The 58,311-nt window shown below is 53.3% G+C and overlaps 3 protein-coding genes across 9 annotated transcripts in view; all 3 read right to left on the bottom strand.

The window, feature by feature from the left end:
• Positions 1-21,914, bottom strand: part of raraa (retinoic acid receptor, alpha a) — an 87,551-nt gene extending 65,637 nt beyond the window's left edge. For 2 of the 6 annotated variants that reach the window (XM_078102536.1, XM_078102538.1), the window contains exon 1: positions 21,456-21,914. The gene's annotated coding sequence lies outside the window, so the exon portion shown is untranslated. The remainder of the gene's footprint in view (positions 1-21,455) is intronic. The other 4 variants (XM_078102533.1, XM_078102537.1, XM_078102531.1 and 1 more) reach the window with 4 other exon arrangements.
• A 21,824-nt stretch (positions 21,915-43,738) lies between these two features.
• On the bottom strand, positions 43,739-45,780 carry LOC120819569 (gap junction delta-3 protein-like). The gene is made up of 2 exons (XM_040177103.2): positions 45,673-45,780; positions 43,739-45,560 (listed from the first exon to the last, which is right to left on the bottom strand). The coding sequence occupies exon 2, from the start codon at positions 45,369-45,371 to the stop codon at positions 44,481-44,483; it is 891 nt and encodes a 296-aa protein (XP_040033037.2). The 5' UTR covers positions 45,372-45,560; positions 45,673-45,780; the 3' UTR covers positions 43,739-44,480.
• Positions 45,781-46,249: 469 nt separating this feature from the next.
• On the bottom strand, positions 46,250-56,823 carry top2a (DNA topoisomerase II alpha). Of its 2 annotated transcripts, none has more exons than XM_040177101.2 (35): positions 56,542-56,823; positions 55,843-55,992; positions 55,630-55,720; positions 55,460-55,523; positions 55,140-55,285; positions 54,556-54,653; positions 54,253-54,465; positions 53,888-54,061; positions 53,618-53,719; positions 53,341-53,478; positions 53,108-53,246; positions 52,857-53,014; positions 52,651-52,776; positions 52,422-52,532; positions 52,054-52,159; positions 51,809-51,918; positions 51,535-51,627; positions 51,336-51,450; positions 51,125-51,246; positions 50,871-51,019; positions 50,558-50,789; positions 50,342-50,476; positions 50,025-50,225; positions 49,745-49,940; positions 49,456-49,547; positions 49,215-49,370; positions 49,051-49,134; positions 48,727-48,936; positions 48,433-48,553; positions 47,918-48,079; positions 47,443-47,617; positions 47,306-47,355; positions 47,100-47,210; positions 46,772-46,983; positions 46,250-46,678 (listed from the first exon to the last, which is right to left on the bottom strand). In XM_040177101.2, exons 1-35 carry the CDS (start codon positions 56,557-56,559, stop codon positions 46,532-46,534), a joined length of 4,707 nt encoding a protein of 1,568 aa, XP_040033035.2. In that variant the 5' UTR covers positions 56,560-56,823; the 3' UTR covers positions 46,250-46,531. The 2 variants fall into 2 exon arrangements, with proteins under 2 accessions (XP_040033035.2, XP_077958656.1); XM_078102530.1 differs by having other exon boundaries at positions 55,843-55,989; positions 56,542-56,743.
• Positions 56,824-58,311: the final 1,488 nt, after the last annotated feature.

Genomic DNA, 58,311 nt, shown 5'->3' with positions numbered 1-58,311 from the left:
CACACACACACACACACACACACACACACACACACACACCTTGTCATCAGATAAGGTAGCAGAGAAGGACTCGACACGGCCGGTGAAATTAAAAAGGTTGAATTGATTAAATAAAGACCAGAGTGAATGAGCCTCGAGGCGCCGTTCCCTCCACATCCACCTTGGACTCGCTTTTATTTCTCGTTCTGCTCTTGGCTGAAAAACAGCTGCTGCACAATTGAAAAAAACATCTTTAAAAACTCCCCTTCCCGCCACTCCCGTCGCCATTAACCGCCATTGTACCAACGGAGTAAGTGCGCTCTAATTCGTGCGCTCCTCTGCTGATGAAGAGGACGAGAGAGAGAGAAGCGTTAATCAAGCGGAGCGTCTCGTCTGCGGTAATAAGGAGCGGCGAAGAGGCCTCGCGGGGACTTCCCATGTGAGGGGACGCGTCCCTCCTCCGTGTGACCGAACGAGGGACGCTTGGGCCTCGCCCACGGGCCGGATCGCTCCTCCGCTGGCAGCCTCCCGCGCAGAGGCCCCCGCGCTCCCTCGCCCGCGGGCCGCGGCGCTAACCAGCAGCTCCTGATTACATTTAAATGTCAAGAGAGATGCGACAATACGGTTATCTTCCAAATGACGGCCCGTTAAAGGGGCCTAAGCAGTGCGCCTCCCTCCTCCGCTAACTAACCACCAACCAGATCCATCATCTCACAGGCGGAGGCGTCATTCGGGAGGCCGCGGAGGTTTTCTCTTGCTTTTCCCCGTTAACGCAGTGTGTGCAAGGGCATCCAGGAGTGTGTGTGATGTATAATCAGTGTGTGTGTGTGTGTGTGTGTGTGTGTGTTGCTGTGCCGCCTCAGGCCAGTGCCCCATTAAAGAGAGAGAGAGAGAGAGAGAGAGGCTGCCGGCCAACATACAGGAGCACAGTGGGACGGGGCCCTTGGAGGTGTCCCATCTGCCGCCTCCTAATTCACCTGCTGTCCTCGGGGTGTCGTGAGGAGCCGCGCGCCAACCTAATGGAGCCTCCACCCTCCACCCTCCGCTCCTTCAGCCTTTCCCGTCTTCCTTTTTGATTTGTTCTCCCTCCGTGCAACCCTCGCCTGGTCCCCCCCCGACCCCCACGGAGGACCGGCAGGATGGGGCTCCACCAGGGAGCCCGTCGGTCCAGCGTGCATCAGCGTCGGCGGTAGTTCCCATGGCCGCGCGGTGGAGCGAGGGAACTGGAAAATAGAGGACTCGCATCTGGAGGTGGTTCCCTTCGGTCCTCGCCTCCGTTTCCTCACCCTTCATCTTCCCCACGTTGGATCCGCTCTCCTCCATCTTGTTTTTTATATCCCCCCCCCGCCCCTCCTTCCCTTGATCCTTTGTCTGTTCTGTAACCCCCCCGGCTCATGGATCCACTTATGTTGGGCTCTGACTTCATACCTCCGCTGGCGATTTATGCAGAGGGGCCGGTGCGTCGCGGCGTTATGGATCGCACTATAAAGCCGGCGTGCGTCCTGTGAAAGCTTTTCATTACACAGAGATATCGTTTGATCAATACGAACCGGCCAGGAACAGAATTACCAAAGAACACCTGCATGTGTGTGCGTTAACAAAAGAAATTTGGCGAGCAAAGGCAGCTACTGGTTTCCCCAAAGAGGAGTCCAGAGACCCGACCGGAGTAAATTACCCCTTTTAACCACAAGTTGGGAGACTAAGAGAGAAGGAGACGTGTTGAAGGGTTGAATGAAGAGTTATTTATGGGTAATAGACCAATGAAACATTACGACGCGCTGACCTTAGATTTGGATAGCGTGCATGCACAGATCGAACCACAAACAAGCGCACAGCAGAAGCACAAACACACAGAAGGCGGCGGCGGGGCCCCGGCTGGAGGTCCGGGGGGGCCGCCGGTCTGAGCCGAGCGCTCAGGAGGGCTGGGGAGAGAAACTGGAAGGAAACACAGAGAGAGAGAATAGGAGGAGCCCAGGGTGTCATTTCTCTCTCTGTCAGCTCCCCTCCTCCCCCCCTCCCTCCCCCCTCCTCCCCCCCCCCCCCCCCCCGAGATGTGGATGCTTCACGGGGACAATTACCGACGGACACTTCATCATGTGCCGCCCGACAGCCACTGACGGCCCTCGTCCAAACAAATGATGCCGGGGTCGAGGTTGCGGGGCCGCCTCCGAGTCGGCCTGTAGTCCACGTGCACGGCCCTGCAGTGCATTAGCAGGCCGGGCACACACACGCACACGCACACACACACACACACACACACACGCACGCACACAAAAGCTGCATTAAAGAGACTCTTCTCAACCAACCACCTCTTGCCTTTAAGAAAAACACATCTATCAGCAGGGGGTGGAGGGGTCGGGGGGCTTCAATAGAAGCATGGAGGTTGGGTGGAGGCGCTACAGTACTGTCAAGCCCCATCCCCCTTAGGTAAAGAGAGAGCTCTTCATCTTTCTTGGGCAACTGGGACTCACACACACACACACACACACACACACACACACACTCTAACCCCCCATGTATACAACTCATCAGGTAATAGGGTTCAACAGCGGCTTTAAAAAAAGCCCACAAGGCCTGAAAAAAGAGCAGTCAGGACATTTATGTCCCCTCCCCCCCCCCCCCCGCCGCCTCGCCCTGAGCACAACAACCAACTCACTCCCTTTTCCTCCGGTTGGGAGTCGCTAAGTTTAGATTCAGAAAGTGGGTCAATTGCTAATAAGTAAAAAAAAAAAAAAAAAGAGGGGGAATGGGGGGCCGTGGGGGGGGGCCGTATAAAGTTGTAGTGTAACGTTGTAACGGTCCCTCAGGTGAGGCTCCGAACCTGGGGATGAATAAACGGCGCCTGTGATCTCGGCCCCCCACCCCCCCCCTCCTTTATCGCCAAAAGATCCAAAGCAACCTGCTCCCCACCGACGGCAGAGGGGACGGCGGAGGGGACGGCGGAGGGGACGGCGGAGGGGACAGCGGAGGGGACGGCGTCCCCGAGGACCCTCCAGCTCTTCGGTGGGATTTGATCTTCTCTCTCATACGGCGCTTCTATTGGCGGTCCTCGAAAAATGTGTCCGCGGCGGCATCGCTCGCGTCGACAAACCTGACGCACAAGCCGCTGCCTGAGATAAATAAGGGAGCGCTGAGAGGGGAGGGAGGGGGAGGGAGGGGGGGGGGGGGTACAAATACAAAGCGGGAGCCATACGTCATGTCGGAAAAGGGCCCCGAGGACGCTTTCAATCTCTCCGTCAGTATTCAGCGAGCAGGCCGGTACACGCCGTCATTAAAAAGGGGACGCGTCACTGTTTATTTATCACAGGGACACACGCTGACAGCTTCCTGTAAACAAGCAGCGTGTGCGTGTGTGCGTGTGTGTGCGTGCGTGCACACGCCCCCTGATGCTTCTCTAACGTCCTGTTACCTGTTGGATGGACGGACGCTGCCGGTGGGATCGAGTGATGGAGTCTGGACTCTGATAACGGCTGTTAGAGCTCATCACTGTATACGGATTGACGTTGTTTAACAAAGGAGGGAGGGTATATGGGGGGCGGGGGGGGTCTTTCCACATTGACCGTCGGAGACAGAACTTGAAGAGGACTTGACGCATGAGGTGGGAGAGGAAAAATGAGGTGCGGCTCAGCCTTTTTTTTCTTCTCCCCCCCGAGAGACGTTTTCCGCACTCCATCACTTTCAAGAAGGCAAATGTTTGGATAGTCAACAAATCGCTGGTGGCTTTCTTCCCCCCCCCCCGCCCCTCTCCTCCCCTCTCTCCCCCTCCCCCCCGGTGCCAAAGCTAAACAACAGTTCTGCCGGGTCCAACTTCAAAAAAGACGGGGAGACACCTGTTACTGTTCATTCGTCCCTCAGCGCGAGCGGATTGTGGATTCACATCCATCAGCAGGACGTCGCCCGCACGCGGGACGCGAGCGTGACTCTGCACGTCGGGTGTGTGTCTGTGTGCGTGTAGGCCCAGCTGACCCACAGGGGAAGACAAATGGCCATACCGGGGGGGGGGGGGGGGGGAGAGGGGGCTGTGCCTGACATTTAGGTTCCATGTGGTAATGGATGTTGACCTGCCGGGGTCAGCAGAGGGCCCCGTCCCTGTAACTAGACACTGGCATAACACACACACACACACACACACACACACACACACACACACACACACACACACACACACACACACACACACACACACACACACACACACACACAGTCACTCGCTGAGTGGAGAAGAAGACAGAGCGGTCGGACCACATAGGTGGGTCATTACAGAGGAGAGACAGATGTTCGCCGCGGAGGTTTTGGAAGCGTCGGCGTCACAATGTGCCGCCGTAGCGACCGGCCGGGTCACGTGGCTCCCACATATTTTCTGCCGCCGTTTCCCCCCCCCCCCCCCCGTTGGTTGCGGCGGTTGCTTGGTTGATTCCCGCAACCATGGCAACGGCACAATACCGGGAAACGGGCGGTGGAGGCTGCTGTTGTTAGGAGAGTTGCCCCGTGTTCACCCACGAGCCGGCAACAGGAGGCCACTTCATATAATGGAGGCCGGGCCGCCGCCAGAGCCAGTGGCACGCTCAGTCAAGTGAGACTCCACACACACACAGACACACACACACACACACACACACACACACACACACCGGGCAGCCTGCTTCATACCTAATGAGACCACTGGGAGAGCAGGAGGGAGAAGGGGTGAGAAAGAGAGATACTGCTGCAGACGTTGGGAATGGAGGAAGTGAAAAGGGGGAAGGAGGCAGAGGTGGTGACCTGGGTTGCTGCCAACGAAGACGGGAGGGGAGGAGGGGGAGGAAGGGGGGAGGAGGGTTATGCAATGTACACAACGCGGGGTGGGGGAGACGGCGGGTGAATACATGACTGGATGCGACAGCGTGGTGCAGGGAGACGATGAGCGGGGGAGAACAAAACCCTCCCCGGGCGGCTTGCGGGGGGAGAAGGAGCTCACCGGCTACCGGGAACACCTCAACGCGAATAAAAGATGAGGAACACCCCCCCCCCCCCTCTCACCTCCCCCCTCGGCCCGCGGCGCTACGACATCACCTGCTCGTCCGGTGCACATTGGCGGGTGCGGTGTGAGCGGGTAGGTGAGTAAATAGGTCGCAGTCCGGAAACGGCGAAGGGAAAAAAAAAAAAAAAAGGCTCAAGCGCCCGGCAAGGAGGAATCGGGGCGGACGGGCGGCGGCCGAGCCCGCGGCGTGCCGAGTCTTCCTGGGAAAGAGGCGCATGAATTATTAACGGGCGCGCGGCCTAATGAAGTGAAGATGATCTCCGGCGCTCATCGGATCAGACAGACGCGTTTGTTTGGACCGCGGGGCCCGCACGCCCACCCCCCCCCACCACCGCCGCCGCCGCCCGCAGGGCGGGCTACCGTGTCAACACGTGGCATGTCACCTAAAACGCCGCCGCCAAAAGAACAGACCTTCTGGCCTCCTACGCAGCAGCTGGACTCCTCCACAGTTTGTATGTTCATTAAATGTCGACTGAGGACATGAAGCGGTGTATCGGGCGGAGACATCGGGGACAAACGGCTACGAGCATGAAGACACCTGAGGGGCAGTTGAACATTGCGTCTCTAGGGTTCAGTGGGGGGGGGGGGGGGGAGTGGGGGGGCGGCGTAGAGGATAACGGCGCACATCATCGTTATAATGCAATGCACCTCCGGCGCTGAGAGCGGCCAATTAGCTGCACACAAACATAAATACACAAACGCGCACAAAGACGGAGGCGTGCAGCGATAAAGTACAACGTGAGCGGCGAGCCCCCCCCCCGCCATTACGGAGACAATTGACACTAAAGCTCTCGAATAATACGTTATCATTCGATAAAGCAATTGTCTCCTACAAGACTCCACCGGCTCCCCGCGGGGCTCCAAGCGGTGCTCAGGGTGACCAAATGGCTCCTCGCCTCATCAAAATCACTAAATATGTGCGGTAAGAGGTGAAGTGTGTGTGTGGGGGGTAACTTGAACGGCGTCTTAGTTACAGCCCCCCCACTCTCTCTGCACACACCACACACGGCACTGCCGATCGGCCGAACGCATCGGAGACTACCGCCGTTCATTTCTTACCCCCCCACCAACAACAACTCTCTCTCTCTCGGCCTTCGGGGGCCGTCCATGCAGAGCACATGTGTTTTGGTTTACCTATCTGGGGGCCGACGGGGGGGGGGGTCTTTGTCTGTGACTCCATTAATCAACTGTCCCTCCACAAAAACAGATGAGAGACAAAAGGAAGCGATGTGGGGGGGTTTGACCGATTAATACGACTGATTTGAGAACATGGGAGGCGAGAGGGAGTCTTCTTCTTCTTCTTCTTCTTCTTCTTTTTCTTTTTCTTTTTATTTTTCTTTTTCTTTTTCTTTTTCTTCTTCTTCTTCTTCCTCGTCTCTCTCGGGACGGACGGCAGAGTGGCTCCCGGGGGTCAAGGGTCGAAGGGGGAAAAAAGGTTTAGACGCAGGTTTCTTTTTGAAAATCATGGTGAGCAAGTTTTGCACATATGCTCACCATCTACACCCTTTACACCATCTACACCCTTTACACCATCTACACCATCTACACCCTGTACACCCTTTACACCATCTACACCCTTTACACCATCTACACCCTTTACACCATCTACACCATCTACACCCTGTACACCCTTTACACCATCTACACCCTTTACACCATCTACACCATCTACACCCTTTACACCATCTACACCCTTTACACCATCTACACCCTGTACACCATCTACACCATCGACACCATCTACACGATCCACACCATCTACACCATCTACACCGCAGGACGCCAAGCAGCCCTCTGAGAGTCTTTGCGAGGCGCCGATCGATGGCCATTGAGTGTGAACAAGGAGGCCTCAGGATCGATAGGGGGCCATTACAGAGAAGTGCCCACTGGGACCTGGGAGAGGGGGGAGGAAGGGGGGGGGAAGGGGGGAGGAGGGTGTTGTACATCTGGGCTGTTAATGGCGTCTCCTTTACCGCATCGGTGGGAGGTTTTTACTCCGCGTGCCGGGGCAAATGTACGTGCACTCACGACCGGTCCAACGTGGTACCGGATGTGCACACGCACACGCCGGCTAATGGAGACAAACTCATCCTCGATCTCCCGCCACATTTAGGATGACGCAGAATCATTTTAAAGCCTTGATCTGCCTTTACTGAAAATGTCCCTAAGTTTGAGGAAATATTTTTTTTTTTCCGTAATGCACAGAATAACCGGGAATGTGGCATTTTGATCCCTTTTGGGATCCGCCTCCCAACGCGCTCTCTACCTGCTCCGGTAATAACAAAAGTCCAATGAATGCTCCCCTTTGTAACCGCACAGCACTCATCCAGGTGTGGATCACATGAAAGGCAGCCGGGCCGGTCGGGGACACGACAGCGGCGCGGCGGCCTGCGAGCTGGCTCCTGCACCCATCACCTAAATAATGACCATTCACCACATTTAATCCTCCAAGTAAAAAAAAAAATTGCAGGAGAGCAGAATCGGTCCCGTCTCCACCAGCGCCGGCCACTAAAACATCAAAATATGGTTGAGAATTGGGCCCTGGGATGATGATGATGATGATGTAGAGATGAAGGACTATTAAAAGTCAGGCAAATGCTTTTACCAGCGCTGATGAAATTGGACGGAGGTGCCATTGCAGCTCCTGCAAACGCTGTCCAAAAAAGCCCTTCTGTGGCTGATCAAAAAGAACGTGCACACACACACACACACACACACACACACGTGCAGTATGCACACTGATTTTCCGGGCTCACTTAGCCGTCCCCATTGGTTTGGAAGGCCGTGGCGAGCTATGGCTGTTTGAGCAATCAGGGTTCTCTTTGCCTTTGGACACGGCCCAGGTCAGACGGCACAATACACCCCTGTGTTTGGAGAGTGGGGGAAGAAGAGGGGAGGGACAGGACACACAACCGCAGTCATGCCAGTGTCTTGAGTGCACACGTATGTATAAATTGGGCATGTGTGTGTGCGCGCGCCGGCGTGCAGGTCTGAGTTGGGGCTGCTGGGTCTCTCGCTCTTTTCCGCACTGGATTGCGAGGCCTCCCTCTCGTCTCCCCTCTTACGTTACATCATCATCGCTGCCGCCGTGTCACCTGGAAACCTCCGAGTGGCACTGACCCAACGGGACGGAGGACAGCGGACGGTCCCTCGGGGGGAGGGGGGGGGGGGGAGTGGTGGTCCCTTTAAGATCCAGGGCCGGGCAGCGCGGCCCTGTGCATGTATGGTAACGGGTGGGGGGGGGGGAGATGGGGGAGGGACTGCGCCGCCCAGCATGCCAGCCCACCACAGGGAATTTGTTTATGTTTCCTTGCTGCCAAGTTCCTGTCAGGAGGCGCCCCAAAGAGGAACTGCAGACTACTGCGTGCCGCTAGCTACGCCCTCCCGCGCCCCGAGCGGCCGGGCTTTCCTCCGTACGGAATCGGGTGGTGCTTTGTAGCAACACATAAATCCGGGGAGGTCTCTCCGTCAATTTCAGCACTCGCGCACAGCGGACGCTCTCCGCGCTACAAGCCCAGAGAGCGCCGGACAAAGTTTCAGTTTCATTGAAGCAGCACTTTGTTGCGCTGAGGATTATGGGTATTGTAAAAAATTAGCACCACCACATAAAAAAACCTCCATAAACAGGAGCGGTGATCTCATGATTATTAAGACGTCCGACGCCACACACACAGCAGTCACCTCCTCGCCACGTTGGCACATTAATGAAACGCCACGTGCACGCCGTTTTCCTGAGTGCTCGCTGCAGATGAGCAACTCGTCTTCACACCACGCCCGTGTGTGTGTGTGTGTGTGTGTGTGTGTGTGTGTGTGTGTGAGAGCGGAGGAAGCAGAGGTCAGACGGGGCCGCGGGACGGCGAGACAGAGGGAACAAAAGATGGAAGCGTGGATGGAAAGATGGAGGGCCGACGCCGGGGGCGAGGTGGGGCAAAAAACAGGAAGCCATTAATGTTCGCTTGGGGGGGGGCGGCGGGACACGCCCTGCCGCGACTCACGCACGCCGATCGGTTATTGGATGGAACCACAATGACGTGCGCGCCAATTTGTTTTGTGGTTTTTAAACTGCAAATCAATTGAACGTCGCGGCTTTGGCCTCGCTTCCGCTTTGCTGCCGACGGGGAGGAAGTAAGACGCCACGCGAGCTGTAACGCCGTACGATAAATGAGCTCAGCAGCACGAAATACCAACGAGCTTCAAGTCGTTTAACTCAACAGTAACAAAGTTGGTTGAATCTGAAAAACCCAGTTGTTGAATCACACGGTGGAAGAGAAACCCAAGAGGACGCTAATCCAAGAAAAGCCGCCGCATGAAGGCGGTAAAAAGCGAGTCGGGTTCAGCATCCAGAGAGCGAGCAAGCCGTACACAAACGGCCCGTTTCCACTTTGCCGTAGTTTCCATGTCCGAAGAAGAGTTAAAAAAAAAAACACCACCGCAGGGGAAAAAAAAACCGAAAAACGCAGGAATCCCAGGCTACCGCCGACCTACCGCACGCCGAGTGTGAATCATTAAAGGCATGTGTTCCACATCAACCGCCCAACCCACCAATCACCCTGGACACACATTATGGCGGGGAAAGGGGACGTGTGAGGGGGGGGGGTTTAAATACTGCTTCACGTGGAGAAAAGCTGCCAACTCGAGAGAGCGAAAGAAACTGGAAAAATGACTGTGGGAAAAAGTACGGCGTGTACCTTCTCCCGGTTGGCACAACAACACGGCGGTGAATAAATGAAGCGTCTAATAGAATAATTAAACGACTTCCAAAGAAACGATGACGCGTCGTCGTGTACCAACGAGGCGAACAACGACCACAGCGGAGAAGCGAACTGAACAGGAAAACTGACCTACTTTTACTTTCTCTGGCTGCGGGACGCAGAGGGACGAGTCTCCTCAGCCGGGCGCCCGGCGTGCCAGCCTCACGGCGGCGGCTGCTGACACGAGCGCCGGCTGCCAGGCCCGCTTGTCGTCTCTTGCGGGTGCGAAAATGTGCCCGTGGTGCAAAAACACGCACGCGGACGAACACAAAGGACGGCTGGTGGGCGTCGGCGTTCTTCGGGGCGCTGCCCGCCGTCTCTGCACACGCACGCCGGTTTATTCCCCTTCAAACCTGGAGGCCGCAGGAGGTCGTTAGGGGGGGAGAGACCGGGCCAGGCCGGGCCAGACCGGGCCAGTCCAGGCCAGACCGGGCCGGGCCGGGAAACTGACCAACGCTTTCATCTCCTTCCTGTCGGTCCTTATTGTGGCAACAATGTGAAATGAATTTAAAAAGGGAAAAGTCCAAATTAACATTAAAGAACAGTTCCTAACGATAAATGTCTATTTGTTTGTCTTTGACTGTGATGCACCCGCCCAGGATCAGTGTTGAAGACGTACGTCCCGTAACCAGCACAGTGCGTCTGTGTTCACGCCCGAGACCTACAAACCGCCACGGGACGCAAAACCCCGACACGGCCGCCACTTGGTCGAGGACCAGCGCCGTTGTGCAGAGGGCGAGGCGGCGTTCCGGCGCCCTCAGAAGACCAATTAGTCGACGGGAGCGACAAATTCGGGGCTTACACTAAAAAGCACTGAAGGGTGAGGAGAGGGAGGGAGGGAGGGAGGGAGACATCTCAAAACTCGGTGACTTCCTCTCGTCTCTGGCACAGAACCGCTCGCCTACAGGAGAGACTCGGACGCCCTTTTTCCTCCCTCCCTCCCTCCCCTCTTACGCTCCCCGTAACGGATCGGACCTCCTCACATTCCAGGATTCGTGTGACGAGCAGAGAGAAGAAGCGGCGCGTTTGTGGCGCGCGAATTACCCGAGGCCCGATTACAGCAATGTGCGATCAGCCCGACGTCCAAACGGGGGACACGCAAACAGAGACGGGTCCAAAGTGACACGCCGCCTCCCCGTCGAAAGACACTGGCGGGAACAATGGCGTCTTGTTTGCGCACGCCGCCGCAAGATATCAGTTCCTACCCGCACGTCTGGCTGCACAAGAGTCGCGCGACACTCGGACCGAACGCAGAGCGTCTGTCTTTGAGGGACGTCCCACAGGACGCAGAGCGCAGGACGGCGGCGAGTCAAACGAGGACAACTGAGCTTTAGAAGAGTCATCACGCCGACACAAAACTAAATCAATTAACCCCCCCCCCCGGCCCCCCCGGGGGCCACATAACAAGCAGCGGATGAATTTCACACTCATTTGTAATCACAGGCGCTTGAGGACGGAGTCGTGGAGCGCAGAGGTCGATACAGCGGCCTCGCTAAATTAACGCGTTCATCTCGACCACAAAAGGACGCCTTCATTCGCGCAAAGCTCCGCTGGACGCTAACGAGGACGCACGTTCGCAAAAACCCTCGCGAGCGGCGGCGTCCGTTCGCGCTCACGTCGCTCGCATCCGTTGGCGATGAGCTCACCTTCTGGACGCGTGCGAATATTGCTAGCGCGCGGAAAAGGGGTCGAGTGCGGAGGGGCGGAGTCAACGTGGCCGCGTGGCGGCGCCCCGAGCGGATCCCCAAACGATCTCGATTAGAGACAAGTCACAACGCGGCGAGGAATGTGTATGACAGGGTTATCATATCCTCAATGCGCGGCTTCGCCTCAGCGGGTTCCCGGGATGCTCGAGTGCTGAAGAAGAACCCGCCCCGGTCGGCCCCCCCGGGACCCCACCTCGTCTTCCACTGGCACCGCCTGCCGTTCTTCGGCTCTTGCGGCGAAAAAGTCATGAGCAATGTGTTGTTTTAACTCGCTTCTTTAAAAATCCCCCCCCCCCCGGCTTCGCGCTCACAAGCACACAGTACGAACCCCCCCCCCCCCTCCCCCCTCCAGGCGGTGGAAACCCCCTTCAGTCACACACGGGTCACGTGACCTCTCGTGTCAGCGGAGGACGGCGCTCCCGATGGAAAGACGCAGATTCACACACGCTGGGAGCCGGCCGAGGCCCCCAGACCGCCATTGTCCTTCGTAGGCATCCAAACAAAACAATGAAGAGGGTCACGCAAGGCGCCCCCCCGCCCTCCTCCCCCCTGTGGAATGGTAAATAACCGGAGAGAGTCAAAGAGGAAGAGGCAGCGAGAGAGAGAGGAAGTGAGACGGAGGGAATCCACTGACAATGACTGTGTGTGTGTGTGTGTGTGTGTGTGTGTGTGTGGAAAGGAGCTCGCACAATATTTTAAATTGTAAATGATCCTTCAGAGGGAGAAAAAGAAGAATAGTCACACCACCACCCGGTGAGAAGAAGCGTCCACTCGGCGTTTCCTGCTCCGTGGTCGCCGCTGCTTTCGGTCGCAGCCGCGCTCGGCCAGCAGAGGAGGAGGGCCGACGTCGAAGGGCCGTAGACGGCGATGATGTGAATCATTCATTAGCGCCGAGTGACCCTCATTATAAAACCATCCTCGTTGTCATTATTCATCGGCCATGAAATGATGGGCTGTTAACTCAGACTGTGGGTGTTGACAATAGGCGTCCCACAAAGGGCCCCCCCCCCCCCCCCCTTACTCCCCCTTACCCCCCCGATCGGTCTTTCGTATGCTGATGAGGGAGCGGTTTGGGGTTTACTGGCCTGGTTGGAAATGATTTAGGGCGACACCGGGGCTCTGAGGCTTTATGCCGCCGGGGGCTCGTATATCACCCTGATCATTAATCAATTAGCGTCTCCGAGCCACCTGTCGGACACGTCGCCGCACAAAACATTCCTGCCCTCGGGCTGTTGCTAGACGATGATCATCAGCAGCACCACTATTACCTTCCAGCCCCCCCCCCCTTACGGTAATACCCTGATGGATTACATAATCACTGTGGGCAGTAAATGCAGCCGTCTCCACCGCGGCACTGACGGCCTTTTGGTATTGATCACATGAGCTTCTCCGTCCGGCCGCCTTTTATCACAAATTGTCCGTGTGGGATAGAAGTTTCTGGAAGTTCCGTTCCACTTTTGGTGGTCCGGGTTGCTGGAGAGCTCCATCAGGCTTTGTTGCTCTCGCGTAACCACTCGAGACGCCGCGCGGCGATTAAATAAATAAGGCCGAGCTCCGTTAAAAAAAAAAAAAAAAAAAAGAAAAAAAACCTGCTTGAAATACCGTTTCTTTAAATGAAGATTTGCATGTAAATTTGAACTCTCGCTGCCACTAGAAAATCTGTTCCTCGCAGCTCTGCTTCCCCCACAAAAAGCATTTTTCACCCTTTTTGTGTTATTTGGAACGAATTCTTAAAAGCAGCTGGAGAGAAAAGTGGCACCAAAGTTGGAGCCTAATCCGCCAACCCTCAACACGGGGACACGGAGCGGGTAGATTTGTCAAGCCTCGATGTGGCAGTGTTCTTTCATTACAGAAGCGGCGCTCTTCACGCAGCTTAGCCAAACCAAACGGCTCAATCGGCCTCGTGAGGAAGGTCTACGAGGAAGAGGACGCAGCGAGGCTCCTATCTGCGAAGCCAGAAAAGCCCAGTTGGTCCTACCTGTGCTCCGCTCTTAAGGGAAAAATGGACACTTTCAATCACAAAGGGATTGGAGGGTAAAAGCCGCACGCCGTGTGTGCAAAGTGTGTAACGAAGTTCCCTTTTTTCTCCAATTCTCTTTCGTCTTTTAAAGCCAACCGGTCCAGGAAAGAAGCCAGATGCCGACATCATCAGGTGGATTTTCAAAAGAACAAAAGATCCTCTGCGATTCTTTTCACTGCCATTTCATGCAGCGTAGACCTTCACTACGTGTGTGTGTGTGTGTGTGTGTGTGTGTGTGCGCGTTAACACCGCCCTGTCATTGGTATTTCAACCAAATTAATTCCCTCACACTTTCTTCTACTTACTCGAAGTGACGTCCCAGAAACCAACTAAAGCTGACAACATATCAGATGTGGCTCATCGTATCTGATCACATTGACATGAACGTATCGAAACGGCCGAATGTGACGAACAGATATTTCTGGAGAGATAAAAAGGTTAAAGAATGTCAAAGTGCATAAAAACACAACAACATAACTGCAGCCTGAGCGCGATGAAGGCGATGCACATGGCACACAGGCAGGGGGGAGGTGTGGGAGGGGGGGGGGGGGGGGGGGGCAAAGGCCTGACCTGTGGGGGTCAAAAGGGTGTGAGGAGCATTTATCACAGCTAGCTTCCCTGGGAGCCGGCCGGGGCCCACCGCTACCACCCAGATGCCTTCATGACAAAGACAAACACTGGAATCCCTAAGTGGAAAAACATGGCGTGCTGGCACACGGCGGGCCGCGGCGAGACGTTACATCGTGCGGACGGTTTAATGAGCGCGGCCTGGACCCGATCAAAAGTCGGAGTGTCCGCCGCAGCCGAACAGAAGAGGCTGTATTTCACGCTTCGCGGGAGCCGGTCCACTCATCCGCGGAAAACAGCGGCTGGAGGACGGAGGTCCCGTGGAAGGGGGGGGGGACAAAGACGCAATTGAGAGCACGGGACCAGATCCGGCGACCCGGGACTCGTAAAAAAAAAAAACAGCCCCTCTGGGGAACTGCCCCCCCCCCCCCGCCGACAGCGGTCGAAGACGCCCGGCAGCTCCGGCATTGTTTTTTCCGGCGCCCTGGACAAGCTGAGCGGGGTGGGAGTGGGCTCCGCGGGGCAGGCGCCAGCCGGGGGACAAAAACGCGCCGTTGTGCCGGGGAGGAACAATCGCGACGCCGCTCACGCAACGCGCTCTCGTCAAAGCGGAGACGGCGGTCCGCTTTTGCATGAAAGACGCACACAGCCTCCTCGTGACTCGTCGCATTGCATTGAAAGCGAGACAATGACTCGAAGTGAGACCGAACGCTAATTAGAGGTCGGCATCCCGTCCCACATCGCCAACGCACCGAGACGATCGACTCGCTGTCAGACGCTCTCACGAGGTCCCGAGAATCCCAAGCCCTCAAAGCGCTCGTTAAACCAAATAAACACCCAGCATGCACCTCCCTTTCTACCACCGCAGACCAGCACGCAGAGACCACGCGGCTTCGACGTACATTCGCACCGACAGCGACTTGAACCCTCCTTCAACAACCCGACGAAGCGCCGCCGAGCTGTTTCCAGTCCGCCGGTAACGAGCGGATGACAGCAGCCGCGCGCCCGGGCCGAGAGGAGCGAGCACCACGCAGACGGGCCGTCATCGCCGGCGCTCTCCTGATCTTCGTTAGGGAGTGGACAGAAACACAACAGGCACTTCTACAACTTCACACTTCCAGACGCAACGCGAGCAGCCGCCGCCGCAGGTGCAACAACGGGCCGAGCGCCGAGAGGTCTGCAGAGCATTTTCTCCTCGATTTTCACATTCCCACTGGCCGCGTTGGGCCCTCGCGCTGGAAGCGGGCGAGCGGGTGGGGGGAGGGGGGGGATCTGCTCCACATTCAGAGGCACAGCTGGTATTTCACCGATTAACTGGGGCCTCTTTATTGATCTCATGCAGCGACGGTTACTTAACATGGTCCTATGTAGCTCTGTAGTCAAGTCCATGTTAATTGCGATAAGAAAATCCCTCTAAGAGAGCGTTTGCTGCTGGTTCTCATGTACACGCACACACACACTTTGGTTATGGAACCTTTGGAATCATGGCCATTGATGCATTTTTTACAGATTGTATTAGAACTTTGTTTCTCATAATCCGTGTGAACGCGTTCACCCTCGACGCCCAACATTGCATTCGCAAGGAAGTGAATCGCAAAACAGCATGAACCCATTTACAGTAGTTACGGTTATTTTAAATACAAAAAGCAAAGTCAATTTGTGTTTGAAAAAAGAGCCGGTTGTATTTCAGTGTCTGCAGGTGATAAATGCCTCTAATGTGCTGAACTCAGCATCTTGTCCTTACGGTGGATGAGGAGTCTCGATGCATATCTGCTCGCCGCATCAGCCGCACACTTGTTTTCTCTGTGGACAGCACACGAAAAAATACAGGCCGACGACAACAGTGATTCACCATGTTTACTTTGAACAAAGCGACTTCGCGTATCCCATCATGCAAAAAAAGAAAAAGAAGAAAATCCCAAAGTTCGGACAACAACAAGGCCAAAGACGGGAGTGGAAACGGGACAAAGAAGACTCTTGATGTGTGACTGCGAGGTCGTCCAGGACGCGCAGAGACGCCTCCTGGATCACAGTCAACACATTTCACGCGCGGGTCCTCCACCTTCATTTAGATGAATATGGACCTCCTCGAGAGGAAATAAAGCCATTTTGAACCCCCCCCCCTCGACAACGAGTCGGCCGTCCATAATGTGCCCCGTCAATGGACTGTGGGTTTATTCAACTGCAGGCCGCCCCCAGCACAGCCATAAATAACGTAGGGCAGCTCACATGAAACCCTAATCACCATTGTGCTGTCACCCAACAGACAAGACTGCTTGTTTAATTTACTGCAGCGCATCGGTCTCAGTTCTGCCCAATTTGGTTTCACAATTCCAATGGCCAAGTACTCCTGGTGTATATTTATCAGTGTGCTTTTCACCCAAAAGCCATGAATTAATAAGAAGGCAACGTCTGTGTCTCCGGGTCGGCGTGCACGTGCTCGTTTTGGCGCGACGGTAAGTGGGCGTGTCACAAAAAAAATAAATAACGAATGCCATTGACACTTAATAACCCCCGGGCTCATTATTGGCTGTATACGACACACTTTATTATTAAATTACCACCCCATTAGCATGCAGACATTTGCATATTGCAGTCACTGCTTACAGAGGCAGTAGATCATAAGTGGCAGCCATATGCTGCCTAGTGTGCCATCTTACAGAATTATTACTGCGACACAAAAAGCCGAAAGGAAAATGGAAATCTCCTTGACACCAAAAAGAAATGAAAAAGAAGAAGAAAAAAAAGAAAAGGCAAAGGATCTGCCGTTATTTATGTCACAGTCGGTCTGACGGAACGATCATTTACACCCTCCAGAGACGCTTCCCCGCAGACGAAGATCCACGGGCCGCTCAGGTGGGACCACCTGCCGCTTTCCTCCCACGATGCACGCAGAACACCAACGGCAAACAACAATGCATGGACCATGACTTACTGGGGGGGGGGGGGTTCAGCTTGACGCCCCCCCGGCTGCAAATACCGCTCCGGTTTTCATGGATGATTGTTCAAACCTGAGGTTGATCGTTTTATCGAAGTAATAATAGTTTTTGGGGACAAATAATACCAAGAATGCAGCTTCTCCAATGTGAATATTTTCTACTTTTCTCACTGTTTATCATTACAAATGGAATACATTTGGGTTTTGGACAGGACGACAATAAACAACAAATTGGAAAAATAATATGTTCAGTTCAGTTGAAACCTGAGAAAACTTGTTTTAACTACTCTACCATTTTCAAATGAATAAATGAGACTAAAATTATAGGTTAAATTACATGAAAATTACAGGTTTGGTTCAGCTGGACAACCAACCAAAAATCCCAGCCGGGTACGGACACATCTGGCCCAGAGCCACGCTGCTTTCATCGAGCGCCGTTTAAGGACGTCCAAGCGACAGCGGCCATCCGGCTCGTGGCAGCAGAGGGTTAACTTGGCAGCTCGGCTGTTCAGTGCAGCTCTTAAAAAGAATATTAACGGCACGTCCCTCGGTGCAGACGGCGCAACAGGAAAAGGGAGGAGAAAGGCGGGGATGGAGGGAGAGAAAGGCGAGCAGCAGAGCGGGGTGGGTGTGTGCCATTCCAATTCTTCAGCGACTCTGCGCTCAGGATTACTGTTTCGGGGAAGGAACATATCATCTGTCAAAGTTAATGGCAGGGTCCCAGGGAAAAGGAAGGAAAAATAGAACGGAGACCAATCATTAGGAAGGAGGCTGATGGGGGAGGCGGAGGCGGTTGAATCCAACGGTCTTCTCCGCCGTCTCCCCGGGAAAATAAATATACACTTAAGGGCCTCACACTTAAAAGAGATAATATTATTATTAAAAAGGGCCCGAGCGTGGAGCCGTCGTCTGGGACAAACGAGGTCGGACTGGCGTCCCGGCCGGCCAACAGGCCCGGCCAGCCCGTCTCTCACTCAGAGCTGTGGATGTACTCCGGAGAAGCAATTGATACCATTGTTTTATGGAGAGCAGGGCGGAGGGGGACTAACAAACCAACAATCGGGTTCTTTCACTGCAAATGTCAGCCGTCACGCCGGGGGACCGTCCGACTGGGCAGAGCAAAAAGCCAAGGTGCGAAATGAGTGTGGAAAATAGTATGAAACCCTGTGACGAGGGAAAGGAAGCAGTGTGACGTGCTCCAGAACATTCCCGTGCCAAATGGTAGAATGCAACCTCAAACAGGCGAGGGGGGGGGGCGCTACAAACACACATCATGTGAGATCAAGTCAAACAGGGACACAAGGCTTTCAATTTGTTGTTAAATGCTGTGTGTGTGTGTGTCTGTGTGTGTTGTCTTGAGGATGTGATCGTTGAAAGAAAGGCAGCACAACTTCATTCCAAGGATTCCAAGGTCCACCAAAACACGCGGCGGCTGGAAACACATCAATAACCAGGATAATAGGTTATGTGGGTCTTTAGCGCGGCCTCATTAGGAGAAAAAAAAGAGGAGACAAACCGTGGCCTGATTCCTCAGGCAAATTAACACAGTGAGGAAACCTAAAATATCACAAACGACGATCCGTCCTGGGACGTTTCATCATGGGACTTACAGCGGAGCGAAACAAAGCTTTGATAACCCCCCCCTGGCGTTGGACCTCTTTGAAAAATCGGGTGAATATCAAGGGCTGAACAAAGGTACCCTGGGTGAATATCAAGGGCTGAACAAAAGGTACCCTGGGTGATTATCAAGGGTTGAACAGAGGTACCCTGGGTGAATATCAAGGGCTGAACAAAGGTACCCTGGGTGAATATCAAGGGCTGAACAAAGGTACCCTGGTGAATATCAAGGGCTGAACAAAAGGTACCCTGGGTGAATATCAAGGGTTGAACAGAGGTACCCTGGGTGAATATCAAGGGTTGAACAGAGGTACCCTTGGTGAATATCAAGGGTTGAACAAAAGTACCCTGGGTGAATATTAAGGGTTATACCAAAGTACCCTGGGTGAATATTAAGGGTTATACCAAAGTACCCTGGGTGAATATCAAGGGTTGAACAGAGGTGCCCTGGGTGAATATTAAGGGTTGAACCAAGGTACCCTGGGTGAATATTAAGGGTTGAACCAAGGTACCCTGGGTGAATATTAAGGGTTGAACCAAGGTACCCTGGGTGAATATCAATCAGGAAACATTTATTCTCATAATATGTCAGACATACAAGGAATTTGACTTGGCGGGTTGAACCGAGGTACCCTGCCGCTTTAAGGCCAAGATGAAGCAGCGCTTCTCCCACACTGACCTAATTGCTCTCTCGCTCTCCCAACGTGAACACTGGCAGCCGTGCACTCTGACATGTAAAGATTGTTTAATACCATCAAAGCCATAAAGAGGAGGAATAAAAAGCAGCGAGGGGAAAAAACAGAGAAGGGGGGGGGGGGTGTAACACACGCGTGGGCAGTCCAGAGAGGCTGCGTGGAAGAACAGCTGAAGGAGAATCAGTATGCGAAGGCGGGCGCCCGTCTAACTGCCGCCGGCCGGCGCGTGTGGAGCTCCGCACGCCCCAACATCACAGCCCCCCCCCCCCCACAGAAAGATCCCACTGGGCTTCAGCTACGCTCCCGGTCTCGGCTCCCACCCTTCTTTTTCCCACACTCGCCCCGGTCCCTAGAAGGCAGCGACTACGTCATCGGGCACCACTGCCAAACCGCTGTAATGTCCCAGTTGAGTTCTACCGGTTCTAACAGAGCCTCATTTAGGCCCAGGCTGGTTTTATCACGGTTAGGCTACACTGGCCTTCATTTTTAGAAGTAACCCTAATAGGGATTGGGCCAAAGACTTCCAACGAGCGGAGCTATTCTTAACGGTGGTGGAGTGGTGAACAAATCAAAACAAAGCGTAAAAAGATAGCCCACTTTTTCTTGCCCCCCCCCCCCCCCCTTATTTACAGTAAGTGAAACTAATTATTTCACAATAATTACTTCCTAAACCAGACAGCCGCTCCTTTCCAGTGTCATTCACACAGGACTTTACAATCTGAGGAGAAAGGAGATGTTCTGAGCTTTTCTGTTTTAAATATATTACTCCAAGAAACAGTACTAAATCATTCCTGGTCCAGGAGGCGGCGGCGTGAGAAAAATCCCAGCTGTCAACAATGATTTGAAGTTGTCATTTCTCCATAACTTCCTCATTACGTTAGATCTTACGAGGGTTAGTTTGAGGTGGGGTTGCAATAGGCACTAATCCACGGAATAACAATCCAAATTAACCTTTTCAATATAAGTTAACCCTGGGCCTACGTTTTTGAGTGGCTACGATGCGGCTTTCTGCAGCAGCATTGCTTTGCTTCCTGGTACTCTCGTCATGCTGACCACCGTCTGCCGTAGAAAATACACCGCAGGTACCGCATACTACTTCAAAAACACCCAAACATGACCTTAATACATGAGATCTGTTACGAATGGCGACATCGTAGCGCTTTGATAACCCGCTTCCAACTACTGAGAGAGGGACGGTATTTTTAGAACTCAGTGACATGGGATCTGGTATCACCAGACATCCAAAAGGTTATTAGCTAAATCACTTTAGTTGTGTTGAGCGCAAGCCTCCCAAATTACATCTAACCGTGAATCACAAGAGACGGGAGGTGGCGAGGTGGGGAAACCCTCCGACACTCCGAATTCCCCGCTTTGTGTCTCAGCCTCTAACGCATCTCGCCCTGAATGTCACAGGTTGTCACGCGAAAGGGCATCATTTTCCTCCTCTTCTTCCTCCTCCAGCCCCACCCCACAACAACAACAACAACAACAACAACAACCACCAAAAACATGTCTGCACTGCAAAGTCTGCAGCCAGTTTTATGTTTTAAGTTGAGCGAGGCGCACTAAACCTTCGGCGTCATAAAAGACCGTTCAACAGGCGCTTCACTGGAACAGAGAGGAACCGTGTAGAAAGTGGACGCAGAGGATTGCGCAATGTGATCTGCGGATGCAATCCGTGGTTTCACGAGACGACCTTTTGCAAGTTCTCGCGGGCCGCCGCGTGCGCAGCGCGGCCGTGACATTTTGAATGTGCCGACATCCGGACACCTCGGACCGCCGCGTTATCTTGACACGGGTTAATCGGGGGTGTCGACAAATTAGTGGGAGAGAGAAAAGAGAGAGAGAGAGAGAGAGAGGGAGAGAGAGGGAGGGAGGGAGAGGAAGAGGGAGCGTTTTGGGTCACCGGGCTCCGCGGTGTTCGATCCCCGCCGACTGTGGATGCCCCACTGCGTCGGACGCGCGCGTCCCTCCGCACCCGGTTGTGAAGCTCAAGCGACGTGGATGTCGAATCAGCGGCAGCCGCGCGTGCCAGCCGCCCTCACGGGCGTCACGACCACTGGGTAAAACGTCACTCGGACGTACACCATTAGCCGTGGCGCATTCACCCCCCCATGCTGTCACATGTTGACAAGCTGTCAGCGGCGGGTGCACGGTGTTACCTGTGGACGCGGTTACCTGTGGACCTGTTGGCTCCTCCCCCCTGGGGCCCCTCCGGGCCGCCGCTGCCGGAACTTCGGCCGCGCAGCTGCGTGTTTCTGCGCGGCGGCACAAAGTTTTTTTTGTCTTTTCTTCTTCTTTTTCCGCCGACTCTTCAAATCTGCAAACGGTGTCTCTCTCTCTCTCTCTCTCTCTCTCTCTCTCTCTCTCTCTCTCTCTCTCTCTCTCTCTCGCGAGTTCAGAGCGGCGTTAAAACCCGCAGCGCCGGCGGAAATAAAAACATTAGATATGAAAAAACGACAAAAAAAACAAAAACCCCGCGCGCGTACACACGGGAAGGGCTCGCGGCTCGCGGAGGAGACGCCAGCGGGAAGCCGCTTCTCGGAGCGCAGGAGTGTTTGGCACCGCTCGCGCGGAGGCAACCATCGCAGTCACGTTCTGCGGCTGTGAAATCCGACACCAGCTCGCTGTGGCCCCGCCCCGCTCCCCCTCCAGGGGGCCAGTCCTCTCGACGTGGATGCCCCGCGTGCGTGCGCGTCCCAGATGTGCTCAGAATCTGAATAAATGTAAAGCGCAGCGTCATTTTATGTATTTCATGCATTTTTGTTGTTGTTGTCCTAAACACATTAAAGTCCCTCTTCTATGCGCAGTGTAGCGGCTGTAGAGACCAAAGACTCACGTTAACCTTAAATGTGAGGCTAAAGTCAACGGTGTGTCCAGTGAGCGTGTGATTACGTAACTTTGCATATTTCAGAAGAAATGTAACCAGAAACAAGCTTCCAAAAGAGTGTATCGTGAGACTAAAGTAACAATTGTACAGCCGGAGATGAAGGGAAAAATAGAGTAATATATAATTACTTATTAATTATACAACCACTGAGATGATTGATACACATTTCAGACTTGTAATAATTATGGCATCAAACACAAAATACATCTTTCAGCAATCATGTACATGTAGTTCTCCTTACAGCGTCAACCTTTTATCATCACAATGGGACACCAGAGAGTCTGAGGAACTTTCCGACTGAAATATGTGTCGTTTGGATAAAATTTGAAACAATGCAGCCTTTCCTCCATTAAAGGCTCTGAGATGTCGTCCTTCCACAGATCACCCCGTAGCCTTTGGTTCTTTCTGTTAACATCCAGCACTCGAGAGGAACTCGGCCAGGTCGCACCAAGAGCTTTTAATATAATATAAGATACATTTGCATAGAAGCAACCTCTGTATTCTTTCTGAATGTCCCCATAATCACCATTTTAATCGATGACTGTGTGCATTCATGTTGTATCTCCTCTACACGAGCATGTGAAGACTGGCTCTGTTTTAACAGTCGATGCAACCGATTGATCAATTCAATCTTTAATTAAATATAATTATTTAACTACATGAAAGCAATTGTTGAGGATACACATGCACCTGCATATTTACCGGCCCATCCATTGTAAAAGCTCGAGTAAAGTGGTTGCAGTTTGTGCATCACATCATTAAACAGCTTCAAAAATATCTCACTATTACACTCTGTATTTATCATCCACCCCCCGATGAGGCAAACAATCTACTAAAGCTCCGGAAATGTGTGATGCTCCCTTTGCAAATAATTGATTAATCGAAAATATAGACAACAGTAATGAATAGTTGTTTGCAGCTTTTTCGCCCCCCTGGAGGAGCACGGGCTGGATTGTAGGTGCAGAGAGGTCTGTGTGCACAGGTTCTCTCCCGCCTCTCACATACACGAGAGCTACGCTCAATATCCTCCCGCCCCAGAAAGCAAAGTCTTGTGACAGGTGGCGGACGTGTTTTGTCCCATGCGATTGGACAAAAAGGCCACCGGACAGCTCGTGGCACACTTTGCCTCCACGTTCACCTTCTCTAGCGGCTCTTCGTCTGTTCCCTGGGAGCTGTGGAGAGGCTGCGCGAGTGACACAATCCTCCTCGTTTCCCCGCCCCCGCTGCCTTTCAGGCTTTCTCACCCCAAAAGCTGCGAGTGGCACTGAGCCGTGTCAGTTGTCACACTTCGGCACGCTCGTCCTCGTGTGCCGGTGGAAGTGGCCGCTGTCACAACAGAAACGCTGAAGAGACGGAACCGTCTTATTTCACAGCCGTCCGACAGGTGTAACTGGGGCCCGTGTGTGTGCAGCATGTGTTCATGCAGACTGGAGGGGCTCGCCCGCCTGCATGTACACCCCCCCCCCCTGAAGTGTGGGGATTTGTATTGCGCGACGTTGTGCTGCCTCTACACAGCTGGAGGCTGCACAGTCGGTGCCTCTGGGGTTCCCTCAGCTGCAGCTGCATCCTCCTCCAGCAGCCAGGTTTACACCGGAAGTCGCTGGAGTTGAATCCTAATGGTTCACTGGCGAGGTGCCGCTCCCTGCCGCCCTACGAGACGGAGACGCAGGCCACGTACGAACGTAACGGCGAGCAGCGGAAAACCACGTGACGCATGTTCGATTTCATGCTGTACACAGGCTGCCTTCACGATTTCCAGAAGGCATTACTTTTGTGTCTGGCAACCGTATAGAGACAGAACATTTAGAATGTAGACATGCCTGGAAGATCTATGGTTTAAAATGCTGCCTTCTCTATATTCAAGGCTTTCGGGGAGACAAGCCTGACATCGATATGAAGGATTGCGGTGTTTCGCTTCGCGGGACATTCGACTAGTGATCTTTTCGTTGGTTCCCGTGCGGAGGGTCTGAATCCTCCAGGAGGTCAGAGGAGAGATGAAGGCTCCCGGGTTGATTGACTGGATGGGGAACTACATTAAATTCTGCTCATCTTTCCAGACTGTCCTCTGGATTATTCACTTTCTCGGAGCTTATTGGACGGATCCACTCGCTCCCAACGTGTTGAGGTTTACAAGAATTAGAACTTGTTGTTGTTTACCAACAAAAGATCGGCAACTGCTGCATTAATTAACACAGACACTCGGAGATGCCGGAGACGAGGCACCCGATGTTCTCCTGTTCTTCCCTCTCATGAACCTCCGAGACATCCAACAGTCCCTGGACCTGCTCGATGCTGCAGCCCCGCCGCAAGGGAGTATCTCTCGGGCACCGGCCTGCATGCCGCCGCCGCCTCTCAGCCAACCCCTCATGCCCGTGCAGCTCCCGCTTATTGGATTGTCATCCACAGTCGGGTGAAATGGTCAGAAACCGCCAATTGGCAGCCGCCGCCACAGAAAGGACCTCGTGGCGGCTCTGAGGGTCAGACAGCGTCGGGCTTAATAAAGGAGCCTCTCTAAATATACCACGAGATGAACGTATCACATCACCGTCACTGTGCCGAGAAGCGGCGCGGCCTTCTCATTGGCCCGCTTCGTGGCGCTAGGTCGTGAGTAAGAAGAGTAAAGAAGGAATTAGCGAGGAAGGGGGGGGCGGATGAGATCGTATCAGCCGCATGGTTACCAGAGCCACGAAGCCTCCTCCGGTAAGAAACTGCTTTTTTCACCCCGGAACACGTTCGAGTGACACGCCGCCGACATGCAGGGGGGGGGGGACGCAGCGCCGACGCCTCCCACGGGACCGCCCTGCGAAACCCCACCCGCGTCCCACCCTAATCTCACCTGCAAGAGAGAAAACCCCATTACGGTTTAATGTTCTCTTTCTCATTTTTTCCCCTCCCTGCGAAAAAAAAAAAAAAAAAAAGATGATTTTTCAAACCTCTGACAGCCGAGCCTTTTCGCAGGATTTAGTCCATCTGAAAACATGTGGTAAGCCTTGTGGAATGTCTCAAATGATTCCCAGATGTGGGCCGCAGACAGGTTTAACCCATTCTTGTCCCGCTCAGCGGCAGCGAGGGGGAGGGGGGCGAGGGGGGGGGGGCTTCGCGGGGAGAACGCCAGTGAAATATCAAAAAACTCTTTCACTCCTCTCCGTCTGTGTTTGTTGCTTTCAAAGCATTGGTGCCCACTGGGGCTGTGGGTTAATGTCATTTGTGGAAAAGCTAAAAATGGAAGTACTTTTATGCCGCATTAACCGAGAATAAAGAATTTATTCCAGATGACTCAGCAATCGCGGCGACCTGGCGGAGCTGAGGAAAACACCGTTGGAACCATCCATATTCCCCACACGGTTAACTTGGCGCAAAACAACCTGCAACAAAGCACAACGTCTCTCGGGCCTCGGAGAGCTTTGCCGCAGTCACGCGAAAATCAAACCGAGATCCGAGCTGAGCTTGTTGATCCGCGGCGTTCCCGCGCGGCGATAGCAGCCCGGAGCGCTTCGTTGAAGGAGGCTGCTGCCGCCACCCTCCCAAAGATGGCGGTTCTGATGAGACGTAAGGGAGGGAGGCGGCAGAAGAGCCAAGCTGCTCAACGGGGTGGAGAGAGAGCGAGCCGCTTGATATCCTCTGAGCAACAAACTCAAGTGACCCCCAGCTCTCCCTCCCGCTCCCTCCCTCCGCCCTCTTTTCGCTCCCTTTCTTTCTCCCTCTCTTTCGATCCCTCCACGCCGTCCTCCCCCCCTCTCGCCCCCCTCTCACCAGCTCAGCCAACTGTGAAGCAGTTGTCCAACGCGCCCGTCAGGCCCGCCAGCCGGCGCGTCGGAGTCCCATTAAACACGATCACCGCGGACAGAAAGCAGACAACCGATAGGGTTGCACTAAAAGTCGAGGGCAGGGGGCCGGGGCGAGCAGAGGAAGGCAGGGGGGGGGGGGCGTCAGAGGATGTTCTCTCAGGGATGCCATACAGGCCGCGTGAGGCCACAGCAGGCTGGGAAAGATCGTGGCTGCTTTGAGCGTCCACATGTGAATGCGCCGCAAACCCCCCCCCCCCCCCTTTTTTTTGTTGTTTGTTGTATTTTGCCTCCCACACGCCTCCCTAAGGGAAGACCAGCATATTAAAAGAAGTACAAACAACTGCCAGCTCCAAATTCGGCTTTTTATTTCGGGAGGGGAACCAAGCGCGCCTGCGCGTCCTTAGCCGGGGTCCCCGAGGTCCCCCTCCGGGACGGGATAAGAGCTTTTAGGCCCGGGATCGCACCCAGAGGGGGATCGCGATAAACGCGTGAATGTGTGGAATTCAAACATTCCAACACCAAGTGCTGGATGTCGAAAGCTAAGAATCCCTGAGACTCGTTTGGGGAGAGTAACAAGTGAATCCCTCCCCCCACTTTCACGCCATTATGAAGCTGGAGCCGCGAGTCGATTGCGTGAAGACTCGATGCGAGGTGGAAAAAATTACGACCAATCAACCCATTGAAAACGCTGAGACGCAGCTTTTACGTCTCCTCTTCCAGTCTTCATGCTAAGCTAAGCTAACGTCGCAACCACACGAATGAAACCGCCGCTTTATGAGCACGCATAAGGTGATGTTACCCCCCCCTCCTTCTCACTGCGTCTCCCATTTTGGATCATCGGGGTGCCAATTGCCAACATGTTCCCCTTCCCAGCACCTCATCAGAGGAGACCCAGAGAGTATGTCCCTTTAATTAGACCACCCGCGAAAATAATGGGGCATTAATGACATTTCTGCGGAGGCCAATGAGCTGGAACAACAGAGGAAAAACTAAATCACAAATCAATTCCAACAAATGTAATTAAGGCTTAATTAGCCTCCAGGGTGTCACTGAAATGCCACAGAGGGGATGATGTGGAGGAAGAGAGAAAGCGAGGGGAAGTGAAAGACAAATTCAGAGGAAGTGACATTGTCGTGAAAACAATGTCCGCCGCTACTTGTGTACCATAGTGTATTTGTTGTGTATCAGGCTGCATCCCCCTCCGGGCTTCGGTGAACCTCACGAGAAAACGCTGGCTTCTGTTGGTTCTTGGCGCGCGCCACGGGCGGCGGCTTTAAAGGGGACGGCAACGCTTCCAGCGTGGAGCCACACGGCCGCCGGCGGGCAGCGAAGTGCTAATTCTCTATAAAAACCGCAGCATGTACGGTTGAGCCCGGCAACATTCTGGTATTAAAAGAAAGGGAGGTGGGGGAGGAAAAAACAACACTGCATAAACCGCAGGGAGGCTCGGAGATGACGGGTCGGGTCTGGACGCCAGATCACACAAACACGGACTCTCGCGCCAATAAATGAGCTTCATAAACTGCAATTAAAACCCTGGGCACTAATTTAGTGGAAATGGCAGCCTGTAAAAAGGAAAGAGTGTTAAGAGGAAGGAGGAGAGGAGGAGGTGGAACTTTCTGGATTGGTTTCTTTGGTTCTTGCATTAAAGCCAAACACATCATGCTTGTGCTTTTTTTCCTGGCCTTTAGCATAAACTACTCCCTCTAACGCACACGCATGTAACGCGCACACGCACACAAAGGTCTGTCTTATCAGACGGGGTGTGTGTGTGTGTGGGGGGGCTGATGGGAGACATCTGCCGTGGCCGCCTGTCCATCAGGGTCAAAAGACTCCAGAACGAGGTGTCAGGACAACCCCGCCCCCACCAGAACACACACAAAGTCACACGAGGTGCAAAGGGAGAAAAACGTCTGCCCGTAAACACGTGTTTCTCCCACACTGAGCGGGAGGGACTTACTCCACGCGCTCAGGTCCGTGCGTTCTGTCACGGGTGACGTCGCAAAGGGTTCCCGGTGCCGTTGGAACGCCGGCAGGCCGGTGCAGCCGCTGCGTGTGAATTCCTCGTAAACCGGCAGCAGCTATTCCCCCTCCCCCGCCCTCCCCCGCACAGGATGGGTGGTGGTTTTCGACGTCTCTTCCTGGTTAAGATTACTGCCGAGCGCCGTTTGACCTTGAGCCGCCTCCAAGACGGAGCTTTTTAAATGTCATTCGCGGAAAAGCGTAGTAGTCGACGTCTTTGGACGTCGGGGGGGAAACGGCTACTCATCAAATGGAAGTAAGCAAGCGACGCCCTGCGCCGCGTCGACCTTTTTAATTGGCCATTGATCGGCGTGTCACGCAGGGAAAAGAATCAGGCGGATGAACAAAGGACAACCTGGAAGTGATGAGGATTTCGGGGCACAACGGTCGCCCGAGCGCCACGCAGAGTAAATGAAGACAAACTAAACGAGGAACATTTCCAGGTTAAAAAGCCAGAGGCCTCAACGACGCATATCGTACGTCTCTCCTTCTGAAGGAGGCAAACAACACCAGCTTGGCGACGGAAGTTTGAGGTCAGGCTTTTGACACCACCCGAATCCTCCGCTAAATCTCTTTTTGGGTTTCCTGTGTTCGACATCGCACCAACGTGCCCTTGATAACCCCGTGCACGAGCACTCACACTGCATAAGTGACACAACAGGGTTCAGCTCACTTTAAGGAAGAGTCATTTAATAATTCAATATGAGTCATTCAATATGACTGCATACTGTCTTAGTGACTCATAACATCTAAGTGTGGTTTTATTATAAGGACTTTGTAGGTTTGTGTATTTGACAGTGTTTCAGATATAATCAGATCACATACTTCTAACCGCCTTGATAGAGATATAAATCCTTACACCGGACGCTCTGCTTGACGATCTTGTCTTGCTGGTCTTCAACGGTGAAGTGACTTCAACGTATCGAGACGCTTGTATTGGTGCATTCGGTCTGTATATACAGGCACCGTGAGCCACCGCGAGTCATCGCGTGCACGCACGCAAACGGGAACCGATACCCTCATATAATGTCGCTCATCTGTGACTTCTGCAGCTTTTCCCAGCGCCGCACGTGGAACAAGCCGAGGCGGCGGCGAGCGACCACGATTCCTCAAATGTCTCCCCGCGATCCCGCGAAGAACCTGCTGATCACCTGATCCAAATGAGGCGGGGAAGGGAAACTCCTTGCCTTGATCCGTGCGCGAGGAAAACAAAACCCCCTCAAAAAAACAGGAGGACTCGTAGAACCGCGGCAGTTGCGCTGCTAATCTTGCGTAGCCGCGTCTCTGGCTTTCGCATTACAGCGTCGGATAAACAAGGTAATTGGTTCAGCGCTCGTTACAATTCTGCTCTTTTAACGCCGCTGCTGGACAGAAGGTGCTTCAGACGATGCTGTTTCCTTTAAAGCAGTTTCCACACAAATAATGAGAAGGACCTTGTGGGTTTCGCAAATGCGGTTTATCTGAATTAGCTTCTAAATGAACAGTCCCGCGGGGCGGACTAGCAGTACTTGATAGCAGTACTTGATAGCAGTACTTAATAGCAGTACTTGAAAGCAGTACTTGAAAGCAGTCTCCCAGCGAGGTTACCAGCTGGACTCGAGTAACAGAACTACGTTTAAAAACACACAAAAAAACGGTCCTGTCGGGCAGTACTGCGCGCCAGAATATGGGCCAATCAGCATCCTGCGAGGGGCGGAATGGGCGTGGCTTATGCGCATGCCAGACAAACACATTCCGAGCAACGACAGCGGCTCCTAAAGAGGTTGATTTAGGTTTTGCAACAGCATCGGTTGGTGATTGATGGAAATTTGTTGGATGTTGGCGGGAAAACCAAGGCGGGAAAACCACGCACGCACTGCTGGTGCGACGGTTACATCCAGAGTTCCACTGTGAGAGAAGAGCAGCGAAGGAATTAGGGTGGAGCCCTGCTTTGTGCCTAAACGAATCCAAAAGAGGTGTGAACCATTCAGCACGCCGGAGCCCATCAGGGGGTCAGTTTGACGAGGAACGACCTGTCGCTGTGTAGGGGGGGGGGCTGTAAAGGCATCAGGTACTCTCACGCCCACCACAGCGCACACAGGGGCGGCGGAGGAGGCAGGCGGGTCCGTCGACGGCCAGATGTGTCGGGGGGGTGGGGGGCTCGGTGACAGGCGCAGATTAGGGTCGCTCTGCGTGCCGGGCTGGATTAGCGCCAGGCGCTACATGATGCTAATGGCCTGGCAGTGCTCGGGCAGAGCGAAGGCCAGAGGGGGGGCCAGCAGATGTCGAGGCGAGGCTTTTGTGTTCGTGCGTGGCCTCGCCCGTCCACTCACCGGGCTCCCTGCGAGCCGGACACGTTTTGCCTCCGCCGATGGGCGAATGAGGCCACAGGACACGGAGGTTCCAACCTCCACCAACACAATACCGCACAAAACTCACTGCAACGCTACGCAGCACTTCCCCCGCTGTTGTTCACCGGTGACACACCATCTATCTCACAGAACCAGAGAATATGTCAGTGGGCTCCACTGTATTTGATGTGTCTATCACAAGTGCCCTAGTTGACCTTTGTCAGATTGACATCCTGCAGAAAGAGAATTGACGATGTTCAGTAATTACCTAAAACAGCTGTGCATTTGAGGGCATGCTACTCAAACCAGAGTAAAAAGTGTGTTTTGTTTTGTTTGGCACTGGTGTTAGTCTCTTCACGGCAGCAGGACGCTGTATGTGCGACTCAACAGACAGTGAAGGAAGCATATCGCTGAGTACAGCGACCTATTGCAGATATTCTTTAAAGGGTTAAAGGATGATCACATGTGTCAGATATAAAAGAAGAGGCAGATGTGGAGAACAGACGAGGCCAGCGGAGGCAGCGGAGCGTGAATGGTCGGTTGGGGGGGGGGCGGCGGATCGGCTCCTCTGGGGAGCGGTCAGAAAGTTCGTAATCCTCGACAGTCCACTGTCTGTCCTTGTCTTTCTCGTCCCCACCGCAGAGCGGCAGCCAAACAAATTCTGCGTTGACATGAAGGTTTCAGCTCTCTGGAAGCTGGATATGGTTGCTTGTTAAAAAAAAAAAGGCTTTCCCACCCTCCCTCATGCTCTGACCAAGCAGCCTTCCATCTACTAACTAATCTAATTATTTGTTTTATAACCCCGTCCTTTCACATCCCTCTTCCACCCCCACCCGCTCTCTTTGTCAGGCTCTCACATCCTCTTTAGTTCCGTTTTGAGGACACGGGATTGTTGAAGTGGAAACCCGGCCTGTCGTTTGATATTATAGCCAACGTAGGACCAGTGGAGGGACACCCCCTGGCCCCCCCCCCAAAAAAACCCCCATGGCAAACAGACCAGCCGTTTATATCGTCTCTTTGTCTCTGTTGCTTGTCTGTCAAACCCCCAAAAACAGAACAAAAAGCGAGAGAAGGGAAAGGCCGGTAATGGAGAGGAAGAAAGAAGAAGACGAGCTGACCTTCGAGGGGGGGGGTCACATAGTCAGACAGGTAGGGGAGCTTGTGCGAAATTCATCGACTCCTTCCACTCATTTCAAACAGTGAATGCCGGCAGCCAATCAGAGCGGAGAACCCACCCAGTGTGAAAACAGAGGATGATGGGACAGAAGAGGGGGGGCAGAAAACAACAGGTCTGTTCATTAGTTAATCCCCTAAAGCCCCCCCACCTCCGAGGTGTTCACCCCCCCTCCCCCCCCCCACGACACTGTGATAAGATTTCCCTGGAGAGAGTCAAATGGTGCCCCCCCCCCCCCCTCTCGTTTTCCCAGCTTTGACCTTCCTCTCACGTCACTCGTCTCCCTCTCTCTCGCCTTCCTCTCGTGGCGTCGTATCAGTCATTCCTACGGCGCCGACGTGTGAGCAGCGCTGAGGGAGAAACCTCCGCCGCGGGGGGGGGGGGGCGGGGAGGGCGGGGAGGGCGGGGGGGGCCTGTAAGGATCCAAGGTCACGGCTCCACGAAGGGTTTCAAAAGGCGCGCGATGTTTTGCGATGTTTGATGCGCTCAATGCAAATCTGATCTCATTTCTTTCCAACATCGTCAGACGGCGTCGACTCGTGGTGGTTTCTCTCTTGGGACACATCTGACCTCCGGTGACAAACGTCCGTCTCTCAGATTCATGACTTTCCGGGGAAAGGAAACGGCTTTGACGGAAGCGTCACTCTGAGCCCCCCATCTCTCTCTCACTGTCTTTTCCTGTCTGCAACTTTGAAATCAGTCGTCAACAGCGCGCAGCAGTCTGCATGCTAATGCACTGTCTCTCTCTCTCTCTCTCTCTCTCTCTCTCTCTCTCTCTCTCTCTCTCTCTCTTCAGGCCCAACTTTGCGTTTGCTGAAAGGAACAAAGGCCGAACGACGAGACGGTGCAATAAAAACAACCGGATCGAAGGCAACTGGAAGTGATGAAGGACTCGCTCACACTTACGTCGACGCGCGTTTCGAATCACAGTGATGTACGATCCGCGGCCATCAGCCAGGCCGACATTGATCAGGAGCGGCTGCCAGCGCGCCGTCAAATCAATCACGGCGATTGATTCAGCAGCTCGAGGAGAATGCATGAATGCATGAATGCACGGCGCAGGGTTTAACGTTGAGCACCGCAAGAAGAACACGTCGATGTGACGTTAACAACAATCACCCTTGATCATGACGGTATCGGTATCATATTATTAATAAGTCAGAGAAGGTTGATCCGAATCTCAGGGGACGGGTTTGGAGGAGAGACGAGCGGCTGCACGTCCCGACACACACTGGCGAGAGTGATCCTCAGATTCATTCCAACAACTGCTTATGTGCTTTGGCAGCAGTTTGTGAATAATGCTCATCACCCCCCCTCCCCCTCACCCGCCTCACCCGCCTCACCCGCCTCACCCGCCCCCCAGAGACGCCGATCAAAGCAGATAAAGCGAATAGAAAAGTCTGTGTGTGTCTCTGCGTCTCCTTCAATACTTCCCTCTGCACAGGTGGAGCTGAGGATGTCTGTCACAGTCATGCGAATACAGAGAAATGACTGTTGCTGCGGGTGGGGTGGGGGTGGGTGGGGGGGGGGGGGGGGGGGGTAAAGAGGGGGGTGGGGGGGTGCTGGTGGAATGAAGCCTACTCCTGCTGCTCTTATCTGTCTGGGGGAGGGAGAGGAGACACAAGCAGGGAGTGCGTCACACCGGGGGCCAAAACACGAAACATCTGATGATGGAGGGAACAGAAGAAGAGATCAACAGACCCCCCCCCCCCGAAGAAAAGATTGGAACATGAAGAGAACAATGTTCTGCCTTCTCTCCTTTAATGGGAGGCACGTAGCCTTCTGTGCGCACACGCATGTTCACACACACACACACACACACGCACACTAGGCGCACTAGCATATTTTTACACACATTGCACATGAAAGGATGTGGGTGAGGCGGGCGTGGGGGGGGGGGGGCTGGTAGCAAGGGGCAGCTGCTCGGAGTGTTTGTCTTTTTATCAGGTGAAGGAGAAGCAGGGGGGGGGGTGAGGGAGAGGGGGGAGGGGGGGGTGAGGGGCGCGGGAGGGTGGTGTAAGATTTATCTGCTGCCGTCGGAAAACTTTGACCCCTGAGTTGTAAATCTGTCGAAGGAGTCTAGCCGCCTCAACAGGAAACACGAAGAGGAAAGGGGCTGATGGGGGGGGGGGGGGCATGGCTGGAGGGGCTGGGGGGGCTGGGGGGGGGGGGGCATGAGCACAACCCTTTTGAAAGAGGCACTTTTCATTTGGGGGAGGAAGGGCGGAGAAGGGGGTGTCCCCCCCCCCCCCCCCTCCATGTTTACAGTCCTGAAACTGATCCCTCACAGCTGGTCGTCCTTCCTCGTCGCTGCCCGAAGAAGAGCAGCAGAATCCGGGCAGGAAACCACGGCGTCGACATGCGAACGCCTCAGAGGTCGTGGTTCGTGGCGGCGCCGCACATCGCACACGATGCACCTCCCAGGGATCACTGCAGTGGTGGCGGTGGGGAGGGGGCGGGGGGGGAGCTTAAATGCACATCCACACCCGTCCGCTTCACCTCCGTCACCGAGGAGCTCCGGGCCTCGGTGACGGGCAGCGGCCTGGCCAGCGCTTGGCAGCCAGCTGCACACGCAGGCTTAAGAAAGCACCTTTCCTTTGGCAAAGGGAATCTGTTTTCATGTTCCTTAGTCATCCATAAACCGTCTCCATGACAGGAGCGCCGCCCGGAGGGGGATGAGATCACCCGAGAGCTTTTGTTCGCCGCTGTCAGTCCACACCTCGGCGGTAACCAACGTCTCTCCACCTCGTCTGCAAGTTAATTCAGAAATGATTGCGGCTTTCGGCGCTGCTGGGGAGTCGCAGGCGAAGGAACCTCACCGGCATGCGGTTCAGTCTGTATTCGTGTGTGTGTGTGTGTGTGTGCTTGCAGACGGTGCAGCGAGTACAGAACCAAGCAAACAATCAGTCCGCGACCCGCGTGCACGCTGCACGCGTGCACTCTCACACTGTGCCACTAACGTGACGTTACTTACGCTGGGTGAAAGACAGAAAGAGAGGTGTGAAGCCTCGGTCACTCAATGCCACTTGTGTGTGCGTGCGTGTTTGTGTGTGTGCGTGCGTGTGGGATTTCGGCGGCGGGCCGGTGTGCACGTTGAGGTTCGCGTGTATCTGTGGAGGCGGAAGGTGACGTTGGTGTCTGACGTTTCTCACGGGAAGTGGCGTTTCCTGGCCGCCGCCCCTTCCACGCTTCGTTTTCCTCGCAGGCCCGAGAAAACGTTTGAGACAAAAGACGCCTCGCGCACACAAAAAAAAAAAAGGAAAAAGGAAACCGGACACAGCCCCGAAACGAAGCCCGGCGGCAACAGCTTTCTATATTTACGCATGCGAGCATGCCTGCAGGCACATGCGTGCGCGGGGGAGGCGCGGGGGGAGGCGCGGGGGAGGCTGGGAGGGCATCAGAGGCCCGGTTTGGGGAACTCGTTGTGGTAACAGATACATGCGGTTTCACAGGAGGGGAAGTGAAAGCTGAGGGGTGCAGCTGTTCATGTCTAGAAGGCCCGATGCAGGCCGACAATGAGAGAAAGGAAGCAGAGAGCAGAAGCTGGCCGTGCGCCGCGGTTATCTAAGTGCAACAATCCGAGTTGTGTTATCCGCGTCCGCGCCGGCGAGATGCAGCGGTGCGACCTGGGATCCGCTGGACGAACACGATACGTGCAAAGGCGGCGGACCACGGTTGGAAATGACGTGAAGCGGGCTGGTATTTTTTCTTTGCAACTTACTGAAGCTGAAGTGACTCATCGGGGTTTTTGTCAGGTGACAAATTGATCCGCCTCAGCGAGAAAAGGTCAAAGTGACACTGTGCAGAAACGGGCAGAAACCTCACCTAGACTATTTCCTCCTTCAGGCTGCGCGTCATCTGTGCCCACAACGCTCACAACGTGTTTTATAAGGTCACGGTGACTGTCGGTCACTCTGTTTAGAGGACTTTTTAGATCAAGACTGAATCATATTTTTCAGACTAATTCAGTAAATACGACCTCTTTTGTTGTCGTTAAAAGCCCACTCGACCACATAAGCGCTTATTTCAGTCTGCAAGTTGAATGCTGAAACTAAAATACACAAAAGGGAGCTTCAAAGACTCCCGTGTTCAGTGCACAAAGGTTTTAGGCGTCTGAATCGCGCGGACGTTGCAGTCGCTTCGTGAAGCGCTTCAATGTGCAGCTGGATAATCGCCTTTAGACGAACAAATATGAAGCCATTGTCAGACGTTCATCGCCTGCTGGAAACGTCCCCATGTGAGGCAGAAAGAAGCCGTCGTGGAGCTGCTCGCGATCAAGATGTTAGACCTGCTGCGGCAGAGGAGCTCGTCTTAATGATAAAACACGAGTAGTTAAAGAAAAAACCTTTTAAATCCACCACAGAGAAATTCAGAGACCCAAAGGTGAAGGTTGTTTTTGCCGTTAACTCAAATTCCCTCACACTTCACCTCTTCCCTCCCCCCCCCATCACCCATCAGACTCCCACTCTAAGCCCTGAGCTCCAGCATGAAATCAGCATTGGGTCTGCAGGAAATGAGAGATCTTCATCGGAGATACAGGAGGGGGGAGCAGGACGGGGCCGAAGGAAAGCAGAGGAAAGAGACACAAGTCCGACAAGCGTCCTTTTCCCAGAATCACCTCCACCTCTCTCTGCGTCCACGTGTTGTGCTGGCGGGGGGGGGTGGAGGTGGAGGGGGGGCAGGGCGGAGCTGGAAGGGCCCCGTCTTACGAAAAGGCTCCCGGCGTGTTGTGTTTTTCCTGGCGCGGTAATTCGCCGGCTAAGCCAAGAAAGCGGACAAGCGGCGAGCGTTTCCAGCGGGGCCGTGTTTTTGTTGTTCCACGCTCAAAGACAACATGACCTCATTTGACCCCCCCCCCCCCCTGCCACCAAACCCCCGGCAGCCACCCGCGGGCCCGAGCACAGCAAACCCCCTCGAACGGTGCGGGAGGCCCGAGACGTCGTTGGGCGAGAGAAGCCGCCGGGAAGCACACAGAAACGCACACTCGCCTACACACCAGAGGGGGGGGGGGGGGGGGCAACGAGGGGCTCGGTTAATGGCTTTTAAACTTCCACCCAGCCAGTGACTTACAACCGCGGAGGAGCACAGCTGTTCCTGATTTGGGGAACAAAGCGGGGGGAACGGCAGCGATCGGAGGGACCGGACCGGCCGGCTCTCAGTTTAATGAGCTGCAACCTCCCGGGAACGACATGCGCGAGCGTGTGTGTGTGTGTGTGTGTGTGTGTGTGTGTGTGCGTGTGTGTGTGTGTGTGTGTGTGTGCGTGTGTGTCCACACTTCCACGCCATCATCCTTCACTTACGTACGACGTCGCTTCCGTGAGCGCGTGTGGACTTTTGCGCGGGAGGGCAAACAGGACGCCGAGCATGGAGGGGAGGGGAGGAGAGGGGAGGGAGGGAGGGGGGGAGATGAGGCTCAGATGCGTGAGATGTAATGTCCCTGAGAGAGGAAGGGAGATGAAGAGAGGGAGAGATTAAGGCCACAGCTCGTCTGAGCACGTCAGTACGAGGCCAGGTGGAAGAAGTCCAGCGGTCTTGGATCGAGGAGTTTCCATCTCGGGCCGACGGCGTTTCAACAAGGACTCGCATCAGAACTCCACTTTTTTTCAGTGTAATTCCATATTTTGAAATAGTGCTTCCTCAACGCCCCCTCACACACACACACACAGACACACACACACACACACACACACACACACACACACACACACACACACTCCCCTCCGAGCTGCTCTGTTTCCTGGTGAACGCAGCCCTTTTCCTCCGAGGCCCCTCGCTGCACCGCAGCCTTGTAAAACATAGCAGGTCAGCGTCACATGACCGAGGGCCCCCGGAGCCCCGAAGGCCGGGGGACGGGGGGGGGAGTCGGGTGTCAGAGCACACGTGGGTGGGGTTGAGTGTGACGGGGCGAGGAGGACGCGGGACTGACTGGTTGGGGGAGCGAGGAGGGAGAGGAGGGAGAGGAGGAAAAAAGGAATATTATTTCCCTCCGTCCCAATGAACACCTCTCGCTGCTCTCCTCCATCACCTCCGCCCCCCAAAAAAAACCAAACTGCAACTGCGAGACGCCCGGTCGGCCATGTGCAGGCGTGAGTGGGAGTCTCCTCTTCCTCCGCCTGCGCCGTCCACCGAGTGATGGGAGCCGACACACATATGGAACGCACTCGCCCCGGCAGGGTGGGGGAGGGAACGGGGGGGAGGGAACACGCACGCGCAAAGATAAGGTACGTGGAAGCACGAGCGTGTGTATGCCGGCCTCTCAATCCATCCCACCCCCCCACCCCGGCCCGGGGTGATGATGTCATGACCAGGCTCAGGCACACGCTTCCTGTCTGTGTCACGTGACCTTTTGCCTTTTAGATTTTAATCTCTAGTTCTAGTCTCATACGCTCTCTTGTGTTTTTGCGCCTAGCATCAGGGGGGTGGGGGGGAGGGTGGAGGGGGGTGGAGGGAGGGTGTGTGGGGGTGTTCCCAGAGGTGTGAGGCTTCACTCTGGGCCTGTCACTCTAATAGATTTCACCTTCACTCATTCTCTCCCTCGCTGTCGATCCCTCTCTCACCCTCTTTCTCATCTGCTGCCCGTTACGCCCGAGTATCGCCCGCCCGATGTAAAGTGTCCTCTAGAATCTACCTGCGACGACCTCACACATCACTCTGCGTAGCCGTTGTCGTCCTCCTCCTCCTCCTCCACCTCCTCCTCCACCTCCTCCCCCACCTCCTCCCCCCGCTGCGCCTTTGCTGCGTCCGGCTCATCCCACATGTCACATCACATTTCCCTGACAGCTCTTGGAAAAGGGCAGAATCCTCATGAATTGATGCGGGTCGCTTACAAGAGCACGGCCGCAAACACACATACACACACACGCACACGCACACGCACACACACGCGTGAAGGTGAACCATGAGGGGTGGGGTGACACTGTGAACCTGCTCACCAACGCTCGCGTCACAAAGTCATTTGTTTCTCTTTTTCAATCTTTGCACAAAACACACGTTCCTCTCCACACTTAGGAAGTGATCTCTGACCTTTGCCACACTTTGCCGGAGCTGCGGCATCGACGCGCCTCGTGGTTGTGGAGGGGGGGGGGGGTCGGACAACGACGACCCCTGTTGGTGGGTTCGCGGCGTTGCTCTGAGCCGCTGCAGAGAACATATGAGAGGAATAAGCAGGCGATATTGAGCGCATGCATCACCCGCTGACAGTAAATTCTCAGCGGGAAATTGACGGAGGCTCGCGAACATCCATCACGGGCGCGTGCGCGGGATGCACCGACCGTGGATCCGAGGCGGCGGAGCGTGACGGAGGTCTGCGTCGCCATAATTGCTGTGGTTTATATATTAGCGTTTTCACGCTGTCTCTGTGCCGCCTTATTCCCGTCATCTGCCCCCCCCCCCCTCCGAGGTGCTGCTTCCTGACTCCCGTTACCTGTGATTTATTGGCGGGCCCTGCAGCCCGTCGCAGTCTTTCACATGTCCGGTTAATTGGTTAATGTGGGTCACAGGGGTTCGCTGTGCAGGGAAATCCTGCTTCGTGCCCTCCCTTCTGGCTGGAAGGGAGCCAGAACGCGGCCTCCACCCCCCCCCCCCCCCCCCGGCCTCCGGCCTCCCCCTTCCCACACCTGGACTGGTGGAGATCCAACATGGACGCCGTGGAACGCGCTGCTGCAGAGGGAGAGGAGCTTTGTGCTCTTAGAACGATGGATGGTTTCATCGTTTCACGTCACATCCTTTTTCAAGGCCTCAAATTGTCGTCACGCAAGCACTTTGAAACAAAAGAAGGCGGCGTGGCGCTCTGTGACCGACAGACCGACATTTCTCACATCAATAACGCATCAAAATCTCTCGTCCTTTAGCTCACAGGACGAATCCCGGGACAGAAACTGCGGTGTCGTATCAAAGCGCTTTTAGGGACGCTGTCTGGAAGCCCAGTGATCCGCGAGGCTTCTGCATGCAGCCGCCTCCCGGAGGATGGAGGGAGAACACGGGACGGAGAGAGGGGAGATGCAAGGGAGGGAGGGAGGGAGGGAGGGAGGAGGGGGGGAGGGTACATGCGCGCTCGCAGAGAGGAGGAGAGGTGCGAGGGAGAGGAAAATGTAGACAGGGTGTTCAGTCTTTATATAGATTATTTAGTTTGAAAGGTCAAAATGGCGAGGACGGGGACAGCCGTGGTGTCCATTCTGTGGGGGACAGTGTGGTGTCCCTCCTGTGGGGGACAGCGTGGTGTCTCAAAGACATTACTTTCACGTTAAGATATTACTTATTCAGAACGAAGGACATGAGAAACTTGACGTGAGCGTTTTTAATGGCACATTATGTGAAAGGTGAAGACATCTACACACAGCGCCATATAACCTTGGAGGGGGGGCGGGGGGGGGGGGGGGGGGCTGATCTCTTGTGTTTTCCCATCTGTCGCTTCATCATCAGTAGGTGAAATGTCCTTGAGCAAGGCACCGACACAGTGAAACGCTCCAGTGGAGCCAGAGATCATCTTGACATCCGCAGCATCCAGTGGTGAAGCGGTTCGGTGTGAACATGCGGGCCGAGGTGTTGCACGGGACCCTCCCCTCAGCTGAAGGTCACAGAGAGGCGTTATCTTGACCTTTGACACCGGGATGCCCGAGATGGGAAGATGGCGGCATTTACGCGCTTCTCCCCGTCACACCGGCTTGAACTGGCCAGCTGTGAAGGGACGGAGGTCGAGGTTCAAACTGCGAACAACCGCAAATGTCAAACGACTCGTCCCCGACTGAGACTGTCACCTCGGCTCACGTTTAGGAAGCCAGGGAACTGGGAGGGGGGGGGGGGGCAGTGGAAGCAGAGCGGAGCAGCGGGTGGTGGGGGGCGGAGGCGGGGGAGGGGGGGAGGGGACGCGCCTCACAAGGCCGGGCGGACGAACATGTGAAAACGTGGCGTTGCGTAACGGGATATTGTGTAATACGTCCCATTTGGCACCATGCAACTGGTGGACGCATGTTACCCCCCCACCCCCCCCACCTCAAACACATGGACAGGTGAGAGAGGGGGGGTGGGGGGGGGGGGGGAGACACGGAGGCTTATGTTGCTGTCTCTGAGCAGAAGACGTGGAGTGACTGCGGTAGACAGCCAATGGGGTGGGGCGGAGCGGGGGGGAGGTGGGGTAAGGGGGGGGTTTGAAGGGGGGGTTTGAGGGGGGGGGGGGGGGGGGCTGTGTGACTGTGGGTGGGCGAGAGCGCGGTCGGTGCTGGTATTTCTACCCCGTCACATCGCGTTAGTGTGCAGCCGAGCACGAATGCTGAGCACACACACACACACACACACACACACACACACACGGGGGGGTTAAATTCACAAGGACACACCAGACCTACACTCTAATGCACTCACACACGCGCAGTAATCTCCCACGGGGGGCCGACCCTAAAAACTAGTGAGCGGCGGTGCAGGTTTGACAGAAAGCAGCAGGGCTCCACCTCCCGCCGTTTGCCTCCACCCGTCCATCCGTTTATCCGTCGTTCCAGGCACAGTGCGTGCACGCCATCGGACGTTTGTGGGCACACAGTCGATCACGGGGAGCCGGGGGGGGCGAGAGGGGGCGAGGGGGGGGCATTGATTTCCTTTATCCATCATCACATAACACATGTGCACACTAAGTGGAAGAGGAGCGGCTCGATGGATCGGCAGCACGTCACGTCTGTCCGTCCCACCAGCGTTAATGCTAACGTGTGACTGTAACGCCGCCCTGGGACGGGGACAGCAGCCGGGGAGCGCCGGCGTCATCAAACAAAGCCATAGTGTCGGGGAGGGGGGGGGGGGGGGGGACGGGAGGGAAGAATTAGAGGCAGCAAGAACATTTCACTGTAAATGCCGCATTCACACTGTGGGGGGAGGGTGGAAGGGGGAGGAAGAGGGGGAGATAAGAGTGGCGAGGTGTGATGTGCGGTGACCCCCGAGCTCTTCGGCGACGCCATGAACTTGGGGGCACGCTTCAGCGTTTTGGAGCGAGGAGAGAGAGAGAGAGAGAGATATTAGCCGGTGGGCCGGTGTCAGCACCATAAGGGGTCACCAGGGTCACCGAGGTCACGGCTACACCCAACGCAGTGGTTCCCCTCGGCTGACGTAGAAAACGTGCACATTTGAGCCTTTCCTCCCCACTGCTGAGCTGCAACAACAACACTGTTTGCATTCCGGGTGACACACACGCGTCTTCGTGTTGGATTTATTTAAAGGGGACATTTAAAGGCGACACACCCAATGCAGTCAGCTCAGTTCGGACTCAGAGGTCAGTGGTTTCCTACCAACAGAAACTGATGCATGTAACGTGGTTCTAAGTATGAGAACCGTGTCTAGCTGTTGCACATTCAACACATTCCAAATCAGTATTTCCTCCCCAGGAGAAAATCCTCGCAGAGGATTGAGAAATGACTGCGTTTTTTCAAATGTCGGCAGCAAGTTGATCTTGTTTTTTTTATAACTTAAGAGGATCCGGAATCAACATCACTGTGTCACCAAAAGTCGGTAAACAAGCGCCGCGAATAAACCAACCACGCAGACGTCTGAGTGAGACGTCGAACCACAGGAGCGATGCCTCCTCGATCCCCCCCCCCCCCCTTTAAAAGAGGAAGCTTCTTGTCAAGTGTCGCTGCCGACACGACGGAGCAGAAGGACGTCAGTCGGCTGCACCGGGGCGGCGTGGGGACACGGGCGGAGCGAAGGGAGCCCCTTAAGTGTCTCACTGAAGTTTGAGGGAGAATGGAAGTGGAGGAGGAGGAGGAGGAGGTGGAGGAGAGGGAGGGGGGAGGGGGAAGAGATGTAGAGAAAGATGTTATCGCTTCCATCACCTCCTCCTCAGTGTTGCTGGGGAGGGAGGCGCTGAAAACAGATGCCCTACATTCTGTTTGAGGCCTCCGTCGAATCACAACAGACGGGCGGGTCGACCCCCCCCCCCCACCGGTTTGACGAGGCACGATGTGAGAAGGTGGAAAAAAAGGAAACAAGGAAACTTGTGTAATCCTCTTCCTTCCTTCCTTCCCTCTCGGGTGGTTATATAAGACGCATCTCGAATTCTGTTCCATGCACATCAAAGAGGCTGCGCCGCGCTGCGATCTGCATGCGTGATGCATCCAGGGAACAGCAGGAGTGTGTGTGTGTGTGTGTGTGTGTGTGTGTTTCTGAGTCGGAAATCAGCTTCTTCAGAGAGTTTTCAGATGTTCGGCTGAGCCGCTTGGATCTGTGACTGCAAATACAGCCGTAACCGTTGGAAACGGAGCGCCGGCAGCTTCAGTCGGTGTGACGACGAGCGCGAATTAACAGCCGCGGTGTCACGCAGGGGTCTCTGGGGAGGGAAATATCGCTGCCTCTGGAAAGCCAGGCAGGGGGATGCTGTCAGTTTCGTAACGGGGCTGAAAATGAAGTCATCCGGCTGGAGAGCGCCTGATAATTCAAGTTGGCTTCCCGTTACAATGCTGCCCCCTCCTGCTCACGAAACGGGGTTTTGAATGGATTCCCCCACGTGGTGTCAAGCGGCATTTTCATGTTTATATGCAGGCATTGTGGAGGGTTTCCTCATAGGCAGATAAAAACAGCAGTAAAGGTTACGCACGAGCAGAAAAACATCAGAATGAAACCATCTTTATCCTCAGTTATGACACTCGAGGCCGGACTTTGTCGTCAATAATGTTGCAGTTATTGACGACAAAGTCCAGCACCTCGGCCCTTTATTGCACAATTGTTCGTCAGTCAGCAACGATGAAAACACACACTGCTAATTGAAATAAAGGCAAAGGGCTCGGAGTCGTCGTTCATTCAACCGCACTAGTTGTTCAAAATAAAGCCCGAAATTATTATTATGGATTATTTGTGCATAAAATCCATCTGCGGCGGCTCTTTCCTAAGTTGTTCAGTGTAGTAAAACTCTTCACTGGCCTTCAGTTTGCACCGTTTCTCGCCCGCTCCGGTTCTCTGTGTCTCCTCAGATCTGTGACATCTGCGGACATTTTGACCTTTGACCTTTGACTCTCCAGTAACATCTCGGTCAGAATCGGTCCACGTTGGATACGTAACGCAGATGATGTCTGGCTGACATACTTGCCGTACACGTGGAAGAATACAGGAGGGAAGTGCGCATGTGCAACACGGGTTCTTTGCTTGTCGTTTGAAATGAACGGACAGTAGAAGCTTGTTCTGCCATTTCTTTCGTATGTGAGCGCGACGTCTGAACAATTGGAATGACACACATATTGTATAAACAAACCACAACAATCAACTGTAAAAGTACAAATACAAGTGTATTAAATACACATATTTAATAAACATTTGTATGTTTTATGGAAGTGCAAATAACATACATTTATAAGATTCATCAAAATGAAACATCATTTAACGCTTTATTTGAAGTGCTGTTTTTCATCCATTCATACATGTGAGCGTGAAACCTGAAAATTAGTTTAGTGGTAAAATACATTAGTATTGAACCTACTTTTCTGTTGTTAATACTGTGGAAATCGTGTGTGAAAATGTTGTGTTCTATTGCTGAGAGTAGATGACAGTTTTATATCTATACAGTAAATATACAATAAAGTACAGTAAAATAACATTAACCCAAAAAGCTACAACTACCAACCTTAAAATAGTCATAAAAAGTATTTTGATTCTTCAAAATGTACACAAGAAATGGCATGTTAGATATACACGCGTCTTTTTCCATTTATGCTTAACTCTGGACAGTCAAAGCACAGCTAACGTTCCAGTCGTGTGCTATGCTAAGCTAACGACCGGCTAGCAAACAGATTTATTTAACGTCGTTCCATTAAGACGGGGTGAGTCTTTTTCTCCCTCTGAGCTGATTGTGGTCTTCACTAATTAAACGAATAAACAAGCCGCCTTATCGGCGCCATCGCTCTCCCCCACTGTCCCCGTTTCCTGATCACATGACCACGCGGCGGGAAAAAAAAACGCTCCTCTCCTCCCCTGAACTCCGAGGGAACTGCTTTTGCCGCAGCGCGGCGGGATCAGTCACTCATGTGACCCTGAGCGCCCGCTGCCTGCTTCGAAAGCAGGGCGGCCTCACGCCACGAGCGCCCCGCCGCCGCGTACTTCCCGCCCTTCCTCACTCTGCTCGCGGACGGAGACCTTCCCGCTCGCGCTCCTCCCTTGTGGCTCGCGCCGCCGCCCCTTCCCGCGCCCCCACGCGGTTTCTCCTCCGACCCGCCGCCGCCGCCCCCCGCCTCCTCGTCGTCGTCGTGGTGGCGGCGGTCCGGGGCGAAGAGCGGCCTCCTCGAGCAGCAGAACCACTTCACGGAGCTGTAGAAAAGCTCGGCGCAGCTGGAGGCCGCCGACACCAGCCCCACCCCGAAGTAGAAGCGGAGGAACACGGTTTTCTCCGAGGGGCGGGAGGTGAAGCAGTCCACCACGTGGGGGCAGGGGAAGCGGCTGCAGGGGAAGTGGGCCTCCACCGTGAAGCCGTACAGCGTCCACTGGAACACGAGGAAGCCCACCTCCGCCAGTATGCGAAAGACCACGTTGACGACGTAGAACTTCCTCAAGTGGAGATCTGCCAGGTCGTCCCGGCCGCTGCTTTGGCCGCCGTCGGCCCTCTTGTTGTGGTGATGCACGGCGTACACGAGGAAGACCAGGGCTGGCGTGGCGATGAGGACGATGTTGAACACCCAGAACCTGTACTGGGAGATGGGGAAGGCCATGTCGTAGCACACCTGCTTGCAGCCCGGCTGCAGGGTGTTGCAGGTGAACTCCTCCTGCTCGTCTTCAAACATGTCGCTCGCCACGGTTCCCAGGATCAGCATCCGGAAGATGACGGTGACCAGGAGCCAGAAACGGCCGAGCATGGTGGAGTAGGCCCGGAGGCTGTCGAAGAGCTCGCTGAGGAAGCTCCATTCCCCCATGACGGCGGCGCTGGATGGGGCTTAGCGAGGATCTGGAGACGTGTATCCGCCTGTCCGGCTCCGTTACAATAACCTGAAGTGCATCTTATTGTTTTCAATCCATGACTAAATGTGAAACTGAAGGCTGAGGGCCAAAGGTTGGTTGGTTAGCCGCCTCACGGCGGTGATAAGGGTTCACGTCCAAATGACCTGAAACCGAAGACAAAACGCGATTGGATCAGCAGCGATAACAGCAATTTAAGCCAAATGCAGACGAACCCCCCCCCCATAAATCCTAAGTGTTTCCCCATCGGATACAAACCGAATAAAGATGGTGTCCAACGAAGCGTTACGCTCATGTGCGCAGCGGCTTGTGTTCCTCTCACCCGCTCGCTGCCAATGGCGGGATGGAGGTTTGCCGGCGTTGGGACATCTGAGGGGAGGGAGAGGGGGGGGGGGGGGGGGGGGCGAGGGGCGCAATGGTTTAGGAAATTCCTGCTACACCCTAATCTGTACTCATCAAGGGACCAAAGGGATGTTTACCCAAGAGAGGCACAGGCTTGATGAGTGTTTCAGGGCGCTTCCTAAATTGCAGGAAGGACGCGTTTCAAGCTGCAGCCGTTTGTACGAAATTGAAACATGCAAACGGTGTAAAGCAGATTAATTCCGCAGCTTTTATACACACACACACACCTGACAATTTCCATGAGTTTAAGGGAGGTGAGGATTTATTTTTTTATGCATGCAATAAAGTTTCCTTTTGATCGCTCCATCAAGGAAATGAGTTACTCTGACAATCGCAAACCTTTGAACCAAAGAAAAGAAAATGTTATAAGTGTTAATTTACCAGCATGTGGGGATTAAATATAACTCGTCAACACTAAAGCAACAAGTCCAAGTCCAATCAATACAAACAAGTCAACTTTATTTCTTCCAAATATTAAATGAACAGCCATTGAAATATTTACAGGACACGAAACACAAACAAGTGAACGACAAAGACGAAAGACTAAAATAAACAGCAGATGAGAAAACTACTGATGGGATCACAACTTATTTTTGGGCCCAAATCGTTTTAGTAAAAATCCGTGTACGCCACGTTAACGACATGGCACAAACATACACGATAACATTTTAAGAACATGTCTAATAAAATCTGAAGCCGACCCGTCGGGTCAAATTCAAAAGTCGTCTGAGTCCGAGTCCGACTGCAGCTTGTAGGTCACAGGCTTCCGGGCTCGGGCGGGTTTGTCTCTCGCTGCGAGGGGGGCGGCGGCCTCCTGGTCCGAGAGCTGGAAGCTGTCGTCCATGTCCCAGCTATTGGTTTTCTGCGAGGAGAGAGAGAGAGAAAACGCTCAGCACGCCGGAATGAACAGACGGGTCGACGCGGGCCCTCCGCGGGGGGGGGTGGGGGAACCGACCTTGCCGGTGACGGTTTTGGCCTTCAGGCGGGACATCAGGTCGCCCGAGCTGCTGTCGGAGTCGTTGCTGACGACCTTCTTCCGCTTCACCTGTTTGGCCTTTGTGACCGGAGCCTTGGCGTCGCTGTCGGAGTCGCCCGAGTCGAACGAAGGGACCCGCTTAGCGGGTTTGGACTTGGAGAGAGCGTCTACGATGGACGGCTGCTTCACATCTGGGGGAGCGGGGGGGGGGCGGGGCTTTAAGAATCCAATCGACATGTACTTGGCAGGAAAAGGCCTCTGCTGTGGGATCTGTGTGACCCGCCCTGATTTAGGCTCATTCAATTACCTGCAGCCTTCTTAGCAGCAGGCTTCCTGGCAGACGCAGACTTCTTTGGCGCAGCCTTGGTCTTGCGTTGAGCTGGCGCTTTGGGCGGAGCCAACTGATCGTCCGACTGAGCTGCAAAAGTACCACAAAGTGCAAACAATTGAGCCTCGGCCGCCGCCCCCCCGTCCCCCATTTTACCAGGTCGTCGCAGGTCACAAAATACTCACAGCTCAACTTGCTTTTAACGGTCGCTTTACTCTTTGCCGTTTCCTTCCTCCTGCCCGGAACGGACAACGTTTGATGAAAGGGAACCGACATTAGAAAGAAGAAAGCGGTGGGGGGGGGGGGGTCATTGGGCACTCACGGGGGCTCTGGAGCTTTGGGACGGGGGGCGGGAGAGTCCGCGTCGCTGTCGGCCGTGGGTTCTGGGACAAAGTCATCCTCGTCGTCGCTGGCAACGGCCCTCCGCCTCGGCGCGGCCTTCGCCCCCCTGTCGTCGACCTCGCTCTCGCTGTCGGACATGTTGTACGTCACCGCAGCTGAAGAGACAGGAAGGAGGGTGAGACAGGAAGGAGGGTGAGACAGGAAGGAGGGTGCGGCAACGCGGCCGCGTGAGTCGGGGAATCGTTTGGTTCATTAAAGCAGCTGTTTGGGCTGAAATGAGCCAATTAGCCACTTCGGAAACGAGCTGCACCAGTGTTTCCGTTCACAATACCAAACATTCTTCCCGGGGTGATTGCGTCTCATCTCATCTCGCCGTCTGCGCTGGAATAGGAATGTGGAAGGCTTTCGTATGTATAAACACAGTGGGAGGGGGGCATAACGGGGAGCAGGTTCACCTTTAGTTTTGCGTTGGACCTTCTCCCTCGGGGCGACTTCTTCGTCCATCTCACTGTCGGACACATTGGCCTCCGAATCGTCGTCCGACCACGGGTTCTTTTTGGGCTTCTTGGACACGGGCTTGAACTGGAGGGTGCTCTGCCGGCTGCTCTTTGACACTTCTGCAGGGAAGCAAGTGCGTTTCTTAGTCATCACGTTACTAAAATGCAGTGCAGCTGTGTTTCAGTGAGCAGTGGAAGTCCAATCTCCATCCATCCATCGGCTGGCCTGCTTAAATGATAGAAACCAATTCCTAATTTAAAAGTGCTCTGCGGATTCTGCCATTGTGCAAATGATGCGTTTTGCAAGAGCTGCCAGCCGAAGTCATTATTCACCAAAATGATGTTGTGATTGCAAAAGTAGAACAGTGATAACTTTCCCCTTTTCGTCTGATTGAAATTAAACTTTCTGGAACGGTAAATGGTACATCGTGATCAGCTCATTTTCTACCTCCGAACTACTGGCGTCCACTCACCTTTTTCCCTTTTCATGACTCTCGGTTTCTTGCCCAGTCGTGCAGCCAAGCTCATCTCCTCCCCCGGCCCCTCGTTCTCCTCCTCTTCTCCAAACTCCATCTTCACCACCACTTTCTCCGTCTACAGTTACAAAAATGAGGTCAGGAAAAAAGGTTTCTTTCCCAGTGTGACAAAAAACCTGCAACACGCGAAAAACCACAGCCGAACTTGTAGCTCCTCCCCTCTTGTGATCGATTACACGCCCCAAAAACTACAAATGGATCCTCCCATTTTACTGATCCGAAGAGACAAACCTTGACATTTTTGGGCCTCTTGCCCTCTCCTCTCCTGAGACAAGCCTTCTTGTTGGCTTCGGCCTTCATGGTGCTGGTGATGCGGGGGACCACGCGGCGACCTTGCGGCGTGGGCTGAGTCTCCTGCTTCACCTTCAGCGCTTTGCCCTTGGCGGGCCCCTTTTTGGCCACCGGCATTCTGGCAGCCTCCTTTTCCTTTTCCTCAACCACCTGTCCGACGAGGAAGAACGGAGGGAAGACGATTACGAGTTTGACAGAGACGCTCCTGAACGGAACCGGAAGCAATAAATGCTCAGCGAGGAGGAGCAGATAAAGAGACAACACCTCCAGTTCCTCCAGGAAGGCGGCCAGGTCTTCCTTCCACAGGTCCGTGGGAGCCTTCTTCTTCAGGGTGTTGAGCTCGGTCAGCTGCGAAACGGCAGTCGGGTCAAACACACGCGGAAACAAACCAGTAGGAAGATCAGAATTTGCCTTTAAGTCGATCGCACCTTGGCGTCCCTCTGTTTGCACAGCTCGTCCTTCTTTTCTTTGGTCAGGTACCACATGGGCATGCTCAGCAGGTAGTTGTAGTCCGGCCCGCTGGTGTCCTCCTCCTCCTCCTCCTCGGCTCCTTCCTCCTGCTCCTCCTCCACGATGTCCACGTTCTGGGAGCGTGAACACAAACAGTCTTTACGCTGGCGGAGGCAGACTGTCCTGCGTGCTGGAGCCGTACGATTCAAAGTCTCCCACCTTCTCTTGGGCCTGTTTCCAAGCCTTGACCGGGTCAGAGTCGTAGCCCATCTGCTGCAGCATGCGAATCAGCTCCTTCTTTGGCTTGTTCTCTGAATGTAGACAGACGTCAATGCTTTAAAAACACATTCCAGATGACAGCAGACTGGACTAAAACGACCCTCTGAATCGTGACTGCTGTGATTATTACAATTATTACAGAAGAAAACGTATGAAGAGCTTCTCTTCTACATTATCAACTAGTTATCTGTCCTTTACCTTTCATAGTATTGTTTAAACAGCCACTCACCGATGACCAGGCTGCCCTCGATTTTCTCCAAGATGAAGCGAGCTTGGTTGGTGAGCTTGGCGCTCTCTGCCCCCAGCATGCCCACCAACCAGTCCTTCCGCAGCACGTAGTACTTCATCCGCAACTCAAAGAAGGCCTTCAGGACATCCTGCACAGACTCGTACTTAATCAGGCTGCCCACGTGGTCAAACAGGACCTAAAGAAAAGGGGAAGAGTTAAAGTCCGTGATCCATCCTCCTGCTAAATCATCACATATGTGCACGCGTGTGTCGCCAGCTACCATGGAATTGCAGGTGAGGGTGTTCTGAAGTTTGAAGACTTTGTGCAGGCCGGCGGCCTCCGCCTCACACAGCTTCTCTTCGGTCATCTTGACCACGAAGCGCACAGTGGTGTCGGTGTGGTACTCCTTGTAGTCTGTGATCAGAGGCGGGACTTTGTCTGAGCCATTCAGCATGGGCTCCAACACGTTCTCCTTGTAGCACTGGACCGGAGACAAGGCGGCGGGAAATGAAATACAGACCCAAATAATCATGGGGGCACTTAATGAATTTATTCCACTCTGGACACGGTGGAGGGGGAGAGGGGGGGAGGACTTACCTGCGTCCAGGTTTTGACAGGCAACTCCGAGATCTCAATGGTGGTGGAATCAACGATGGCCACCTCCCCGCTGTTGATGAACTGGTTGTCCATCACCTGGTCAATCGTACCTCTGAAGCCCTTGTAGTTTGGAAGCTGTAGGGGGACAGGGGGGGGCACGTCATCAGACCTGTCCACCAGGAGACCCCAGATAGCAACTCGGTGTCGGGTGCTCACCATGGGGAGGGGCTCGTCGCCGCTGAGCAGGCGGTGGATGTTGGAGACGATCTCCCGGATGTTGTAGTTGGGGATCTTGCTGGCCCAGCCGGTGCCGATGCCCTCGGCGCCGTTCACCAGCACGGTGGGGATGATGGGCAGGTACCACTCGGGCTCCACGCGCTGGTTGTCGTCAACGTTGTACTTGAGCAGGTTGTCATCCACAGCTGGGAAAAGGAGGCGGGCCAGAGGGCTGGAAGGTTTGGAGAATTCTCGAGTTAAACACCAACGTTCCGCGATGTGCGCGTGACGTCTGCACCAGGAGACCTCTGACCTGAGCATGGTGAAGATGTATCGAGGGCTGGCAGAGTCCTTGCCGCCGTGCAACCTGGTTCCGAACTGACCCAGAGGCTGCAGCAGGTTCAAGTTGTTGCTTCCCACAAAGTTCTGGGCCAAACCGACAATGGTCATCATGAGCGAGATCTGAAACATTGACCAAGAGTTGGAGTCGTCGGGTTATTATCAAAAATTTGATTTCCCCACAGGAACAGAAACCGCTTGTAAACATTTGTGGTGATGTGGCCTCACCTCTCCGTGGTGGTAGGCGGACATCTCCGCCACCGAGCCAGCCAGCTGGGCCACCTTCACCTCCCGCTTGTCGTTCCTCTTGAAGCAACTGAACAGCACCTTCCTCTGGCCTGGTTTCAGACCTGACACACACACACACACATTAAAGCACGCACACCCAACAAACTGTTCCTTAAACATGTAAAACCGGTGAGGTGATCACGTCACGCACCGTCCACCAGGCAGGGGATGGACCTCTCATTGTCAGAGTTGGAGAAGAGCACCAGCTCCTTGTTGACGAAGTCGTTGTAGGAGAGCGACTTGGTGGACTGGCTGTACAGGTAATCCTGTGGAGAGGCAGCGAGACGCGATGAGACAACAGACGCACACAAATGCAGCGCGATGCGCCCGCTCGGCGGTCGGGCCGTTACCTCTGGCAGGTTGTGAGCCCTGCGCTGGCGCCGGTTAACCATGAAGTTGGTGAGCCACTCTTTACGCTCGTCCACCTTCTTCTTGCTAAAGGCCTGGGTGAAAAAAACACGACAAGAATATGATACAAAACCTTGAATAATCAACATCAGCAGCAGGAAGCTCGAGATGAAAGTGGATGTTGAATGTTCTATTGAGATCTTCGGTGATCCTCCCCGGCTGTACTAGCAATGTAACTCAGCCAATAAGGCAGCAACGAGACGGGGGACATCTTACGAGGGAAATGGCTTCGTCATCTTCAGGTCCGGAGTACTTGAATGGGATCCGGTGTCTCTGCATGTCAGAGAAGTACTCCTTGGCTTCCTGAGATGTGCTGGTTCCCAAACCTGGACGGACGAAGGAAACAGAAAGCTTAGAACGCAGCATTGAAAAGGCAAAAAGGTTAAAACCGTGACATTGGCCAGGAATGAAAGGCTGCTTACTTGTCACTCTTACTACCACACAGGGGTTTTAGAACAAACCTTTGTAGTATTTTATCTTCCAAGCTTTTTGGTTGGGCTGGCTTTGCTTCCATGCGTTGTATTCAGGGATACTGTAGAAGGACAGCTGAGACTTCTTATGAGTTGCCTAAAGAAAAGAAGCAGAGAAGAATAATGATAAACAAATCAGAGGATTCATCAAGAGTACAACTTTCACATAAATGGAAAGTGGAGGAAAAGAAGGAGTTCCATGGTTTTGACAGCAGGTGGCAACGTTGGTCCAAACTCAGGGAGACTAAAGTTGTGCGCCTCAAAGTTCCCAATCCTCATTTGATTCACATCACATGTGAATATAAAGTCAGCTACTTTTAATAATGAATCTAACGGGTTAAAAACTTCTCTAGTTTCACCTTGATGATGGGCGTGATGAACTCCTCCAGGAAGTTGTGGCGCAGCAGAGACGGCCAGTTGTGATGGATGAAGTTGATTAGGAGCCCCTTGATGTGGGAGCCGTCTTGATCCTGTCAAAGGAGTGACGTGGTCGGGTTACATGGACGTCACCGGTAACCATTAATCCACCCGGACCCTTTAACACGAAGCCCGGCACTGAAGTGGGTGACAAACGTGACTCCGCCCCACCTGATCGGTCATGATCATGATCTTGCCATAACGCAGACTCTTGAGGGATTCCGGGTCGCTGTAGTTCTTCTTGTACTGAAGGCCGATGATCTTAATGATGCTGTTGATTTCGGCGTTCTCCATTATCTGATGAGGAAGAACAAAGCGTTAATGCATCTACGTCTACTCCATCTTTGCGATACACCATGTGAAAATGATGAGCCAACCTGCTTGAGCGTTGCCTCCCGGACGTTGAGCATTTTTCCCCTGAGGGGGAAGACGCCGTAGTGGTCCCTGCCGACCACGCCCAGCCCAGACACGGCCAGCGTCTTGGCCGAGTCCCCCTCCGTGAGGATGAGCGTGCAGCCGATGGAGTTCTTCCCACCTGCCAGAGGACGCGGTTTATTGCAGGACGACAGCGGCTCATTTGCTTTCTCGACAGACAAAGACTGCAGAGGAGAGGAAACCCGGCGTGTACCTGCATCGTTGGCATCGTCCAGCTTTGGCACCCCTTTGATTTTTGTGTGCTTAACGGTTGAGCATTTCTTGTTTAGTTGGGTCTGAGCCTTGAACTTCACCCAGTTCATGATGCTCTCCACAACCCCGCAGGATGTGGCCTGCGGGGAACAGAAAACAAGCGGGCGGTTGTGACATCGGAGAGCGATTACGCTGGAGAATAAAAACCCGGGGCGAGTGATTCCTTGTTGGCACCTGTTTGATAAACTTGTCACTGAGCGGACAAGTGGAGCCAAAGGTCTTCTGCTGCAGCGTCATGTTCTCTTTGGTCTGAGAGTCAAAGGTCGGGTTCTCGATCAGGCAATTGACAAACACACACAGGTGGTTCTTCACCTGGAAGGAGAGGGGATGGAGCATTCTCAGGTACGTGGTTGGCCAACAAGAGACAAGCAATCTCTGGAATGTTTTCCACTCTGACCCCCCCCCCCCCCCCCGCCCCCCCCATCACGAGGTCACGACCAGGTGACTTTACCTGGAACGGCTTGACGGCCACCCCGGCCTTGTTCTTCTTCTTCACCACTTCGATGAGCTTGCTAACCACCTGGTCAGCAACGTAGTCGACGTGCCTCCCTCCCTGAGGTCCAGAGGACGGGAACGTTTACACGATGGACGCATGAGCGCCTACAGCTCGGGCCGTCTCAATGAATTATGATCATTCAATCATACTGCTTAACTGAAGGTAACGGTGCGTTTAGCTTTGAGGTCACGACGCAGAGCCTCTCGCACATATCCATGTGATCACCTTGGTCGTAGCGATGCTGTTGACGAAGCTGACTTGCTGGAAACCCTTCTCGCTCGTGGTGAGGCAGACCTCCCAGCGGTCGTTGACGACCTCGTGGACCACGGTGAGGGCGGCGCCGAGCTCGTCCACCCGGTCCTTCACGTACATGTCCACGTAGCTACGGAAACCTGTGAGCTGGAGGGCAGATCACAGGGTGTTAAAAGAGACCCGTGGACGATATTCAGGGTGACAGCCCTTCTTTTCTCTCAGGACATGCTGGAGTTATCACATCCATAACCCTTTCTAGTCAGGCAAGATGTAGCTGATGGTTAGGGGGTCGAGAACAACCGGCTGGAAGGGAAAACCGAAGTGGCGCGGGAACTTACTGGCAGCTTCTTGTCGTTGAAGAACACACGAACGCCCTTGGAGACTCCAGCGATGTCGTACGCCCGCCTGGTCATCAGAGCCACCGTGTCTCTGTCCAGGATGCTCATCTTGAACTTGGCGAGGTCCGGCCTGAAGGTGATGCAGGTGTATTCCTCCCCGTCGAAGGGTTTGATTTGGGAATCTCCGGTCCTGCTCATGTTGTCATACCAAACCTGTGGAAAACATGGAGATCATGTGTAATTACACGTTTCCCTTTCAAGTTACAGTCATTTAAAAAAGGCTTATCGCGGCGTCCTCCTTACCTGCTTGAAGCTCTTCTTTGACTCCTTACAGGAAGTCTCTACAGTGAACTTTGTGCTAAAGATGTTGCAAAGTTTAGCGCCATATCCATTGCGTCCACCTAAAGAGGAAATATTGGCGTGAAAATGTCAGATATACTAGAAAAGTAGCGATTAACTTATTACACAAAGCTGTAGTGTACATACAAAAACCTTTGTGTGGCTTTAAGATGCATTTCTGTCGACTAGCATGATCATGAATTCAGTTTGCACTTAAAGATAAAATTAAATATATTGTTGTTATGTTAAACTATAGTCCTACAATGAGTCTTTGATAATTTGTATGAATATAAAATATATGTTGGCAGCCTTTCCTGTAATTTCCCTTTTAAAGAAATAGTTTAAATATAGACATGGTTTTGTTTAAATGAACAGGTTGGATTTCAGTGTAAAGTTGCATCGAGCATTTGAATCACCTTTAATTTACTTTTTTTTTTCTTTTTAAGAAAAAATAGAAACCCAAAGAGAAGATGGCCAGAGAGAAATAAAAGCCCAGGTTGTAAAGAATTGATACACTTGAGTCTTCAGAACTCCTTCATCAGTCTTACCAGTGACTTTCTTCTCGTCATCGTCATAGTTACTGGAGGTGAGGAGCTGTCCAAAGATGAGAGCAGGCACATAGACCTTCTCCACTTTGTGCTCCACCACAGGGATCCCCCTCCCGTTATTCCACACACTGATGGTGTTGTTTTCACTAAAACGCAAAAAACACACACACATTTCATAATGTGCTTTTGACAAAACAAGGAGAGCAGTTTGGGTCGGTATAGGTGCTATTTGACCATTTAAAAGGCAAGGGGCCACTGTGGTGGGATCACACATTACTTTGAGATTTTAACTTGGTCATCCACTGTTCCGCGTGACTCACATGTCTATGTTGATCTTGATGGTGGACATCTTCTTGTCCCTTTGCTTATTGTCAGCTGCATTTACTGTAGAATGGGGAAAAACACTCAGTTTAGCAGGACCTCCATGTGATGGCCCGCCACGTCCATCGACGTTATACACAACTTAAAGTCATGTGAGCTTCACACCCACCAAGGATCTCATCAAAAATCTTGTAAAGCCCAGGGACAAACGTCACATCACGGCAGTTCAGTCCATCGTCCTCATCGTACACCCACATTTGCTATGGAGAGAAACATCACATGAAAACCATGAATATTTGGCTCCCTGTAAAGAGCCAAAGGACATGAATAAAGGTTTATTTGAGAAGCCATCCGGGGTCAAAGACTTGGCCTGTGACCTTACTTGGGTGACTGGCTCTACAGATCCAATGTAGGTGTCCGGTCGGAGCAAAATGTGCTCCAACTGAGTCTTCTTCTGATAGATTCTCTCCACCGACATCCGCTTGGGATCTTTCTTTATCTTTTCCATGGGCTTGTTATCAAAGAGGCTCTGCTGCGAATGACACAGGGTTACTTATCAAGAGCCGCGTTTGAGCTACGAGCGATATTGGTACAAAAACACAGCAGAATCAGCTCCACATCTCTGCAGCTTCATGAATCCTGAGATTTAATGTATACCGAACAACATCACACAGTATCCCATCAGTATAGTCTATAAAAACAACATTGAGAACTTCTGAATAAAAGTGTTGCTAGAACACAAACTGGTTAGAACCGATCGACTTAACGTTAGATACTGCTAACCGTTAAAGTTAACTAACGTTGTTGTCCTAACGCGACATCACGTTGACGCTGTGATGGGAGACGGGACTTATCACGTTATGGATGAGGACATACCAAACACACGGGGTTAGGAGTGAGTTAACGACAGTTAACGTTGGGGTTAATGTGTTTTTTAACAATACGTTAAAAGATGTTAGCTAAATCTGGCCGTTGCTAGGACATTTTGCTTAGCAGTAGCGTTAGCTGCTGGCTAACGTTAGTTCCACAAGTTAACGCTAGCTAACGTTAGCAGCAAATATCGACGTTTTTGTAAAGTTACCTTCAGTGGTTCCGCCATTCTTCTTATATTTACTGCTTAACCGTGGTGCTTGGGATGACTTATAAACAACGCCTTGACCTGACCTGACTGGTTGAATACTACCTGCACGGTTGCCTTGCTGCACTATTCTGTACCGTCTGCGGCGGAGGCGAGGACGATGTTTGAAAATTTAAAATTTTGGAGCCAAACCCCCGTGATGGCTACATCGACCAATCAAATGAAGGTCCGTCTGACGTTTCACTTCAGTGACCAATCCGCTCTTTTGAAAAGTTAACGACCAATGACCAACGGTTGAAGAGGAAGGAGCCCCCGGAAGCCCGCCCACATGGTGTCTCCCAGCCAATCAACTCGTCTAGATGTTAAAACACATTTATCATCGGCACGATATCGTCCAGATTCCGAAAAATAGCCACTTTGTATTTTTGTTGTTGTTAATCTTAACAACTATCTATATAATTCTGATTAATTCTGATTTGCCCAATGTGGAATTAAACATTTACGTTTGTAAACTGTGATCCCTAATTGGATGACTAAAGGGATCATATTGGTCAAGGATCACACATTCATGATTAGCATACAATAAATAAACCAACACTGATTAAGCAGAGCTGAAACAATGTTATTCTACCGATGTGAAATACATAAAAAATATTTAATATTTCCTAATAGTAAATCTGTATACATCTCCAGTTTGTATCACAAATGTTGGTACATATAATGTTTTAAATGTTTGCAGTAGCCTGTAGAACACTGGAAAAACTCCCCGTGGGTGCTGACTTTAAGCTTCAAAAGCTGTTTGGAAATCATTATTGGGAGATCATTGTCGGAAGCACGGACCATTCCTCCTCTGCGTGAGAGACTGATTTCACAAACATGAGCACATCATCTCCCCACAAACTGAATACATACCAATGTCTTAAAAGATTGCTAGACCCTTCATCTATCGCTTCCCTGTGAACTCAGTACTATGCTATATAACCAAGTAGCGTGTACACTGTAGACATGTTTTATTCATTATTCCTCTCAGGGAATTGAGCGATGGGTCACTTGACTTGCGTCAACGGAACCTTTCATTTTAAGCACCATCTCTTTATTGCAGCATTTAATAGACTCACGGACGTCAGTTTTTGGCTCCAACTGTCGTCCTCTTGCTTTCCTCGGACGTCATGAAAATTGTCCATCACGTCCTCTCGGATCTCTCCTCAGATTTACCTGTGAGCGTTGCCTCGCTGGCCTCCTGTTCACACCTTCACAACAAGGAACAACTCATTTTCCCAGCGTGCAGAAAAGTAACTGTTTTTCTTCAGCGAGGTCAAAGAAGGATCCAATAAAGTGATTCACCAGCTGAAATACAGAGCACCTCAACGGCGTCAACATGCGCGAGCCCAACAGAATGAACCGGACCTACTGGGGTGATCCTTTGACCTTTAGTTCAAGACAAAATGCCTGCAGAACTACTCCGTTGGCTGAGATGCTAACTAACACATGCTAGCATGCTGACTATTAATGTTAAACATGGCTGAAGAAACAATAACATTATCTTACAATTCTCTTTTCTTTTTATCCTTGAGGCGAATGAAATATAAAGCTTGTGGTTGGGAGCTTTTGAAAAGACTCAGCCGGCCGAGGCTCCGTCAGCGAGGGAATTCAACCATCTCTTTATTGCAGCATTTAATAGACTCACGGACGTCAGTTTTTGGCTCCAACTGTCGTCCTCTTGCTTTCCTCGGACGTCATGAAAATTGTCCATCACGTCCTCTCGGATCTCTC

Source organism: Gasterosteus aculeatus, chromosome 5 (assembly GCF_964276395.1).
Source record: "Gasterosteus aculeatus chromosome 5, fGasAcu3.hap1.1, whole genome shotgun sequence".
Lineage (NCBI taxonomy): Eukaryota > Metazoa > Chordata > Actinopteri > Perciformes > Gasterosteidae > Gasterosteus > Gasterosteus aculeatus.
The sequence above is the reverse complement of the archived record's forward strand: the minus strand, read 5'-3'. Positions and strand labels throughout refer to the sequence as shown.

What these genes read in the sequence shown, in the direction of transcription:
- LOC120819569 (XM_040177103.2), bottom strand. Translation starts at nt 45,371, where the DNA reads ATGGGGGAATGGAGCTTCCTCAGCGAGCTCTTCGACAGCCTCCGGGCC.
- top2a (XM_040177101.2), bottom strand. An exon ending in GTGACAAGTTTATCAAACAG is followed by an intron (nt 53,247 to 53,340) that starts GTGCCAACAAGG and finishes TGTTCCCCGCAG; the next exon opens with GCCACATCCTGCGGGGTTGT. An exon ending in CGAGGGCAGCCTGGTCATCG is followed by an intron (nt 49,548 to 49,744) that starts GTGAGTGGCTGT and finishes GTCTACATTCAG; the next exon opens with AGAACAAGCCAAAGAAGGAG.